At 34.8% G+C, this 72,089-nt stretch overlaps 2 protein-coding genes across 2 annotated transcripts; both read left to right on the forward strand.

Annotated features, from left to right (window-relative positions):
- The first annotated feature begins 28,728 nt into the window (after positions 1 to 28,728).
- On the forward strand, positions 28,729 to 34,032 carry LOC124932330 (probable L-ascorbate peroxidase 6, chloroplastic/mitochondrial). Its single transcript, XM_047472951.1, has 12 exons — positions 28,729 to 28,985; positions 29,064 to 29,207; positions 29,490 to 29,610; positions 29,684 to 29,784; positions 29,859 to 29,946; positions 32,498 to 32,565; positions 32,664 to 32,750; positions 33,047 to 33,121; positions 33,215 to 33,292; positions 33,387 to 33,491; positions 33,580 to 33,639; positions 33,835 to 34,032. Exons 1-11 carry the CDS (start codon positions 28,803 to 28,805, stop codon positions 33,592 to 33,594), a joined length of 1,065 nt encoding a protein of 354 aa, XP_047328907.1. The 5' UTR covers positions 28,729 to 28,802; the 3' UTR covers positions 33,595 to 33,639; positions 33,835 to 34,032.
- A 12,694-nt stretch (positions 34,033 to 46,726) lies between these two features.
- On the forward strand, positions 46,727 to 54,255 carry LOC124932900 (nitrate regulatory gene2 protein-like). Its single transcript, XM_047473609.1, has 4 exons — positions 46,727 to 49,001; positions 50,179 to 50,384; positions 53,011 to 53,234; positions 53,380 to 54,255. Exons 1-4 carry the CDS (start codon positions 47,234 to 47,236, stop codon positions 54,140 to 54,142), a joined length of 2,961 nt encoding a protein of 986 aa, XP_047329565.1. The 5' UTR covers positions 46,727 to 47,233; the 3' UTR covers positions 54,143 to 54,255.
- The last annotated feature ends 17,834 nt before the right edge of the window (positions 54,256 to 72,089 follow it).

Genomic DNA, 72,089 nt, shown 5'->3' on the forward strand with positions numbered 1-72,089 from the left:
AGATGTCCGGCCAGGTTCGCATCTGCCTCCGCCGTTTCCTTTTGAAGTCGGGTTTGCTCGTCCAATGCATCTTGAATCTTTTGAGCCGCAAGCTCATTTGCCTCCTCAAGTGCCTTATCGGCAGGCAGCTTTGCCGCTATCATTTCTGCCAGCTGTTCGGTGACCGCCTTTAGATCAGCCTCGGTTTTGGCATGCTTCTCCTCAAGCATCGCCACCCTCTCAAGTGTAGAACCGGCCTAGACACCGGATTGAGCTAGATCCTCATCAATCTTATTCAACCTTTGATCGGTTGTTAATTGGGTTTGTTCCGTCATACCAACCTTTTGGCTGGTAAGAGCGAGGTCGGTCTCCAGCTTCTTAGTTGTCTCCTCCAATGCCTTAGTTCTGTTAGTATAGCCACTATACAACTGATCGGTCATGCCGTAATTGTCTTCAACGGACGTGATCCGTCCGACCGCGGTTTGTAGCTCTTTATTTGTTGACTCAATCATCTCGATGGATTTAGTCGCGGTTTCTTTGATCTTCTTTTGCCACGGCCGAATGGCGGCATTGACAAATTCTTCGATAAGGTCCTTTACACTATCTTCTGTTACAACCGGTACTGAATCCTCGGTTTGAAGAGAGACTCGTTGATCGGTGGGCGGTGTACCCGTCCTGAAATCGATGTTATTGATTGTGTGTTCCTGTTCCGGTGGAGGAGAGAAATGCTCATTTACAGCCGGATTTGGACCTCCTTCATCCTCAGGTGGAGATTTGGAGAAATGCGACGCCTCCTGATGTTCGGGTTCAGATTCCAACCGAGCCATTTCCTCGGTCAGTTCTCGTTCTTTGACCGCTAGCATGTCCAACACCAAGAGTTCAAGTTAAGAATCCGATGCCCCTGGGATATGCTTTCCTTGAAGACGTTGGATGTGTTCGGTGAGCCCCAGTAACCAAGCATGCGATTCGACCATCCTACTTCGTCGAAGAGCGGTCAAGACGCTCTGAACCTTTGTTAGGTTGATCACTTCTGCTTCCATCTCAACCAATGTTTCAAATTTTCGATCAGTTGGGAGGTCCAGTAGCATGTTGTTGTAGAATATTTCTTGCCGGTTTAGGGCCCAGTGATAGTAGACGTCAGTTGTCGCGTGAGCCTGCTCATGAATTTCTTTCATGATTCGGTTGACGAGGTCCTCGACCGTTTGCCGGATGTGTTCGTCCGAGGCATTTGTTTGCCCAGTTGGACCGGTTTCTTCATCATCAGTTCTTGCCGATTGTTCCTCGACTACCGGCTCTTTTCCTTTTCTAGTCCGATTTTCTCCGGTGTGTTGTGAAGCGGTTCGACCCGAGCTGGATGCCGAATTTTCAGTGTTGAGGGTGTCGGACTGCGGATTAGCCGATCCGGTTGGTTGCTTATCCGCCTTGCTTCCGGATTTTTCTTTGACCAGAGCCGTTTTCTTTCTAGCCTGTCTCTTCTTTCGACCGTTTGTAGAACCGGAGGCCTTCTTTTTGCCTTGCTTGTCCTCCGGTTTAAGAAATTGATGGGATTTTATAACTTTGCTAGGAGGAAGAAAAACACCGGGATCGGTGTTAGCGTTGAAATGACGCATCAGCTTGCCTAGTGGAACAGCGTATCCCCATGACCGTTTGGATGTCGGATCCACCATCTCACATAAGTTTGTGAAGACCACCTTTGCCCAGTTGATTTTGGTGTCGTTGACTAAACCGACAATCATCTCAATTTTTATTCGGGTGAGGCTATCATAGTTGCCTCCTCGCGCTGAACCCATTTGGTGAAAATCTCGCACAGCGGTCTATATTCCGGTTTAAGTGAGGTTTTCTTACCGGATACCGCGATAGAGACCTCTGTATCCGAAAGATCCCGGCAAGCCGCTTGGAAAGTTTCCTCGTCTATGACCACCGAGAAGTCGCTCCCCTCGGTTGGTAGATGTAGTACTTCAGCAACCGACTCCTTCGTCAGTTTGAATGGTTGTCCGCCTATAGTTGCGGTTGTCGCCCCTTCGATGAGGACGGCGGATTGAAAGAACTCGGTAACCGCCTCTTGATATAAGACAAACGGTCCGTTCAAGAAATGTTCGAGACCGGACTCGGAGATCTGGGTTAACACCCGTTTTGCCTCCGCCGAACCATTCGCCCGAATTTCATCGAAGTCGACCTGGACGATGTGGGTGAAGAGCACAGATTCGCGACCCATTGTAGGTAGAATAGAACGATCGAGGGATTGAGGGTTTTGGAAGATGTGAAATCTAGAGAGAAAAAGCCGATTCGCGTGAGAATGAAATAAAATGGCTAAGGACTCTATTTATAGTCGCGGGTTGGAAGTTCAACCGTCGCGAACTGTCATGTCAACTTTGGGCGGGAATTTTCCCTCCAAAATAATTTGGGCGGAAAACGAGAGGCGGGAAATTTAAGCGGCCTTTTGATGCGGTTAACCGGCGATGAGACGGTTTGTACTTATAACCGATTATGAAGCGGTTATTTAACCGATGATAAACAGCGGAGTGACCGGTTAGTCAACGAGGTAGTTAGCGTTTTTAGCCGGTTAGTTATTTAGATAGATATTTTAATAATGTGATTTTGACTCGGTTTCTATCTTAAAAACTCAAATAATCATTCAATGAAAGAGAGCATAATATAGACTGATATACAGATCGGTTTAAAATACACAAGATACAGGATTATAACTTATGTAATAATTATTCTAGAGAGCTTGTCCTCCACCCCTTCCTCATTGAGAACATCTGATAGGTACGCCGGTGTACCCGGTCCAAAATCTGGACTATGTGCCAGAAGGAGACGGCTTATGTGGGGGGCGTAGCCGAGACCTTTCTTTGTCTCGACCATAGTCCTCAGGTTATTGAAGATGACCGATGACCAATTTATGGGAGTGTGGCTGACGATGTAGGTCATCATATCGAAGACTTTCTTGGAGTAGTATTGGTTCGGAGATTGGCAAATGATGGATCGGTTGACGATCTCGTGAAGGAGTTGGATGTGATGGGCAAGGCGGGTTTTCAGACCGTGGTTCTCCACCGGTACTTCGGTTCCGGAGAACATTTCCGAATAATCGATTGCTGCACTGCCCACCCGGGATGGGAAATCGGAAAACCCTTCAGTGGGAAGATTAAACATTTGAGCGAATGCACTTTCGTTCAGAAAAACGGTGCGCCTTTTCACCATGGAAACAATGATATCGCCACTCATGGATGCATTGTTGAAGAATTACAGTACTTCTGGAATGAGCATAGGTCTGGATTCTTCGAGAAAATCACGAAGGCCGGTGTCGATTAAGGATTCAAAGAGAAGTTCCTTCGTTTCCAGATCATCAAATTGAAGGACTGAGTCGAAATCAATGCTCAGATAGTTTCTTAGTGTTCGGTTCGACATACTTTCAGATTTTGCCAAGAGAGAGACAGTTTAAGAAATTTTGATTTGTTTGGAGGTATGGTGAATTGATAAGATGGGGTTCCTTATATAGATTTGAGAGGGAAAATAGGGGCATTTAATGCTGAAATTCAGTTTTGTCTTATTTATGAAGGGAATATTTATGTTTCCAAAACTCCTTGGGAAGGAGTTACTTTTGACCGGTTGCGGAGCTCGAGGTGGAGAATCTAGTTAGAAAGGAACTAAGTTTGTGTAATTTCCCATATAGTTGGAAGTTGAAAGTTACTTTTCATTAATGAAAGAGAAATACAAGAAACCGAAAGGGACATAGTTAAAGCCGAAAACGACATAGACTAAACCGAATTGATCATAATGGAGTGGGATAATAATACAACCAGTGTGTACAGCAAAATGACCGGTTGTAGGAAGGAATGACTTAATTGCCGGAGGAGTTGAGATGTCGGTTCTTCCTCTTACATGCCTTCTCAAACTGCTCATAAAATGAGTCGGCAACTTCCTTGGTTATGACCTGTGCCTGATTCAGTCCTTCGCCCGGACATAGTGGAACCCCGAGTTCCATGAGTAGGCAGTTGATCTGAGGGATAAGGCCGGTTTGGCGAATACTGATCATCCAGATTAGGACATCGAATAACACCCTGGACCAGTTGACCGGCGTATCTGTTGTGATAGCGGTCATCATATTGAAAGCTGTAGCACAGTAGGTGTTGGTCACATCCTTACCTAGGATGCCACGACCGATGATATCATTGAGAAGCTGGTATTCAGCTCTCAATGATGACCTAGCACCGTGGTCACTGACCGGATGGTTTGCCGAGAGAAGCTTAAGGAGATTTCGGCTTTCAGTCCGGCCGGGACGTTCAGATCAGTGATCCCATGCTTCGGAAGATCGAAGGATCTTGCAAAGTCACTCTCCGAAAAATCAAACACAGTCCCTCCGACCCTAGATTGAATGAGGGTGTCAAAATGAGGGGTATCACGGAAAACCCTGGCGTTATAAAAGAACTCCGGGACGGTTTCGGGGAAGATGACATGTTTGTCATCTAGGAGGATTTTAGACCGGTATCTTCAAGTGACTTAATCATTTCAAAGATTTCATAGTGCTCTGTACTTTGAGCTGAATCGAAATAAACTTGAAAATGTTTAGAAACTGAGACATTTTTGTCTTAGTGAGAGGATAAGTTGATACTTGTGAATATTTTGTCTGATGTTTGCCTAAGTTATATATTAGTAGAGGGATGATAGTATTATCCAGTGGGTGACAGTTGATGTATTCTATTGACCATAGGATAAAACATATTGCATGAAATAGGCATGTCTACAACCTAGGATGTGAGTCATAGGCCTAGACGGTGAAAGATATCATATTTTCACGTCTTTTGAGGTATGACCATTTTGCTTTGAAAATGTATCTTTTCAGAACAGATAACTCTAAACACAGATAATTATTCCACTTTTGTTCGGAGACCAAATAATCCGGAGTACATTATTTCCAAACCGGTCAGTTTTCAGTTATTTGTTCCGATGCGGTTAATTGGTGTATGCACTAAGTAACCGGTCGGTTTACTGTAATTGATAGACAAAGCGGTTCTTCAATAGGTACATTGGTGAATTTAGAATCCGACGATTTAGGAGGAACTACCGGTTTTGTCTGTCCGAACCGATTTTCCCTTTTAGACATTTCTAAGAGATGAGCTGATTAATATCGGTTAAACCAAGTATGTTTCTGAAGTGATAAAACTTAGCTTCCTGCAGAGGCTTTGTGAAGATATCGACTACTTGTTGTTCTGTTGATACGTATTCCAGCCGGATATGCTTCAACATGACATGTTCCCGGATGAAGTGATGCCTTATGTCGATGTGTTTGGTTCTAGAGTGTAAGACCGTATTGTATGTGATTGCTATGGCACTTGTGTTATCACAGAATATCGGAGACTCTTCGGCTGTGATACTGAAATCCTTCAGTTATTGTTGGATCCATAGAAGTTGTGAACAGCAACTTCCGGCTGCCAGATATTCAGCTTCTACGGTTGACGTGGCAACCGATGTCTGTTTCTTGCTGTGCCATGAAACAAGCCGATCACCTAGGAATTGACATGTTCCGCTGGTACTTTTTCTGTCAACTTTGCAATCTGCATAGTCTGCATCTGAGTAACTTGTGAGGTTAAAAGATGAGTCCTTTGGATACCATAGACCGACTTCAGGGGTTCCCTTTAGGTATTTCAAGATTCGCTTTGCGACTGTGTAGTGAGACTGTTTTGGATTAGCCTGGAATCTTCCACACACACTGATCGCAAATAGTATATCCGGTCTACTTGCTGTCAAGTATAGGAGAGAGCCGATGATTCCTCGGTAAGCTGTCAGGTCTACTGTCTGGCCGTCATCATCCTTGTCCAATTTAACTGATGAGCTCATTGGGGTAGCGGCTGAGGAGCATGTATCCATCCCAAATTTCTTTAGAAGTTCCTTTGTGTATATAGGTTGACTGATGAAAGTTCCTCCATCGAGTTGCTTAACCTGAAGACCTAGGAAGAAGCTTAATTCTCCCATCATACACATCTCAAATTTGTTAGTCATCAAGGTTGAGAATTTATCACATAGCTTAAGATCGGTTGAGCCGAAGATGATATCATCTACATATATTTGAACAAGTAGGATGTGTTCCTTTTTCTCAAATTTAAATAGGGTTTTGTCCACTTAACCGATGGTGAAATCATGTTTTAACAGAAATGCGGTTAGCGTATCATACCAAGCTCTAGGAGCTTGTTTTAAACCGTACAATGCTTTGTTTAATCGGTATACATGATTAGGCAGATCAGCATTTTTGAAACCGGGTGGTTGTTCAACATATACTTCCTCACGTAGTTCACCATTCAAAAATTCACTTTTGACATCCATTTGAAAAACTATAAAATATTTGAAACCAGCAAAGGCCAGAAAAATCCTAATGGCTTCAATCCTAGCTACAGGGGCAAATGATTCTTCAAAATCAATTCCTTCTTCCTGTTTGTATCCTTGTGCCACTAATCTGGCTTTGTTCCTTGTGACCAAACCGTCTTCATTGAGTTTATTTCTAAATACCCATCTTGTTCTTATGACCGATTGATCTTTCGGTCTAAGGACTAGGTACCAGACTTTATTAATCTCAAACTGATTTAACTCTTCTTGCATTCCCAAGATCCAATCCGGATCTGACAATGCTTCATCCACTCTTTTCGGCTCAATCTGGGATATGAAAGCGGAATTGAAATATTCCTCCAGGATTTGTCGCCTAGTTCGAACAGGTTTTGAAGGATCACCTATAATTAGCTCAGGAGGATGATTTGTGTTCCTTTTGAGATTCGGTTCAGGAGTGTCTACCAAATCACCGTTTACTTGATAAAGGTTAGACATATCGGTAGGCTGAACAAGGATGTCAGACCGACCGATTTCCTCAGTTTGAACCGAGGTGTCAGCTTCCTACCGTGTGACAGCTTAATCCGGCTGGGTTTCATTATCCTCCATTTGGTCATGGACAAACCGTCTGAAAACCGGAATCTCATCTTCACTATCAAAATGGATATTGTTGTTTTCCAGTCTGTTGTGTAGATCAAAGGATGATGCAGTGTTGCTTTCAACCGATTCATCGAAAACGACATGAAGTGATTCCTCCACGGTTAAAGTTCTAGTATTGTACACTCTATAAGCTTTACTAACTGCTGAGTAACCTAACATGATCCTAATGTCGGATTTTGCATCAAAGGCAGATAGGTAAGTTTTGCCATTTATGTGAATGTAACATTTACAACCGAAAATTTTAAGATACTTAAGGTTAGGAATCCTATCAAAGTATACTTCATATGGTGTTTTGTTGTGGAACTTGTTAATTAGAGACCGGTTTTGTGTGTGACATGCAGTATTAATAGCCTCAGCCCAGAATTTCTGGGCAACACCCGAATCGACTATCATGGACTTTGCGGCTTCCTTGAGAGTTTGGTTTCTTCTCTCGGTCAGGCCGTTCTGTTGAGGAGTCTAGCACTAGAAAACTCGTGTCTAATACCGGATTCATCAAGAAATGCATTTAGAGTACTATTTGTAAATTCGGCTCCTCTATCACTCCTAATGCTATTGATGCGTGTTGATTTTTCATTTTGTAACCGTTTAAGCAATGTAATCAAATTTGATGCGCTTTCACGTTTGGATGCCAAGAATATTACCCGTGTATACCTAGAATAATCATCAACAACTACCATGGTATAAAGCATACCTCCTAAGTTGACGACCCTAATCGGTCCAAATAGGTCCATGTGAATAAGATCTAAGCATCGGTTAGACTGAATGTGTCCTTTACTTTTAAAGGTTGACTTAGTTTGCTTACCCATTTGGCATGCTGAATAGACTTTATCCTTATTGAATACTATATCAGGAATTCCTTCAACTAGCTTTTTACCGCGGATATAGTTTAAGGTTTTAAGGTTTTAAGGTTTAAGTGGTTTAACCTTTTATGCCACAGCCAGGTTTGATCGGTTTTAGCCTCCATGCAAACAAGGTATTCTACTTTATTTTTCCAATCTACCTTGTATATATTTCCTAACCTATTTCCGGTTAGCATTATGATACCTTGGGAATTTTTAACTAAGCATGCATGTTTAAGGAATTCTACAGTGTATCCAGCATCATACATCTAGCTAATGCTTAACAGGTTAAAATGTAGGTTTTCAACTAAGAGTACATTATCAATTGTTAAATTACCATGGACAATCTTACCCTTGCCCACAGTTCTACCTTTTGAGTTGTCACCGAAGGTAATCACTGCACCGGTTTCTATTTTAATGTCGGTTAGAAGAATGTTGTTTCCATTCATGTGTCTGGAGCAACCGCTATCTAGATACCACTCGGAGTTTCCTAGTTGTTTCTTTATATCCTGCAAAATATACATATTTACAACTATTTGGTACCCACATTTACTTGGGTCCACAAACGATTAGTCCCTTAGGTATCCAGACTTTAATAAGTCGAACAACTTTCCCGGTTATAGTTCTAACTAGTTTTCCTGCATTCGGTTTGAGATCATTTTGTTTTCCTAAGAATGCCTTATTCGGAGGTGGTCTTTGGTTTAACCTATGTGGTTCGGCTTTCTTACCTTTGGGCCGGTTGGCTATCCTTTTCTCAGGGTGAAGCCATTTTTCGGAGTTAGTTGGACTTACATAGATTAGTTCGTCTTCAGGATATGAGGCACTTTGTTCCTCATCGTCAGTTAAAGATCTCATGACGAACTTTACAAAGGGGAGGTTGCCATTTGTAAACTTCATTTTGTCCGAATGGTTCCGGTTGGCGGATTCGTTGTCTTTGTACCCAAGACCAAATTTGCATTTGGGATGTCTTTTGTACTTAGACATCTGGTTCACCATGTCACTGGATCTTTTCCATGCGGCTATTCGATACTGGGTTCGGACATCATCCTCTTCGGTCAGCTCTTGGACTGACTCCTTGAGCTGTTTGGTCTTAGAGGATATTTCAGGTGCTATCTCGGTTTCCAGGATTTTATCAGGTTGGATGATTTTTGGTTCGGTCAAGGTAGGTGCTATGGGGTCGGTTCTAAAGTTGAGTTGGGTAGGTATTAGTGTTAATAGGTTCTTATATTCTGCTACCATATCATTTAGTGCATTAAATAACTCATCTTTAGTAAATTCATCACAAGGAGAGTCAAATACATGTTCCTCATTTGCCATGAGGCATGTGAGTTCATCATCACTGTCACTGTGAACCCATAAGCTTCCTCCGTCATCGGCTATCAGTGCTTTCTGAACTTCACTTCCTTCATCGGTTTGTTGATAGTTATTTCGGTGATTCTGATCGTCCGATTTCCGGTCATCCCGTCTTGGTTTTCTACATTCCCACCTGAAATGTCCCAAACAATTGCAGTTATAACATCTAATATTAGATTTATCACCGTAGTTATAGTTGTTGTTGTTTGTCGGTTGGCTTCTCTTCATGAATCTGCCAAATTTCTGTGCAAGCATTGCCATGGCATCCTCGGTGAACTGTTCAGCGGTTCTGATCGGTGCAGGAGCAACCGGTTCTGTGGATGTGACCAATGCTCTGGTTGAAGTTGAGGCTGAGACTTCATCTTCAGTCCTTGATCTCATTTCAAACTCATATGCCTTAAGATCTTCGAATACGTCGTGTAGCTTCATCTTGCTTAGACAGTTTAATTCCCTCATCAACATTGTCTTTATATCTCATGCACTTGGAAGAGATCTTAGCGCTTTCATGATGACTTCCTTATTGTCATACTTCTTGCCAAGAGTTGATAGCTCGTCTATCACATCTGTGAACCGGTCACTGTATTCTCTCATTGTTTCTCCCGGTTTCATCTTGATGTTTTCAAACTTCTGGGTAGCCACCATTATCTTGTTTTCCTTGGTTCTTTCATTTCCCTCATTAATTTTGAATCACCGCTTCACATATTTCCTTTGCGGTTTTGTAATCTCTGACCTTGCAAAACGTATTCCTATCCAAACCGTTAGTGATGCAGTTTCTGGCGTGGTTGTCCAAATTGTTTCTTCTCCTGTCTTCAACTGTCCAGTCCTTTCTGTCTTTATCAATCTTTACCGGTCCTTCAGTCAGGATGAACTGCATCTCGTCATCCATGGTGATTAAATGCAGGTGCATGCGTGCCTTCCAGTTGGCAAAGTCGTCACCTTCTAGCATTGGGGGCCTATCAAACGACATGCTTGCTTGAGTATTGAAACTAGCTGCTCTGATACCAATTGTTAGGATCTAGATCGCGGCTGGGGGACCGGGGTCTGACCGGTTAGCGTCTTCACTCAACGGTTGGTGTTTAATCCAGTTAGAGATTAACACCGGGTTTCAATACTACACAGGCTGTCACAAATCCTTGAACCGAGTTCAAGTGCGGAAGTGGTTTGTTTCAGACTGAAGCAACACTCACATTGGAAGGACAGAACCGGATTTAGATAAGGTCGTTTTGGAGTATAATGGGTCGGTTTGGGATTTGGTAAGTCGGTTTAAGTGATGTTGAGTCGGTTAGAACAGTATGAATAGGTTAGTACAGATCGGTTAGAATGTAAAACCGTCAGAAAGTAAAGAACAATAGAGGTTTTTATGGATGTTCGGAGATGAAACTCCTACGTCACCCCTTCCTCTCGAAACCGCGAGAAGGATATTCACTAAGGAATACACAAACACAATCCGATCGAGACTTATTTTCTGCTCGATAACACCCGTACAATTTTAACTGAAATTGTAATCACACTTCAAATAAGCACTCAAGCTCTAAATCTTAGAGAGATAAAACACAATTTGTAACTTCGGTTGTTGAAACTCGCAGAACTTGTAGCCACATTTATTCCTCTTCAGCTCCTTCTTTTATAGGTGAAATGTGCCAACGGTCACATTTCATTTCCTTAAATCTGATTGGTTGAGCAGAGGTTCAGTGATTCAGACCTGGCGGTCTAGGCTTCCAATGTATAGGTCAAACCGGCTAGGTTTGTCTTTTACTTAGTATGGCAACTGTCGGTTGGACAGTTGCCTGCACTTGGAGGATTGCGCCTCTGATTTATCCTAGAGTGGAAAGATCTTGTCGGACGATCTTCTACAGCCTGCAGATTGTCCTCAGACTTGTATGAATATGGCAATACTAAAGTCTGTCCCTTCGGTATCATCCTAAACAGATACTCGAAGTATCTATTTGTACTGGTCGGTTGTTTATGTTAACCGAATGACTTCCAGTTTTTCCATAACTTCAGATTGACCGAATGTTCAACGATTTTGGCCTTCTGATTTGATCGGTCTTATCTTCTTGTTCGGTCAGGTTTTTGGTCGGTTGGGTTGCTTGACCGGTTGAGTAACTTGACCGGTTGAATTCTTTAACTGTTCATGCACAAGAAATTTGTTTTTGTTAAGTTTTATTTAACCGATCTAATTTTATCTAACACTCTCTTTATAAACTTTTTCTTTTCATCATTTCATCATGGTTTCAGCCTGATTTACTCAAAAACGACTGCTTTCAAGGACTCCAAGCTCCTCCATTCTTTGGTATGACCTAATCTCCGACAATGAGAACGAAATGACATCGAAGATAGAAGCATCCACTTTTTAGCAACTATTTAAAAAATAGAAAGCTTGGAAGCTCAGATAGAGGCTACAAATAGTTATATCACCGAATGTCCACTCAACTTTTATGGAATGTATAATGTCTTTAATGATATGCGCACAATAAGTAATACAAATATCAAGGTTGTCAATGAGACAACCACGAAGGTATGTCATTTGTAGATCCTTTGATGTTTATAGTTATGAAATCATTTATAAAGTCTTAATTTCTACGATAAATTTTCGATCACATAAAAATTGTTTCCTCTTAGAAAATATTTTTTTCTTCAAAAAGTCTTAAAAAAGGCGCGTAAACATATGGGTAATATTTTTAAAAAAAGAACATTGTTGTAAGCATGAAAATATAGCATACCCCAATTTATAATAATATTAAAATAATATTTTTTTAATTCAAAATATCCAAAGGAGATTAGTTTGAAGGGAACCATAATTAGACGTGCAGTCTAACGGATACGTAGTTAGACGTGCAGTCTAACGGATACGCAGTTAGACGTGCAATCTAACGAATACGCAGTTAGACGTGCAGTCTAACGAATACGCAGTTAGATGTACAGTCTAACGGATACGCAATTAGACGTGCAGTCTAACAGACGTAGTTAGACGTGCAGTCTAACGGATACGTAGTTAGACGTGTAGTCTAACGGATACGTAGTTAGACGTGCGGTCTAACAAGCGTAGTTAGACGTGCAGTCTAACGGATACGTAATTAGACGTGTAGTCTAACAGATATGTAGTTAGACGTGTAGTCTAACAGATACGTAGTTAGACGTGCAGTCTAACAGACGTAGTTAGATGTGCAGTCTAACAGGCGTAGGTAGATGTGCCGTCTAACATATGAGAGTTAAACGTGCAATCTAACTCCTTCAGATTAGTCTGAAGGGATGCGTAGTTAGATGTGCCGTCTAATAGAGATGAAAGTTAGACGTGCAGTCTAACTACTTCAGATTAGTCTGAAGGGATGCGTAGTTAGATGTGCCGTCTAACAGAGATGAGAGTTAGACGTGCAGTCTAACTCCTTCAGATTAGTCTGAAGGGAACCGTAATTAGACCTGTCGTCTAATCCCATTAGACCAGTCTAATCAATCCTGATATTATACGGAGCATCTAACTTCATTAGACTTGTCAGTCTAAGTGAAAAACGTCTAATGGCATGCTTAAGCAGTTGCTTGAAGCTAGCATCCGTCTACCCACGATCAACTAGTTGTATGCTACTCCTGCTCCACTTTTCAGTGCAGATCAGTTCGACAGCCAGTTGCAACCAATTAACTAATGCTACGTAAGCAAATATTCTTCTCACTACTTGTTTCTTGCAGGACAATTCTAGAAGAATATTTGGCGCACTACCAGATTGGAACGACCACGATCCTGGTGTTTAGAGTCTGTTGTACCTGTGTACTATGGAGGTGTTCCAATGAAAGTTAGCCACGTGTCATTATAGAAGATTCGATCGTTGGTACATCCTCCCTATTTAAATATCTTCAAGGACAACGGAAAAATGGTCGCTGGACACAAAGAAATACACATACGAACAAACTACTAAACTTACTGTGTGTATATCAAGAGAGAGATATAGAATCAAAGTATTGTCTAGCTGAGTGATATTCTTCAATATACTGTAAGTTGAATAGAGTCTGTTCTGTTTAACGGTGAGCTAGCCGTGCAACTGTATTTGATTCTAAGAAACGTATAATGAATCCTTCTGGTGGTTGGAAGAAGGGGTGACGTATGAAAGTTTACTCTGAACATCCATAAACAAACTGCTGTGTCATTTACATTTTGTCATCTTCACCTTCTTTGGTTCTTAGCTTCAAACCTGAGCAAACGTTTTCGCACTTGAATCGTTCAAGAGTTTATAAGGGTTTGTGAAGAATAGAAAGTGATTTAAATCTCTAACAGGATTTCTATCAAATCGTTTATCCGAAGCCGTCATCAATAGTCAGACCCCCGTCACTATCGATTACACTAATCCTATCAATTGGTATTAGAGCCCTGTTTCTATTCTCAAGCTTTCACTAAGAATGTCAACCATAACCAAAGATGCTAGTGCTACCGCAATCCCCACATTCTCAAGAGAAAACTATATCGTGTGGAAGAAGAGAGTTCGTGCTCATCTTTTTTCTTTTAATGACGATATGTGGAGTGTTATCACAGATGGTCCCATCAAGATTGATAAGGAGAAATCCGAATGGACCAGTGAAGACAAGAGGAAGAACAATCTCAACAACATGGCTTTAGATGTCTTGTACAGATCTCTTGATGACAGTATGTTCAATTACATCATCGAGTGAGATACTGCCAAGGAGATCTGGAACAGACTTACCCAACTATGTGAGGGCAATGAGAAAACAAAAGAAAATAAGATTATGGTTGTCACGCAACAGTTTGACAGCTTTAAAATGCGTCCCGGAGAAACGATGAACGAGTTTGACATAAGGTTCAGCCAAGTTATCTCCACTCTATCTATTCTCGGCAAGACCAATAGCAACAGGGAGATTGCAATCAAGGTCATGCATTCTCTTCCAAGGGAGTGGGACATAAAGACGATGGCCATGAGGGAATCCAAAGACCTCAACAAGATCTCGCTCTTTGATTTGTTTTATGATCTCAAGGCCTATGAGTTCGAGTTGAACTCAAGGATTGAAGAAGATCAATCCACATCCATTATCACTGCCAAAGCATTGGTGACCGCTGAAGAGCCTCCTACCGCTCCTGATGTGCAGACAGCAGCTTAGTAGCGATGTTATGTCTCTCTTTGTGAAGAAGTTTGGCAACTTCATGAAGAAGAGCAACTCTAACTCAAGCTCTTCAAATTCTAATGATAAAAAGAAATCTAAAGCTGATGTTAAGTGTTATAACTTTGGCATTTTAGGTCATTACCAATCAGAATGTCGGAAGCCTAACCGTGAAGAGAAAAAAAATGACAATGAAAAGGAGTTGAAGTCTCTTATGGTAGGGGATGGGAAGAACAGACGAAACCATTGTGATTCTTACTTCTCATCCAACGACAGTGATGAAAAGGAGGTGGCGTGCTTAATGGCAAGAGAAGAAGAAGAAGATACCCAGGAAACTGAGGTATTTAACTTCTCCTCTGAAAAGTTTTCAAAGGAACAACTGGTAGCTGCACTAGATGACATGGTCATAGAGTACAGAAAGCTAGCAGAATCCCTAAACGAAACAAAATCTTAATCTAAAATGTCTCAACCAATTTTATCTCAAACTCAAGAATCAAATATTTTTGAAAAGAAAGTAGTAGAGATCTTATCCGAGAATGAGATGCTCAAGGAATAGATTCAAACTCTTTCTTATGAAAACAAAAGGTTAAACTATGTTGTTAGTGCTTGGACGAGGTATGGAGAAGCTGTCAAATATCAGATTAGTTTGTTGAAACCTGCTGGATCTAGATCCGGTTTAGGATTTGATGGCAATGACCCAAACTAGTCCTAAAAAAAGTCAAACTCAGTAACTGACAAGCTTAAGCCAATAAGTTTTGTCAAAGGGAGTGTGACTGATATTGAATCTGATCTGATTCATGAAGAGGTAGCATTGAAGAATGAAATAACTTATGTTCCGCCGAATGTTAGCTGGCTGAAAAATAAGTTAGATGCAGCCAGAAAGTCTGGCAATCTAAACATGACTTAAAGTCAAGGAGTTTTAAAAGAAAATCATCTTCAAAAGCTAAAGGATCAGTGGCTAGCAGGAAGGCGTCTGCTAAGTGAAAATCATACGCATTAATCACAACACAAAATGGGAAATCCATCAGAATAACTCAAGTATGAATTCCTAAGGGACTGATTGATCGAGGACCCAATTGAATGTGGGTACCAAAGTTTGTAAATATTTTCTTGTGTAGGTGATACAGGAGAGCTGCAGGAAGGAAGCATGGAGCATACTCTTCTGAGTATACATTTTAGGAGACAACCAATGGAATTTGCCTTTCTAGAGGACTAAGTGTTTTATGTTTTAAAAATATTTTTTGGTCTTAAGAACCTCAAAACATTTGTTTATTAATTTTGTTCTTCCATAAAATAAGAGGGAAAATTTATTATGAAAATAAAGACACGCGCAGACAAAATGCCTTAATCGGTCTATTAGACGAGGTCGTCTAAGAGAAATAGCATGTACTTAGACGTATGTTCACTTACACTCTATGCATCTAAGTCTATGTGTCTTGGTTAATAACCTGCGCTGTTAGACGTATACGTCTAATAGACGTTAGACGTTTTTATTACAAGAGCAAGTGGATGCTCACGTCTAACCAAACACATGTCTAATATGTGTTGTTCATTCATAATTAGACGTCGACGTCTAATAGACGTTAGACGTTTATGAGACACGTAATTAGACGCTTGCGTCTAATAGACCCATGCGTTTAATAGACGTTTAGTTTTCATAGATTGGTGTAGTAAGAAAAACGTCTAACTACGTTTGTATTAGACTGATCAAGGACAGTTGTCCCACGTGTTGTGATGTCTAATTTTTCCTGTTCAAACATAAACATATTCATCTCAAAATAACATGAAGACACGTGTCTTTCAAGTTAAGAGAGAATGACTAATATACCTTCAGAATAATGATGACTGCTTGGAGAGGACGTCTAATTTTAATGAATGGGTCCTACCTTTAAGGAAATATGACGGTTATCCCATACGACTCTTGGGAGTTTGTATAAGGACATTCTGCATGAGATTGAAAACGCTTTTTCTCTCTCAAAATCTCTTAAGAATCCTATATTTGTTCGATTTTCTCTCTAAGAAACCCTTTTTCATCTTGTGTCTGTTCATATTCTTTCAAAATGGGCAACAAGAGAATCACACTTGGTCATTGTACTTTGCAGGACGATTTCCCTTCTGTGTATATGTTCGATCAGCAAGATGTGGTCGACATGTTCCGATCCCTTGAATATTCCGGTCTCGGAAAATACCTCGGAAGGTTGTTCATATTCCTCGAAAAAGAAGTCATGGAGTTTTTCAAATAGGCGACGATGATCGGCGATTCCATTACTACAACGGTGAATGATACTGAAATATCTTTCAACGAAACATCATATGCGGAGTTCTTCGAACTTCCATCGGATGGGCACATGTTCAATCTTTCTCTTCCATCTGAAGTCACGGCAAAAATGAAGACGATTTTCTCAGCCGACGGCTCGGAGATTCGATTAAACGGGAGTAAGAAAGCTCTCAAACCCCACTTTATTTTGCTGAATGATGTGGTTGCTAAAGCGCTTCAAAGGGAGGCGGGCTCTTTTCATCTCTATAGTCAAGACCGTTTTGACTATATGACGACTATTTCTAAGGGGATTCAGATCAACTAGTCCTCAACCTTGTTCATAAACCTGTGCGCAACGATTAATCAAGAGAACAAGGAAAGTGTGAGTTTTGTTGCTCAACTTAGTCGTCTGCTGGAACATTTGGGGGTCCCCATGGGGGATTCTGAGCTGATCAATTCCACCCGAGTGTATAATGTATTCACCGTTACCAACACCCTTGTCCGAATGAAGAACAACAAGGAATCGTTGTCTGGAGCATCAAGCCAACAGACAGGAGGAATGTCTATTACTAGTTCCAAGCAACCAGCGGCTTCTATTCTGTCGACAAGAGCTAAGAGAACGAGAACAATCAATGAATTAGAGGCTAGTTCCACTAGTCTGAAAAGCTCTTCGAAGAAGGACTTTGGAATAGTCAATTCCCGAGTTAAGCAAGGTCCAGTTGAACTTGTTGTTGTCCCAATGTCTCCCCTATCTCTAGTCGCGAGTCAGTTAAGAAAACCTGTTAAGTCCTCCGCTTTAAGAGGAGATAAATCAAAGGCTCCTAGAGCGTCTAAGTCTGTGAAAGTATCGTCTAAGGTAACCCCATCTCAATCTCAGGTCGAAGTGCCTAAATTTTATGTTCCTGTGGTGGAACAAGATAAATATGTTTCTGTTCCTATTGTGGAACCTACTGTTGGGCCAACTGTTAAGCTAGTTGGTCCAAACATTGATAATCTTGACAGGACTCCATCTCTTGTCCGTGAACCCGAGTTTGTAGTTGCTGAAGCTACAATTTCTTTTGAACTAGAGAAAGGTACAGTTCTTACCCTTGCTGATGGTGATGCATCTGAAAAGGCTCTTTTTATGCCAGTCGAAGAGCCCCCTATTTCCAATCCTGTCCCAACAGAGTCCGTAGTGACTGGAAAGCTTGTTCAGTTAGAACCCACGTCAGGACTCTTTGTTAGACCCCTTTCTGCTCATAGTTAATGCGTTCCACAAGAAAGACTGTTGGAATCACGTTTGGGGAACCAAGGCCTACTTCAAAGCCTGTTGAGGTTATTGGAAAAGGGAAGGATGTTGCAACCGATTCTAATGAGGAGGTTTTTGAAACAACCTGCATTGTCAACCTAATGATGGATCAGGCCAATGTAAATGCTGCTAAAAAGATCGAGATCTTTGATACTTGGGTCTTGAACAGAATGTTTGTTAAGTATGATGAGGTTATCAAGGGTAAAGGCATAAACAGTCAATGGTTGAAGCTAGTCAGCACTGAAAAGAGAGTCCTGAAATGGGCTAAGACATCGAAAGTTTATGAAGCTCTTAAGAGAAAAGAGTTAGTTGAAGCAAATTTGAGAGGAAGAGCTCTCTTTCCGATTCTTCAAGCCAGAAGAGACAATTTCAATCCTCTTGAGAGGAATGCTAAGGCAGAGGAGAAAGCTCTGAAAAGACTAGACAAGATATGCAAGATTACATTTCTATCGTTGTTAGGTATGTTCATGGAGAAAATTGCTCCGGGGTTAGTCCATTTGGAAGTTCCTCAGATGAAGATGAACTTATGGATCTGTCCGATGATCGTGATGTTGCTGAAGATGAGCAAGTTGTTGCTCTTCTTATAGAATTGGGAAGTTTTTTAGCTGAAGAAAAACGTCTAATGGCCCAACCCAGAATTGAGCAAATTGTGGAACTCATTCAATCCAATCCCATTATTGAAGAAGAAGAAGTTGTTAAGGAACCTGTTCAAGCTCTTGTTACCCAGGAAAAAGAAGTGTTGGAGTCCCCTGTTCTCGAAGCAGAGGCTTCTCTAGAAAAGGAGGTCGAAGTTAGTCAGCCTGATAAAGCTCGATCTGAGGGGGAACCCTCAAATGACAAGGAATCAGAGAAGAGTTCCTCATCTGAAGGGGAACAAGCTAAAATTGATGAATCATCATAAGGGCTTACGTTGTCTCAATGTTTCATTCCAGGATCACCCAAGCCTCGGCCGTTTCTTGATATCAATGCTGCAAACATTCATGATGATGTTCTCAATCTTCCTCATCATTCAGATGGGTTTCCCAGTCCGGTTCACAAGGTACGTGAAGATTTTGTTGATGATGAAGAAGAAGAAAAGTCTGAAAGTGATTCAGAGAAGGATGGACTCAAGCAGTCCATACAAGTTGACACCCATATCCGTCCCATTCAGACTGCTCCAGCAAATTCTCAAGAGATTTCATCTAATGAAGGATCATCTGTTGGTGGTAAAAAGCTTATGAAGACTATGACAGCATTGATGGGAACTCTTTAGAAGAATATGGCTAAAATGCAATCAAATATGGTAAAGATTATGAAGACTCAGAAAGAAAACAAGAAGGAATTTGTCGATCTTCTTAAAACCCATAATGATATGGAGTAGACACTAAAGAGGAACACGTACGAGACTCATACCCTCAATAAGACATACACCAAATTTGAAAAAAACTTCTTCAGACGACAAAGCGATTTGATCGACTATGAAATGGAAAATGTCGTTGAACTCTATAATGAAGTTATGGATGGAATTAGCTTGCTTCGAAATCAGATGATTGAGATTCAAGGTAATATTAACAGAGTTAATGCTGAGCGGTTAGAATAGGCTGATTCCTTTGCAAGGAAGATTCAGGTTGAAGAAGATGCTAAGGTTGTTGCCGAGAAAGAGAAGAATCTCATTACTTAAGGCGATGACAATAGCGGCAGAAGAGGTGGTGGTGTTTCAACAGGCACCAGATCAAATCAAAAGTCAACCGGTGATGATAGCGATAGGCCAATCAAAAGAGGCGGAGGTCGTAGCGGTGATCGTGGTGGTAGAAGTAGTAGAGGTGGTCGTGGTGGCAGAAGGGGTGGAAGTGGTCGTGGTGGCCGTTCTCTCCCTCTATTTCAAAACCTTCTAACTAGTGAAGAATTCAGCTGTCAAGGATCTCGCTACCCAATCGACCCACTCGTGAAAAGGGAAGATCAATAATCTTTTTTCTCCTAAACTATCTTCTGTTACTTTGTGAACTTGGTTCTTTAAACTTGGTTTCTGAATATTGGTCTTTGGGAACTTATTTCTGTAAGACTGGTGAACAAGTTTGACTTTTTCTTCTATTGGATGGATGTTTATCTCTTAAATTGTGCAAAGTTTTAACATCATCATCAAAAAGGGGGAAATTGTTGGGTCAAATTATTTTGACTAAGGGTCAAAGTACTTTGACTAATGGAATTTTGATGATGAGTCGGTATAAAACTTAAATTAAGCCGTCTAATTGTTTTTTGGTGCAGGTGTATCGAAAATATGCTATATTAGACTAAGTCTGAATGAGGTTCATTAGACATATTGGCTATTAGACGCGTTGAGTTAGACGTGCAGTCTAACAGATGTAGTTAGACGTGTAGTCTAACAGACGCAGTTAGACTTGCAGTCTAACAGACGTAGTTAGACGTGTAGTCTAACGAACACGTAGTTAGACGTGCAGTCTAACGGATACGTAGTTAGACGTGCAGTCTAACGGATACGTAGTTAGACGTGCAGTCTAACGGATATGTAGTTAGACGTGCAGTCTAACAGATACATAGTTAGACGTGTAGTCTAACGGATACGTAGTTAGACGTGCAGTCTAACGAATACGTAGTTAGACGTGCAGTCTAACGGATACGTAGTTAGATGTGCAGTCTAACAGGCATAGTTAGACGTGCAGTCTAACAGGCATAGATAGAAGTGCAGTCTAACAGGTGTAGTTAGACGTGTAATCTAATAAGCGTAGTTAGACGTGAAGTCTAACAAGCGTAATTAGACGTGCAGTCTAACGGATACGTAGTTAGACGTGCAGTCTAACGGATACGTAGTTAGATGTGCAGTTTAACAGGCGTAGTTAGACGTGTTGTCTAACAAGCGTAGGTAGACATACCGTCTAACAGATGAGAGTTAGACGTGTAGTCTAACTCCTTCAGATTAGTCTGAAGGGATGCGTAGTTAGACGTGCTGTCTAACAGAGATGAAAGTTAGACGTGCAGTCTAACTCCTTCAGATTAGTCTGAAGGGATGCGTAGTTAGACATGTCGTCTAACAGAGATGAGAGTTAGACGTGCAGTCTAACTCCTTCAGATTAGTCTGAAGGGAACCGTAATTAGACCTGTCGTCTAATCCCATTAGACCAGTCTAATCAATCCTGATATTATACGGAGCATCTAACTTCATTAGACTTGTCAGTCTGAGTGAAAAACGTCTAATGCCATGCTTAAGCAGTTGCTTGAAGCTAGCATCCGTCTACCCACGATCAACTAGTTGTATGCTACTCTTGCTCCACTTTTTCAGTGCAGATCAGTTCGACAGCCAGTTGCAACCAATTAACTAATGCTACGTAAGCAAATATTCTTCTCACTACTTGTTTCTTGCAGGACAATTCTAGAAGAATATTTGGCGCACTACCAGATTAGAACGACCACGATCCTGGTGTTTAGAGTCTGTTGTACCTGTGTACTATGGAGGTGTTCCAATGAAAGTTCGCCACGTGTCATTATAGAATATTCGATCGTTGGTACCTGCTCCTTATTTAAATATCTTCAAGGACAACAGAAGAATGGTCGTTGGACACTGAGAAATACGCATACAAACAAACTACTAAACTTACAATCTCACGAATTGCTTTCTTGCCTTACTGTGTGTATATCAAGAGAGAGAGAGAATCAAAGTATTGTCTAGCTAAGTGATATTCTTCAATATGCTGTAAGTTGAATAGAGTCTGTTCTGTTCAATGGTGAGCTAGCCGTGCAACTGTATTTTATTCTAAGAAATGTATAGTGAATTCTTCCGGTGGTTGAAGAAGGGGTGACGTAGGAGAGTTTGCTCTGAACATCCATAAATAAACTGTAGTGTCATTTATATTTTGTCATCTTCTCCTTCTTTGGTTCTTAGCTTCAAACCTGAGCAAATGTTTCCGCACTTGAATCGTTCAAGAGTTTGTAAGGGTTTGTGAAAAATATAAAGTGATTTAAATCCCTAGCAAGATTTCTATCAAATCGTTTATCCGAAGTCGTCATCAATAGTCAGACCCCCGTCTATCGATTACGTCGATCCTATTAAAATCCAAAATTATTTTTATAATTTTGGAACCCAAACCATTTTCAAATAATTCTGAAAAGTTAGAAAATGATATTTAAATATTTTTGGGATATTTCTCGATCAAATATTTTGGCTAAGTCCCCGTTTGTAATTTATTTTTAAATTTTAATACTTTTCTGATACTTTTCAAGATTTTTACTCCTTATATCAACGCAATTGCAAGTAATCCCTTTTATATAATTTTGTACAATTATTTACATAATCTAAATTTATCCTTGTTTAGGACCCTTGACTACTAATTAAATGAAATAAATTTTATAAACAAAAATTATGATAGCCAGACTTTTACTTTAAATCAAATCTGTCATTTGGTGGGTGCGGAGGACATAGCACGAAAGCCCTTTCCAGAGCGTAACCAAATAACGAACCCTTATGAAAACTCTAGTATAAAGTATGTTTATAAACGTATATATTACTGATTTTTCTAAAATCATTTGGTGACTCTGTTGTCAAATAATTAATTTTTAAATTAATTATGTTTAATTAATTTAAACTAGATTTCAATTCAAATCATTTTTTGATTATAACAAATCTCCAAATTATTAAAATTTATATAAAATTAATTATTTTTTCATTTCAAAAGCTCCAATGTACTTTAAAAATCTTTTAAAATAATGTTTCATTTTAAAAAGATGACTCGAACGCAAAACAAGGTTAAAATGCATCGAACCTCGAGTCACCCCGGGATACCCCGTATTGCCACGTGTTATTCGACATGTGCTAAGTTACGGAAGAAACCTTTTTCCTGGGGTTACAGCTTTCTTGGCGACTCTGCTGTGGATAATTTAATTTAAAAATAAATAAAACTCTGGCTATACAAGTTTTTTATAACATTCCAGAACCTTCATAATAGTCCACCTTTCATGGTTCATTGCCTTAAAGGGTACCTAGACTTTATCCTAATAATTGTCAGAAACCCAAATGGGTATATCACCCAGGATTATATAAAGAAGTATCTGACCGAAACTCTGTATTTATATGAATTACGTGAAGATCGATCATAGCGGTCTATGATTGATATATGTTGTGTGAGGAATAACTATGTACCTGGAATCGATCCCCTTTTGGCTTTGATACATCCGTCATGATGCGACTTTAGCGACAATGGAAAAAAATTCCAAACCAAACCTTGACTAAACCTTAACACACAAAACCTTTTTTACTCTACCCATTCGTTGTTTGATATCCCCAAACAACAAAGCCTCGACAAGTCAACATGTATGTGCTTATTTAAAATATATGCATACATCTATAATATATATAATAAACATATCTAAGGATTTTCTTTAACAAAATCAAACAACATGTTTGTCAAGTTGATTATACAATCGTAGTCTCCAAAAATGTCCATGTAGGCGGATGTTGCGTTGGTCCTCTAAATCAATGACTTTTATGCTAACGAATAAAATTATCGATCATATGGCCTCATCCCTGAGGTTCATCAACTTCAAACTAAACTCCACCTTCATGATGGAGATGCAACAAAGGTGGAACCCTGTCAAACGAGTTTACTTCTTCCGTGAAAGATCTATATGCCCAACATAGAAGAATTCCGGACTATTCTTATGACGGACAACAAAAATGTTTTACACTTAAGGTCGTTCATATACTCAATTCACATCGGAAAGCTCTTACATGAAGAGTACAGATACTTCAAAGTTACATCAAATACTATCATCGCGAAGATATACATCGATTTCCAGACTTGGACCAAGATGGAAATAAGAAATTGAGAGATCCCTCTGACTTTAGGATCATCTATGATAACGATGTTAATTCTTCTAACTTATTTCTTTCTAATACCAACAAATGGTAAGCCCTTCTCAAGAATCATTGAGGTAGCACACAAAATACGAAGAGGCAACAAAGATCCCTCTAGTGTTATTCTAGAAAAAATGCTAATGGGACTAAACAGCTCAGGTATGTCTTCTACTATGAGTAAAAGGGGTTCCCATTGATTCTCTATATCTGGCTGCTTGACAAGTTCAAGCACCTACCGCCAGTTCTACCTGATGACATCATGTTCCCTTTTATCCAATATAAAAGAATGAAGAAAGCCTTGCATGAATTACCGGTATAAAGTAATGATTTAATCTGGGACATTCTCCCATGGTATCCCATCAAGAAAATGACTTTCATGATATATGACAAGCCATTAATCATGCATATGGGTTTGGAATGGGTTACTTACTACTATACCCATAGTTTGTTCAAGCATTTCGGCTAAAACTTTATCGAAGCTGCTTTCGTTGTGGATAAACCCATTGATTGTAGGACCCATGCAGGATATCTCGAAAAATAACATGATGCATTCCAAATGAATATCATGTCAAAGCGAATGAAATACCTAGAACACATTCTCAAACAATACGAGAAAGTTTAGAACACTGAAGTAGAAGACGATTCTAATGTCGAAACAGACTACAACTGGACATGAAGATTTTCATTTCCATCATGCACTTTTTCCTTTTTAGACTCTCACCGTAAAATATCAACAAAAGAGTCTTATCTATAACAAACTTTGCGAGTATATTTATATACGAATCTATGTTTGTTTTAATCGAATCACAAAAAGAGATCCTCATTCTCTAGGATTCATATCATATAAATTTATATTTGTACTTTTGTTAAACATGCAAATCCTTACCTCTCTCCCTTCGTAGTCGTAGTCCACTACAACAAACTAGTACAACCCTACGAAGAAGAGACCCAAAAACTGGACGTTTTATGCACCAACAAATGGTTGAAGGAACTCCAAAAATGCACCAACAAATGGTTGAAGGAACTCCAAAAACTGATAAGGTTATAGTATCTCTAACTGAGTTTGCTGAAGTGAAGGTTACTCTTCAACAAGTAACAGAACAATTGGCAATATTAACGAGTTTGATGACCAATACTGCTATTTCTGTTCAAGATCATCCATCCTTATCACGACAATCACATCAAACTGTCCCATATATCGTCACACTAATTAGGATTAACCTTCAAACTCGTCGCAACGTGGAAGAAGCCTCTCTCTATGAGGAGCCTGAAGATTAGGATAATAGGTCAAACAAAACCCAACTGGAATTTGCTGATAACCCCAACGTCCAAGAAGGCGTAAAACAAACGATTATTCCTCCTACGGAATAAAAGGTCTAAATGGCTTAGTTGAATGTCAATCGATCCAAGTTCCAAGTTAACCTGAATCAGTTGACTAAAGGTAGCATTGATGAACACCATGATTGAAAAAATACTATGAAACTTCTAAATGATTAATCATTTGTTTGGGATAAAACTACCGTCTTTATCAAAATACGTAGAAAAGAGTAACCATACCGCTTTCTTCCAAATATATATATATATATATATATATATATATATATAATGGCTATGACACCTTTATATCTGGGAGAACTAACATTCCTCCATCTATTTCTATAGTACTTAGATGATGCAGCCTTATGTTGGTATCACCAAAAGAAGGTAGCATACCCTCAAACTATTGATGAACTCACGCCAACCTTTATAGAATGTTTTAGCATGCATCTTAGCTTCGAACGGCCTAAGAAGAAGCTCAAGAACATGAAATAAGGCGTGAACGAGAAATTTGCAATTTTCATCAAAAGATGGAAGGTTATTGCTGAATAAATTGATTCTTTACATTCTCAAGACAAATCAATATGATTTTGGATAATATTAACTCCAGATATTCTGTTGGATTTGTTGTTAAAACATTCCAAAATATGAAGAAACTCATTAACACTGGTAATAACATTGACGAAGCCTTTGAAAAGGAAAGGAAGGAAGGTAAAATTATGAAGACATATATTGTTCTTCATCGACCTTAGAGAAAGGACAAAGTCGAAGTTCACTAGGTCATAGTTTCCTGACAAGCTCCGGCCTCTCCAAAGCAAGTCCAAGAAAACCTATGTTGGTTAAAACAAATGTCCCAATGGCATCTATGCTGCCAATACCAAAGGCCCCGATGCCTCCTAGAACTTTTGATGACTTGGGTATGACCCTGAGTCAAGCTCTTACTCTCCTCCAACAAAGGAATCTAATCAAGACCTTAACTTTAAGAGAGATGGTAAAGAGTTCCTTGGAAAGTTCGAAAGTGCATGGTGTGCATACCATCAGCTGAAAGGTCACTCTATTAATAAATTTAGTACCCTTAAGCACTAATGTCAAGACCTGATTGATTAGAAGATTATCCCTAAGCTCAAGACTAGCAAACATCATCTAGCTGGACTTGTCAGTATCAACAACGAGAAAGACCGTCTATTATCTAAGAAAGATAATGAATAGATGTGAATCAAATTATTCGAAATCTCAAAATGTGTGTTGGGTAGTTACATGGGTCACCAAAAAATTGAGACATTATATGAAAGTCCATCTTATCAAGTTGGTATCTAGGTTAGATCCCATCCATTATTTATTTCAGCGAACGTTGTTGTCGCCTAGACTTTCTAAATGGATGATGATGATTTCTAAATACAATATTACATACACGGTTTAGAAGTCTATTAAAGGAAGCATTGTTGCAGACTTCCTAGACGATCAACCCATCATTATCGAGCCTTCCTATAAACTCGACTTTCCGGATGATAGTATAGTGATCGTCACTTCAGACACGTGGAAGTTAATATTTGATGGAGCTTCATCTAAGCATGTCTAAGGAATTGGAATTCTCTTGATAGATCCCAAAGGCACATATAACCCCATCTCTATTAAGTTAGAATATTCCTTGACCAACAATGAGGCGAGTATGAGGCATGCCTTTCATGTCTCAAAATCGCATATGAACGAGGAGCTACAAAACTAGACGTAGTTGGCGACTCCAACTTGGTTATATCCCAAGTCAATGGAAAATGGAAAGTACGAGGGGAAAATCTTAAACCCTATCATACATATCTACTCTAATTTATCGACAAATTCGATCACGTGTCTTTTGTTCATGCGCCAAGAAGCCAAAATCGCTTTGTTGATGCTTTGGCTACACTAGCAACCATGACCTAAATCCCTGTTGGAATTAGGGTCAAACCTCTAAAAATTTGGAAGAAACAGAAGCCTAATTTCCAAATTGAATTGGTAACCTCCATTCATGTTCCCACCAAACCATGGTTCAACATTTTTCAAAAATACATTGAGCATTGAGAATATCCGTCCCATTTTCCAGCTAAGAAACAAAGAGCCTTGCAGTAGTATTCCACTAACTATGCTTGGATAGCTAACAAGCTATACAGACGATCTTTTGATGGTCTAAACTTGTTTTGCGTCGATGATCACATAGCACGACATATCATAGAGGAAGTACACGTGGAAGTATATGGTCCACATATTAATGGACTAGCTCTTGCCAAGAAAATACTTCATTTAAGGTATTATTGGCAAAATATGGAACAAGAATATGTTAGCTATGTAAAAAGTTGTCACTAGTGTCATATCTATGCTGATCTAAAACATACCCCAACATCGTTGTTTTACAGTATGACATCACCATGGCCTTTTTCTACATGGGGCATTGATGTCATTGGAAACATTTATCCCAATGCATCAAATGGGCATGAGTTCATACTCGTAGCTATCGACTATTTTTTAAATGGGTCGAGGCAGCGTCTTACAAGATTTTGAAATCTACTCAAGTAGAAAAATGCATTGCATCAATATTATTGCTAGATATAGAGTACCTTATGTCATTATTCCAGATAACAGAAAACACTTCCAATGAAAGGTTTTATCCTTGCTCAAAAAAATCAAAATTGAGCATCATAAATAATCACCTTATCGACCCCAAACTAATGGCACAGTCAAAGTAGCTAACAAAAATGTGATTAGAATCATCAAAAAGATGAAAAGCACATACAAGGATTGAATGAGAAATTTCCATTTGCCTTGTGGGGATATCGTACGATAGTTCGGACCTCGTCAAACGAAACTCCCTACTCTCTAGTATACGGTATGGATGTCATACAACCTATTGAGGTTGAAATCTCTATAATGAGAGTCCTTTTGGAGTCCAAGTCATGGAAGAAGACTATGTAAAATCTCGATATGACTAGTTGACGTTAATGGAAGACCACAGGTTGTAAAATCTCGATATGACTTAGAAATTGTAAAAAAACAATATTATACTCAAAGTTTATAATTTTTCGAGAAGGATGTCATGGAAATGTCTGATTGCTCGGATTTTGAGTATCTATGAAAAGTGACTTTGGATTAGCCTATATTAGGTTAGAATGGGCCAGCTTCGTTTGTTAATCGTTCATTTCAAATCTCTCGGTCTAGCAATTTGGTGTGATTGTAATATTAGACCGGGCACATTAATTTTAATTATTTAGGTGTAAAAATAGGGTGTCTATAAATATATTATATAATTTTTTGTAAAAAATTTTATTTAAAAAAAATGATATAAATGGTGTACAACAGAAATTCTCTAAAATTTAACAGGACGGAGATACTAAACTTACTCTCCGTCCAATTGTCATCATTATCTATAGTGACTTTCACTTTAATTTAAAATGTTCTATGTTAAAATCAAATTCGTAACATTGTTCTCTTAGGTACATACTCTTGTCACTTGAACTACTATAATAAAATACTAAGATACTATATATTTCATTTTTTTAATATATTTTAATTTTTTTATAAAATAATTTTTTTTTTTATAATTTCAATCCAACAAAATTATTTAATACATTAAAAAAACAAAAACAGTTACAAATAAGTCATTTAATATTTCTTTCTTGCAAGAAAAAAAAAGACATGTAATCCTTTTTGGCCATTTTTTCAACAAAAGCTTAATAGTATACATTTATCACGTGGTGATAATTTGTTGTTAGAACACGCACAGCCGCCACAAGCTAAAAATACTGATAAATAGAGTCAAAGATACATATACAGATATAGAAAGAGAGAAAGCGAGAGCAAAAGAGCGTGCTAATGGCAGGGAACCTTTACCTAACTCCGTGTTCAATGGCTTCTGCTACAGGCACCGCCATGGCTTACCGTCTCATTCCCTCCGCCGTCAACTCTAGCTATAGAACTCTCTTCACTGTATCGCATCCTTCGTCTTTCAAATGTATCCGATCTGCACCTCTTGTGTCTCATCATTTCAATTCTCAGGTACTTTTAATTACTCTCCGTGTATATGCGTTACTTGATTCCCCAGCTTCTAAATTTTGTTTCTTCATTCAATTTCAGAAGCATTTGCCCGTACTTGCTTCTCGAAGTGGTTTCAATACAGTAGCTTCGCCAAAATGCTTTGCTTCTGATCCAGAGCAGTTGAAGAATGCTAGAGAAGATATTAAAGAGATTCTTAAGGCCAAGTTTTCCCATCCTATATTGGTGATATTTCATTGTCTTCTTGTTTTCATTTCTTCTACATAATCTCGATCTGTTGAAGTTGCTCATGTTACAACATTAAGGCAATATGATATATCTTGTATATTTTACATATAAAAAAATCTATGTTTATGAAGATGAGGAAAGGTAGGATAAATTGCTCTTAATCTTGTTGTGAAAATCTGTACCTTCTATTTAGTATGCATAACAATAAGTTGTAACCCATTTAAAACCCCTAAACCAGTCAAATCTTCTTGCATTGAGATACCAATTTTTGAATGAAAGGTTCGCTTGGGATGGCATGATTCTGGTACTTACAACAAGAACATTGAGGAGTGGCCGCAAAGAGGTGGAGCTAATGGAAGTCTAAGATTTGAAGTTGAGCTGAAACATGGAGCAAATGCAGGCATGTCTCTATCTCAATCATGATAATCTTTCTTTTCTTCATATGATACTATTGCCTAATCCCTCCTCTACAGGTCTTATAAATGCCCTGAACCTTCTCCAGCCTATCAAAGACAAATACCCTGGTGTAACTTATGCAGATTTATTCCAATTGGCTAGTGCTACTGCAATTGAGGTATATTTAGAATTTTTACTTATATGAACGAACTTCCTTGAAAACTGAGCTCATTTAATTGTTATAACTCACAGGAAGCCGGTGGACCTAAACTCCCTATGAAGTATGGTAGAGTGGATGTCTCAGGTCCGGAGCAATGTCCAGAGGAAGGGCGGTTGCCTGGTAAGAAGATATCACTCAATTTCACGGATAAGATGTATACTGGTACAAATGCTTGATAACGGTAGCATTACCAATGTTTACTAATGTGTGGTGAGAAAATGACTATTGTTAGCAAATATAGCATTTCCTTGACTTTTTTTAAATGGTAGACCTCTCTGCTTCTTATGCACACTCCATACCACTCTGCTTAATATTTACACATGTTGATAGTTCAAACATTAACAAATTGTGCATATAGTGATGTGTGTTCCCTAAAAGAGATGAACAAACTCTTGAACCTTAAGTTGTTCAATAACATTTTGATATGGAATAGAGACTGGGGTTCTAACATTTTTTAAATGGTAGACCTCTCTGCTTAATATTTACACATGTTGATAGTTCAAACCTTAACAATTTGTGCATATAGTGATGTGTGTTCCCTAAAAGAGATGAGGAACAAACTCTTGAACCTTAAGTTGTTCAATAACATTTTGATACGGAATAGAGACTAACTGACTAAGGTTCTGAAGACCAATTACATGGCGACAGGTGACCGGCAAATAATTTGGGTTATTATTTAATTATTGTTATTTATTTTAATTAGTTATTAAGACTTATTATTTTTCAATTTGTTATAGTAGTAGTTACTTTTCCAATTTATTGGTTTACTACGATAGTATTCATCTTTCCAAATAAGTAAGATGGTAGTTACCTTTCCAGTTTAGGATTAGACTAGTATAAAATCATATCTAAGTTACAACTTATTGAATGAAATAATGAAAGATTGACTTTCCGTCTTCATTTCTCTTGGCCCTTTTTTTTGTTTAAACCCTAGAGTTTGAACTTTATCACAATTACACATTTCTAAATGGATTACATCCTACTACTAAAATAGGGATTTACCTAATCTCTTATAACTATTAACATAATTACCCTTACTACAACGTCTATAAATACCAACTAAACATTAATATTGTAACATATAGCATCATTCAGTTTAATTTAGGAATCTTTCTTGAGTATTTATATATGATTCCATTTTATTCCTCCAAAAATCCATTGTCGTTTAGTGGGAAAAGCATTCTTTGTTCACTATTTGTCAGCCTATCTCTACTTGATTTTGTAGGATTTTTTAGGTGGTGTTATAGCATGAGTTTGATAAAGTAATGTTATAGATAAATAAGCAGTTAGATTATTTGTTAGTTATAGGCAGATAATGTAACTTCTACAATTATAGGAAGTGAGATTAATAGTTAGTTATACACTATAAGTATAAATACAATCTTTATTGAAAGATGCTATGTTGAATATGTATATGAATGAGTTGTATTCATTTTTAAGGGTTTCTTCTTTGTCTTCTTTTGGGTTGTTCTTTTCTCTCTTTTTTTTTAAATGGAATTCGGTATGAAGTGGTATTAGAGTCATCTTTCCTTACACCTGTGAATCATAGAAAATTCAGTTAATATCCTTACTACCAAATCTTAGATACAACTGACGATTTTGTGAATCCAACAATACATCTCCATCTACAAGTCCTAGATACAACTGACGATTTTGATCATGAAGTGCTAGTGATCAACTTAAAGATGAAATGGCGTTTTCATTTATTCCTTCACCAGATGATGTTGTGACAAACAAATGAACAATGCATGTTTTGTGTTAACACAAAAACCTAAGCTATTTTAATTGGTATGATAGCTCTCCCTCCATTGGCTATGGAAAAGTACAAACTGAAAAGGGGGAAACCATCGAATGGTATCTTCTATTGGATAAATGATAGAGGCAAAAACCGAAGATGTGTGGCATCGTACAAACTCCATCCAGTCCTTTGGTCAAGGATTTCTATAACTGGGGAGTATTGATATATATAAGCAGTTAGATTAATTGCTATTTATATGTGGATAATGTAACTGCTACAATTATAACCAGTTGGATTAATAGTTATTTAGAGGTTGTTACTATAAATTTAACCTCAAGAAGGATTTTCCTCTTCTTTCTAAAAGGTTCTTCTCTTTCCCCCTTTCCTTAAATTAGATTACATTATCGTATACTAAATTAACATACATTGAGTATTTATTTTGTAAGTTAAGGTTGATTTCCATTTAAACATTCTCATTGGATGTTTCATTAATCAGGATTGCAGAATTGAAGCTTGATCTGCTCTAGTATAGTAGTAGTTCATTTTCCAGTTCTTTCTTATCTGAGGAACTTAATTGATGCTTGAGCCAAAGGTGCTTTTGGTATTTTATCCTTTAGTTTTGGCCCAAGATGGAATTCAGTTAGGTCTTATCTCAGATCTAGTAGTTTGTTTAACAACTCTCCCATCGGTGTTTCCTAGAGAAGACATTCTTCCTGATTATCTCTCCAAGTCTCCATTGACCGCCAATGGCTGTGATAATCTAGAATTTTGGCATATTTTGCTTCTGCTTAGTCTCAAATTAGGTTTCTTAGACATTGTTGTCTAACCATTTTCAGATTCGTTTAGTCACCATGATGTGTTTTCTTTTTGTGATTTTATGTTTTTCATATCATGATAATGGTCTAACTTGCAATTTATTTATCATATACACAGATGCTGGTCCCCCTTCTCCTGCTTCTCACTTGCGTGATGTTTTCTATAGAATGGGATTGGATGACAAGGTTTATTTTGTTAAGAAGCAATTATTATTTTTTTGTTAAATCTCTTCTTTTGATACATTTATTACATCCTTTTGGAATTGCACTTGTTTGGTTTGCAGGAAATAGTTGCCCTCTCAGGTGCGCATACTCTTGGAAGGTCTAGACCAGAACGCAGTGGTTGGGGAAAGCCAGAAACCAAGTACACGGTATTTTATTTTATTTTAAAATGTTAAATTTTGTATGCCTAGAGTTCTAATAATACAAACAATGTCTATACCAACTCTTAAACTAACAAACCATCCAACCACATTTCAAAAGTTGAGTCATATAGAAACTATAGAGAAGGAATTGTCTAAACTAAAGATGGACTATGAAATGATATTTGTAACAGCAACAACTTTATTTAGACCATCCATGTATGATCCTATATGTATGTGATTTTACTAAAGTAAGAAGGATTGGGCATGCAAATTTCTTGAAACTGAACCTATCTGTCTCACAGAAAGAAGGTCCCGGAGCTCCAGGTGGACAATCTTGGACTGTTCAGTGGCTGAAGTTTGACAATTCATATTTCAAGGTTTGATAAATGTATAACTGAAAGAGACGCCACGAAGTCATAGAGTATTTCTCGTTTGTTTTGTCTGAAATTGGACTTTTACTATAAATTCAGGACATCAAAGAAAAAAGAGATGAAGATCTACTGGTTTTGCCTACAGATGCTGTTCTTTTTGATGATCCATCTTTTAAGGTTAAATATTTGTGCGTCTTCTCTCCATAACACATTTTGGAAATGACAACTTCTCAAACAAAATCCTTTGCATTTTTCTTGATATAAAATGTAGGTTTATGCTGAGAAATATGCTGAAGATGAGGAAGCATTTTTCAAGGACTACGCCGAAGCACATGCTAAGCTCAGCAATGTTGGTGCTAAATTCGATCCACCTCAGGTTTGTTCGAGATATCTTAGTCAGACAAATATTCATAAATTCGTTTGGAATTGGAGATTAATTTTGTATGAATTGAATTTATGACCAGGGCTTCTCTCTATAAATAATAATGATGGATCGGATGCTGCATTATTATTGGCTAGAAAAGGTGATATACTTTGTATCTGATTTGTCAATCTTTCATTTAACTCAAAGTTTTGTCTAAGAGATTCAAGGTCTAAGATGCTTTATCTTCCTAAATTTTAAAAAATAAAATATTGTATGCTTTGAAATGAATACTATTTATTATTAATTGAAAGGTGTCTAATATTTGGTTCATTTGTAAATTGTTGCTGGTGTGTAGGTGAATTGAAAAAAACATCATGGGCGATTTTGTTTGAATAAAGGCAGGCTAAGATTTTTAGGTATATTATATATATGTATAAAATAATACTCAAGGCTTAGAGTATGATGCTTTATGAGTTAAGTATGAAAGACAATCATCTTTGTTTGGAACAATATTTCTTATTAAATACAATTTCATTATTGGATTGTTTGCTTAGAGTTTTTCTTCTTTTTTCTTACTGCTGTTTATTTTGGTGTGGCTAGCATACACTCTTTTAAATTAGAGCGTTTTGTAATCCTTTCCTTAAAAATACCCACGGTAGAAGAAATATATAATTGTTATTATTGGGCAAAACAAACATTTGTTTTAATATATTCGTAATTTTCAAACGGAATTAAGCAATTACATCGTAAAGATTGAATTTTAGAGTTTTTCTTCTTTTTTCTTACTGCTGTTTATTCTGGTGTGGCTAGCATACGACCCTTCTAAATTAGAGCGTTTTGTAGTCCTTTCTTTAAAAATACCCACGGTAGAGGAAATATATAATTGTTTTTATTGGGCAAAACAAACATTTGTTTCAATATATTTGTAATTTTCAAACGGAATTAAGCAATTACATCTTAAAAATTGAATTTAACGTACGATCTCGCTTTATATTAGATCATTTTGATGACTTCTACACTAATACTGAAATTTTGACATGTTTCATAGTTTTGTTAGGAGATAGAGACTCATTCTTATATGTTGCCAATTTAATTCCTGGGGAAATTTTTGCATTTTTTCTGACCAAAATTAATATATTAAAGCTCCAAAAGTATTCTTAGTACATTAATCACAAAGATTTTAGTTTTTGAATTTCTATTTCTTCATTTTTTGAATCATGTGTCATTCTTTTCCGAAAAGAACCTTGTGTATCATTCTTCTATAAAGAACATTTGTATTTGAAATTGGTACTGTCTATAATTGTAATTTCACTTTTATTTTGATTGATGATTTAAGATACAGATTTTTTGAATTATAATTTTAGTTTTAGTTTTAACAAAATTAAAATGTAAATAATTTTTAAATTTCAGTTATAATTTGAACTAGTGTAATGTCTGGCTTGTTATGTATGTTATATTTTGTGTTTATTGATCTTAACTTACAAAAATGAGTATATTATATATGTAATTTATTTATTGAATATATAAAAAAAATAGATAATTATAATTAATAATATGGGTATATTTCTTATACAATAAACATAATTTTTTAAAATATAACATTGTAAATATAGATAATTAAATGTGATTCATGTTATTTTTTAGTGGTAGATACTAATTGTTTTTACTAAAAAATCATTATAAAAAAGTGTATTTTATCTAAAACATGTAAAAATCTTGGGACAAATTTTCAATCTTCTTCATTTTATTTTCCTAGCTAATTGTTAATTAGTCTAAGCATGTGGAATGATTAATGTTAATTGTTGGAGAAAGTAATTAAGTACAAGCTAATTGTGATTAGTGCTACACTTAAGTTTGATTGAATTGAGTATCTAATCCTCTCTAGATCTCTGATCTGATCTGTTACAATTAATTAATAATGTCAATAATTAATTAAGGTTTAAAATATTTATGAGAACAGCTTGTAAGTGTGCATGCATTATATGAATGGGACAGCTTCTCAGATCTGAACAAAACTTAAAGCTTATTGGTGATTTCTTGATGTTGTTTAGTCTTAAATGATTAAATTGTATATTTAATGCTTAATAAATGGCCTCCACCAAAAGAGGAAAAAATTAATTTATCAGTAACTTGGATTTAAATTATATACATATTATTAATATTATTTTTTTAAATCTATTCTTTGACTATATTTTTAAAATATTGATCAAAAACGGGTTATTTTTTATATCATTAATTCAATTAATGAATTATATATAAAAAGTTAATTTATAAATAATATAAAATAAAAATTATGATAATTTAGATAATAAGTAAAATAAAATTTTTGTAGAGAAAATTAATAATCAAGTAATCTATTTTGATGCAACTCCAAAGACAAAAATTACACCTCTTTGAATGGTTTTGACCATGAGAAAGATCGCGATAGACATATTAACGGGTGTAAGTAAATCGATAAAATCGTTCAAGTCGAACTAAAACCATTCAATTCAAACTGAGTATTAAATCGAACTAAAACGGTTCAAATCAAACCGCTAAAACCAATTTATTGTGTAAAAATTAATATTTAAATAAGACGGAAACAAAAACAAACCTTAAACCGACAATGATAAGTAATTTATTATAATTATTATGTCATAACACACCTTTAAACTAATAATAATAAAATAATATAATGAACTTAAATATTTATGACTAGACTATTGAAAATATGAACTACTATTAGTACATAAATTTAATTTCGTTAACTCATTTTTAGTATAATGTTTAGTAAAAAAATCATTGTATAATTTGTGTTTTTGGAAATTATGGTGATTGAATAATTATGACACGTAATCTTATTTATTATATTTGTATTTGTTCTTATTTTAAAATTAAATAAGAACTAAAATGACACTCTATAGTCATGTCCCTGCTTAAACTTAAAGTGATTTCAGATGAAATCGAATTCGTAACATTTTAGTATCTTAGGATTATTTTTATACATGAAAATAAGTAAAAAGTTGTTATTGATATATATTTAATTTATTTTGACAAATTTGACAATGAATCAAACCAATTAAACCGATATTTTAACCGTTCAAATCGAATCGAAAATTTAATAAATCGATGTCAACAAAATTTAATGTATATTTTGGTTAATAAATCGACCAAATAAAACCATGTTTTATGTTTTTATATATCAACTTCTAGATTATGAATGTTGGTCTATATTTATAGGATGTCTAGAGACAGTTTAATTCTAGATTAAATTAGGACGTTTGATATTAAGATTTTTGATAAAACAGAAAAAGTTGTTGTTATAAGGCTACAATCTTATTGGCAACAATAACCACTTTGCCCAATGTTAAGATGTTTATTTTTTTTGTTTTGATGTATTTGATATAGTTGAGTTGTTTTTCAATATAACAATAAAATAATTGCATCCTTTATATACATTCTTCACATATATATATATATATATATATATTATTGTTGCTTTTAAATTTCATTCTATTTAATTATTTATCATAATTTAATATAAAAAAATTAATTTATTAGATCATTTATATTATAAATTTTTTTAAATAAAATACTTCAAGTATATTTAAAATATTATTTATAGAAGTTATAATCTATATATATCTAATAATAATTGACAATCGATTTACTCGGAGAACAATTTTTTATTATATTTTTTTATCATATAAATATAATATCTTTCATTATTATATATATATATATATATATATATATATATATATATATATTAGCATATTAAATTAATATTTATTTAAATTAAAATATAATTTTATTATATTTTTTCATCATATAAATATATTATCTTACATTATTAATTTTATATAAATATTTTATTCTCTAATTATATATATATATATATATATATATATATATATATATATATATATATATATATATATATATATAATTAAGCATATTAAATCAATATTTATTTAAATTAAAATCTATTTAAAACAAAATAAAATTAATAATTCAAATAAAAAATCATCATTCAATATTTTCTCATCATATAAATATATTATCTTTCATTATTAATTTTATATAAATATTTTATTATATATATATATATATATATATATATATAACCTTAGCATATTAAACCAATATTCATTTAAAACAAAATAAAATTAATAATTCAAAATTTATTTAAAATAAAATATTAAAATTAAATATTCAAAATACAATAATAATTAATTCACATATATATCAACCTTAATTAAAAATAAAATTTTAATTTAAATATATTAAAATAATAAATATTTAATAAATATTTTAAAATACAAATATTATATATATATAAATAAATATTTTTTTAATTGTTAGTTATATAAATTATATATGTATACATAAAATTATCCCAATATTAAATAGTCTAGTGGTTAAAGTGTTTATGAGATATAATAAAAAACAGTGGTTCAATATATTCAACTTTAACTAAAAATAAAATTTTAATTAAAATAATAAAGATTATGGGTGTATAAATATGAAATGAGATGGTTGGTAAGTCGAGTTATTTAGTGTAAATATTTGAAGAGATGAGTTATTTGATCGAATTAAAAGTATAAGGTTACAAGATAAAATGTCTAATTGAGATTGATAGATAAATGTGGAATGCAATGGTTGGTTGAGGATAAGAAGGTCGGGTTGTGTATATTGTAAAATATGTGAGAATATAGCTATTTAACGAAGTGAAAGTAAGTTCTCGATATGAGAGGTTGATTGAAAAAAAAATTGATAGTGGTGGTTAAAATATGCGAGAATATGAGTTCTATGACCCCAAGTGAAAGTTAAGGTCATGAGATTAAAGGTCAATTGAAGAATAGTTGATTAAAATAAAAGTAAAAAAGAAATTGGTATTGAGAATTTTTATTTGAGCAAAGGGAAAGTGTAAGATCGTGAAATTAGAGATTCATTAAAAGAAAATATGTGAGGAAATGAGTTGTTTGATCGAATTAAAAGTTAAAGTTAGAAATTGATTGTGAGGGATGTCAATGATCTACTTTTTTTTATTTTAATATATTATTCATGATTTATTAAGTATTCAAATATTGAATACATATTTTAAAATTATTATAAATTTTTTTATTGAATTTATTTTATTTATATTTGTATTCGTCACACGAGAATGGAGGATTAAAGTGAGGGTAAAAAGAATATTGGTAATGTTTGATATTGGTAATTTTTTTTTTTTTTTTTATGTAATGTCACGATATGAGAGGTCAATTGGAAAAGATAAAATGTGAAATAAGAGGGATTTTTTTTTTTTATTCTAATATATTATTTATGATTTGTTAAGTATTTCAAATATTTAATATATATTTTAAAATAATATAATTTTTTTTATTAATTTTTTTGTTTTGTTTATGTTTGTATCCGGTGACAGAATTATTATACATAAATGATAGCCTGTTATAAATTCATACACATTGATGGTAGCTAAATGAAAATTGCTGAAACTTTATAGGTTGAGTTCTTTGAATTTCATGATTTGATTGGATTAAAAATGACTTAAATATTTAACTTTCTTTATATATTAAATCTTGATATAAATATATAGGGTAGGTTGGGAACATAATTATTTTTGGACCGGTATACATATACTCCATTGATATCTTAATCATTGTATTTACACACTTGAATGCATTTTTTGGTGTAATATGATTTGTTTTAACTAATTATTGTATAAGTTACCTATTCACAAATATTATGGACCAAAAATGTATGAAATTCAATACTATGTTTCAAAATAATAACTAACTAGTCACATTTTGAATGGGTTAATTTAAGATTATAATACTTTAAATCAAATAACAGTCATGATTAAAAAATGCACTTTTTTTTATTAAGTAGGGTTTGGTTAATAAAATAATAAAAAGGTCAAACTTTATGGGAGAAGTTAATTTTTTTTTGTCTGAGAGGGAGAAGTTATTTTATCTTCTTAATTTATTATTATATATATTTTTATTTTCAAAGTCATAACTTTCATTTAAAATATAATCCAATAGGATACAAATCTGGAAGATAATAGTGTCATTCGAACATAGTGAAATTCCATATGGAACTAGGAAAAGAATTTAATAATGGCAATAGCGACAACAATAATTATCATGGTAAAAATTGTCACGAAAAACACTGAATTGAGTGACGAGAAATTAATTTAACATTGAAATTTTTTGATTTTTTGTTTTTTTTAATAAAGGAGAGCATAATAGCACCCCATAGTCATAACCCCGCTTAAACTCAAAAGCGCTTCCAGAACAAGTACCGCCAAATTTTTTGTTTTTATTACCTCTTTTATTTTAATGCAGAATATTAGTATTATACCGTGTATTAAAAAGTTTGCTTACTTCCGAAGGTCGAAAAACTTTCAAAGTCTAGTTTGTTATTTATGCTTAAAAATGTAGTTAATATTTTTTTTTTGAAAGTGGCACAAGTGTTTGGTTTGATCCAGTCGACAAGAGAATTAATCCTAGCTTAAAAGTATTTTTGAAATCAGATTTGATTCATTATAAATAAGTTCATAATACTATTTTATTTAATTAATGTCATTTAATATTCTATTAAATATTTCTTAATGCATGCCTCTTCAAAACCAAAAAGTAAACTACCTCTCTTTTTAGAAAATGATGACCTTTTATTAAACAAAGTTTATCAATTAAAACTATTTCCGATTTATAATTATAACTAATTGGTATTAAGTTAAGAACACACAATCAAACATATATGGTATATCATAGCAACAATGGTTAGATTTAGGTTTGATAAAAAAAAAATTGAATTTATTTTTTGGTTGGCTACATAATTCTTAGAATCATCTCTTTTTAACAAAGAATATTTTTAGTGAAAATGAAATTTAAAACATTTAATCTCTTGTAAAATATATAATGATATTTTATTCTCTTATTTTGAATTGGAAATTGCGGTTTAATTTATTGTTGTAGTTGAATTTTTTTTACAATTTTTTACGTTTGTTAAGTAATTTATTCTTTTTAACCAATTGTTTCTTTTTTTAGTTTTTTTATCCATTGTTACATTTTTTTTGTACAAATAAATTATTTTAAACAATTACTATTTATTACTTAGAGATTTATGTAGGTCACTATGGTTGCTTTTCATTTTATTCGTTTAATTATTTTAAATTTAGTTTATAAAGATTAAAAAAAAAAAAGTAAATTATTAGATGAAGAGTGATAGGGGAATGTAATTTGAGAGAGGAAATGATGTGCAACTACTGGTTGGAAAAAAGATAAAAGGTGAGAAAAGAGAAAAGATAGAAATTTTATTATTTTTTGACTAATCAAATTGTGCCACATCATTCTTTTTCCATTCCCTTTCTCAAATTTCCTCCCTTAATCATTTCTCTTATTATTATTATTAGATATATAAGATTAGATTATCAAACTATATAACTCAATATTGAATATATTAAAATTTTAGAATATATGGTCATAATATATTTAATTCACATAATTTGTCAAATTTAAATTTATTTAAAAATTTGAATCAACCCTATTCATCTATCACCTTAAATCTATATTTGAATTTGTTTAAATTACTGTTTCAAATTTTGAACCCTTGACTTTTTGATATACCTATAAGCCAAACTAGCTTGGACTATTTAAAAACTATCATGTTTATATTTTATAATAAATTAGTTATTATAATATTTCTTTTGCACGTAACAAATTTTATTTAATTATTTATTTTAAATTTAATTTACCATGATGGCTAGCTGAATTATTATTATATATATAAATATTTAAAAAAATATCAGTACATTCAATACGTTGAATATAATGCGCGGGGATGAGTTAATAATAAATATATAACTGAATAATCAAATTAAAAATTTATTAAAAAAATTCACCTCAACTGCTCTTCACGATCACCTATAAATCTACCATTGTTTTTATGATCAAAGTAGTAAATGATTGTGGAATCATATTTGAATTTTATATTTTATAATAATTTAGCTATTATAATATTTATTGAGCATATATCAAGTTTTATTTATTTATTTATTATAAATTTATTTTACAAATTAAGTTGACAACACTAATTATTAGATATGTAAGATTAGATATTTAAAAAGAAATTATCATAATAACGCTGAATATTTAGTTGGATATAAGGTTTATGGTAGAGTATAATTAACATAGTAGATTCAAATTTAATTTTATTTAAAAATTCGACTCATCATGATTCACTCATCTTAGTATTTAAAAACTAACATGTTTATATTTTATAATAATTTAGTTATTATAATATTTATTGAGTATATATATATTTTAATTTAGCAAACTAATACTATCCTAAAATGTGGAGGTGAGAAAATTACTAATATATTCATTGTATCATAAAATATCAAACATATTATTTTTTCGTTATATCAAAAAAATCAGTACAATATAGAAATCGATATTGAAATTATCCGCATGGTATCTATGATATCGGTAGTTTTTTAAAATTTTGATATATACTAAAATATTATTTATAAATTAAAAATATATATAAAATAAAATAAATAATGACTAATAAAATTATAAATAAACAGCAACCTCAAATTTTCAACCAGACATACCACTTTCAACCGATTAACTAACCTTAACATATTCATTTATGAAATTCCAAACAAATTTGAAGCTCAACTCTTAAAGGTATTATCTATTATTTATCTCTCACAATTTTTGTACAATTTTAATTCCCAACAATTTTTTTTCTAATTAATAATAAATCATTCTGTACAATCTATTGCCTCCGGTTTGTCATCGACAAATCTACTTTTCATCATTAATGTGAGGTGAGGTGCGCTTCAAACTCTCTTTTGCATCATTGTTGTGACTTCATCTCTTCCGCAAATATAAGAATAATTTGTTTCTTTAAGCAAAAATGTTTTTTTATGAATGCTATAATATCGATACCGTTGTGAAATCTTGGTATACCGTAAATATTCGGTATAATCAATATTTTACTTATATCATACCGAGATTTCAGAATCTCATTATAGTATGAGTATAATTTTTTATACACCAAATTTTGGTACGATATGAATAAAATATATTGGTATCTCGTACTAACTCACCCTGCCCACAATAATGACCTCACTTCAACTTACATGGTTCTAAATGCAAATTAAATGTGATATTTGGTCTCTTAGATATGGACTCTTATCACTTAAGTTATCATAATGGGTTATTTGATTAGTTATTTCAAATTTAATTTACAAACATGACAAACGTGAATTATTAGATATATAAGATTAAATATTCAAAAAACATTATTAAATTAATTTAACATCTTATACATCCAATTTATCGAATATAGAGTGGATCTATATATATATGGTTGATGATAGATCGAGTATAACTGATTTAGTATGATTAAATTTATTTAAAAAATTGACTCAACCTAATTCATGATGAATATATATATTAGGACCAAACTATGTATATTATTATGGAATAATATTTGATTTTTTTTTTAAACCACGATCAATTTGTGAAGGCTCGGAAAACTATGAGAAAACTTAACGAAAATAAATCTTGATTTTTGTGATAATCTTAATCTCGATGACTAGAATAATATTATTGTGATGTATCGTTGCATTTATTGAACAATCATGTATTTTGTTGTTATTGCTTTGGAGTTATGTTTTACTTTTGTGTGTTGAGAAGTCGTGTATTGTGTGTATATAGATATCGAAACTACTCGTTGGAAACTCGTTTTATGTCTCTCGATGGGACAAATTTGCGGTTGGTGACTTTATGTAATGAAATGTCCCACCTCTCTTATGCATAAAGTTTTGAGAATATGAACCGAATGTATAAATGAAATTGAAAATATTAATCATCAAATGACACAAACAAAACAGAAGTTGTAATAATGATAGATGGATATGGATGGAAGAGTAATTCAACTGATTACTTCACTTTTATTTTTGACTTTCCAGCTAGAATCAGTATGATTGTGATCTAATTAAAATTCATGATTAATTACACTAATGAAGCGTGATATAAAGGTCAGAACTATATAAAGTTAGTTCTGTACATATCCAATTTTCTTGGATCTACCTATTGTGTTTTTAGATCATCCTTTATCATGTGAAATTGTTAGAAGAATTCGGTAAAAATAAATTGAACCCTAATTGGAAATCAATGTAAAAATGAAACTTTATTAAAAACATTAATGAATATTCTTAAAATAATTCAAACTTTCATAAATCCTTGTGATTAATCATGGTACAGTATTTTCTTACATTATTAGGGCTACTTTACATTTTCTTGGGTTGTCTTGTGATATTTGTGACTTGTGAGGTTTCTTTGTTTTTGTTTCCTTTAATACTTTATTGTTTATATTTTTCATTGTTAAATCTACCAAGACTTATTCTCTTTTGTGTTCTCTCTTATTTGGTTGGATGAAAGATAAAAAAAGAAATAAAATGTTTTGAAAATTAAAAACTTTAAATTCCCTCGAGAAGGGAAATTTGATGAAATGACACTAAAGATGTCTCTACTAAAAGTGCCTAAAAGTGTCGGCGCATTAAAAAAAAAAGTGCTGGTGACACTTTTATTTTTTTGGACGAAAATGTCCCCGTTGCGAGACGCAACCGGCATTCGCGAGACGATTTTTTTAAAAAAAAATTCATCTCGCGAATGCCGGCATTCGCGAGACGCACCCGACATTTGCGAGACGCACCCGACATTCGCGAGACGCACCCGGCATTCGCGAGACGAAAATTTAAAAAAAAATCATCTCGCGAATGTTGCGTCTCGCGATTGTGGACGTCTCGCGACATAGACAAAATCGTCCGGAAGTGTCACCAACACTTTTTTTTTTGCGCTGACACTTCTAGGAATTAATTAGGGGCATCTTTAGTGTCTTTTCATCAAATTTTCCCCTCTAAACTAGTTTTCATTTATAAATAAAATGCAATTTGGAGTTGATCTTTAAATACCTTTCAATTATTTATACGTATTTTTCGCCTATAAATAATAATTCTCACTTCGCATTAAATATTTACATGATATACTTACGCTTTTTCATTGCCACTTATAACGTTTGGCCGATTATTCAAGATTATTTAACTGATTTTAATCGGCTTAATCGTTTTGTTGAACAAAATTCAAAAATAAAACAAAAGTACATCAAATAGTTGCAATAGATAGAAAAAAAACAATAAAAGAATGCATGAATGGATGTGGAGAACCCTTTCACATGGAATTTGCTCATGCTCGGTTTCATAAATATGTTAACGGTCATAAATCATTTAGTGGATTCGAAATAAATCGACTGAAATCATAACAAAAAATAATAATAATTCAGAATAAACTGACTTAACCATAACACAATCATACTAACATAAGCCTGAGCCACTTATAACTCCAAATAATATCCATAAAGAGCTTCATGTTTTCCTCCAACCAGGTTAATGAAGGAATGAAGCTCCACTTTCTACCAAGTTCTATAGAACTTGTTTTGTTCCACTCCACAAGTCATTCAAAAGCAAAACAAAATGACCATCAAAGAATGAAACCAACTTATCTCATGGACGGCTCTAAAAAACGAATTGATTGTAAGGAGTCATTCAGTAAAATCGAAATAAACCAACTGAAAACGTAAGCACCAAGAATCAAGAATCCGAAACAAGCTCACTTGAACATTATACAAACATAAGCTAGAGTGTTATTTAACTATAATCTCATCAAGCAAATGAATGATACAACCACCCGGCAAAACAATATTTCTAAACCAAATTTCATCTACATATTCAACAAAAGAATTAAAATTTTTACTTGGACAACTCTTATTATTAAAGTATTTTTTTTCTCCAACCAACTTATCCTCTTAAGCCTTATGAACTTGCAATGATTCACCCAAATTGTCCAAAATTCTATATTTGTTTTTGGCATAACCAATTGATTCATAAAATAAATCATTCACTTAAATTTCTTTATATCTTGTTTTTATATATTTCAAATTAAGTCATATTTAAAGCCTATATAAAGTAACTATGTGATGAATTTTTTTGTCAATTAATTTTAATATTATAGTTAATTGAATAACCATGACCAAAATATATCAATCACTTTTCATCTCTTATCTCTATCTAAACTAATTAATTTATTAATTAAAATACTAAAATATTATACATTTTAAATTATTAATTTTTTATAGTTAATTGAATAACCATGACCAAAATATATCAATCACTTTTCATCTCTTATCTCTATCTAACTACTTAATTTATTAACTAAAATACTAAAATATTATACATTTTAAATTATTAATTTTTATTTTTCATTATATATTAATACTAATTAACTATTTTTTTACCACCTAAAAATCATCTCAAATCATTTAAATAACCAAATTATTTAAATATTTTGAATCTGAATAAGCCTTACTATTTAATATTTAATATCTATTTTTTATTTAGTTGATCATTTTAAATTATTATTTTTAAATTGTTTAAGATTTTATTTTATTTATATAGAGTAAACTAAAAATCAAGCAATGTCAATGCTTTATTTTAAACATATTTTTTTACTTTCATAATAATATTGAAATAACAGTAGACATCAACGATTTTAAATGAAAAAATATTATTAAATATATTAATGTATATATAAAATATATTCGTAATATTATTTTTTGTAAATCGATATCCCAATTAGGCCCAATATATATTTATTTTTTAAATAATTTTTTTTGCCTAAGCTCATATTTAACTCTAAGTGTTTTTAAAAAGGGTCAATTTATCATCATTTTATTTGTAAAGAATTTATATTAATTTTTAATTGAACTTATTACTCTATTATTTTTCCTTAACTATTCTTTATAATTTTGTCCATTAGTTAAATGAAATAAAAAAAAATCAATTATAGAAATATTGCTCCTAATCATTTGTAGTTCATTATTCCTAAATTAGATTGATTGAGATGAATTTAAAAATAATTATTTATTTTCTAAATTGTAATTTCACTTTATTTTTATAAATAATATTATTCCAAACTAATCAAATATTAGTTCACTCCTTAAATTATAAATTAAGTCACTCAATTTATTAAATAAAATAAAATAAATTATATATATATATATTATTTCATTTATTTTATAAAATTTATATAAAATAAATATTTTAATATATGTGTAACACAATTATTTAATAAGATAATTGGTTAATGTTGACCTAAATTAATTAATTACTTTCTTTTTACAGAGAAATGATGAGAGCCATGTCAAAAATATTAATTATGCTGTCCGTTACCCCTCTTCCGCCTTTGCTTTGGCGGTCTGCATTGCATTTTGTACCAGCTTTCTTCTTCTTCCTTCTTCCTTCTTCCATCTCCAATCCTTCCTTTCTGACACAATTCACAATGCAAATCAGATGCAACTGACCTCTCTCCTATTAAACAATTGATGCAGAGATCTCCAAGAATCTTTCCTCTCTTTAATGCCTACTACTCAAACTGCACAGAAAACAATCACACATTCATCATCCTCTCTCTCATTCAAATCAAAATGGTAGTAATCACTCAAATTCTTTAATCTTTTCAACTCAGCTATCACTGTATCCATTCTCTTCTTCTGATTCACACCATTGTGGTGTTGGTGTTAGTAACCGTCTTTTTACTCTCTAGACTTGCTGTTTTCTGTTGGATCTGGTGATTTTCTTCCTTTATAATAATGTCGTTGTCTTCCTATACACTCTATTTCCACGGAGAAGCTCAGACATGACCAAAGCACTTGTTTGCTTTCATGACTTAGGGTTTTTGTTTCAGATGGGCTGTGGTGGTTCTAAAGTAGACGAATTGGCGCTTGTGGTACGTTGCAGAGAGAGAAAGCAACTAATTAGGGCTGCTGCAGACCATCGTTACGCTCTCGCTGCTGCTCACATTTCTTATTTCAAGTCACTTGAAGGCGTAGGAGATGCACTTCGCCAATTCGTACAAGAAGAACTTGTTATTGTTTCTCCTCCACCTTCGCCGGTGCTCACATTGCCCTCTGATGAAGGAAAGCCGAAGAAACGGCATGTAAATAGCACTAGTAGAGGTAATCACAAATCTACATCGTCGCCAACTTCATTGTCCCATACAGATTCTGGTTCGATCTCGCATCTTCATTCACTTGGCGATCATGATCATGATCATGATCATGATCACGATCACGATGATTCGCACATCCATTCGTCCGATTCTGATTCAGAGTTGAGTTCCCCGTCAGGTCAATATCGCCATCATCCACCACCGGAAGAATCAATGCCTCCCTTCACCGAGGGGTTTCCTCAAACAGCTTGGGGACCGTACGGGATGAATTCGCTACCTTCAGGTTATCCACCTTTCGGCATGAATCCGATTCCAAATCCAAATCCATCTTCTTCTTGGAGCCCGTTTGGGATGAGTCCTTATCCGACCCCAGAATCAGGTTGGGATCCTTATGGCTACGGAATGAATTCAATTTCGCAGGCATATCACATGAAGAAATCTGCACCTTCTGTTCAGACAGTAATATATGATCCAGACAACGCTCAAGAATCTGGGAAGGTACCTGAATCATCCTCATACATATACTCAACTTCATATACGAGTAATCCATATCAAAACAGTGGAGGATACTTTGGATTCCCAATGGGGGCACCGCCTCCTGGACCTTATGAGAATAAGCAGCCAAGTCATCCTCCACCTGAGCCACCTCCACCTCCTTCCCCACAAGTCTCTTCTTGGGACTATTTCAATCCATTTAATATGTTTGATAATAATGGCTATGCTGGATATTATTCTCAAAACATTAAATTAGAGTTTGATTCAATTGCTAGTAGTTCTGACACCAATGAAGTGAGAGAAAGGGAAGGAATCCCTGAATTGGAAGATGAAACAGAACCTGAGGCAATAAAAGAAGAGGTCCTCAAGGCAAAGAAAGTGTATGAAGATGTGAGGAGAAGTTCAGGCGAGGGTACTTCTAGATCAGTTAAATCTAGGAAAAAGGGTAGTGAGAGCAGTTCAAAAACATTCTCTTCAAAAAAAAAACATAGCAGTGAGGACAGTCCAAGGAGAGCTACATTTCATAAAGAGAATAGTGAAGAGGGTAATAATAAACAAAGCACCAGCAATAATGGTAAAGGTTCAACCAATGGTTTTCCTTCGCAAACGAGTGAGGAGATCTCTGTTGAACCGACATCACTATACAGCGAGAAGACAAAATCCGCCAGTTTGAACGAGGGGAAAAGCAGCCTCGATACCACTTTGTCCGAGAGATCTGAGGATGTTTCTGCAAAGAGAAAAAACGTGACATTTGAGATGGGTTCTGATGGAATGCAAGATGTTGAATCGTCTAATTTTAGCAGCTTGACCACGGTATATGCACATGGCACAAGAGACCTTAATGATGTTGTTGAGGAAATTGAGAAAGAATTTAAAACTGCTTCCACTTATGGAATGGAGGTTGCTTCAATGTTGGAAGTGGGCAAGTTGCCCTATCAACCAAAGTTCTCTTTATTGAAAGGTATTGTTCTTTCGCTCTCATATTTAACTTGTATCTCAATGTTCCTTATTTTTAACTTTTCATTTCTTGTCAATCTTGTCCCACTTATGCATGATTTGGGCTTCAGTTGTATATGGAAAGCCTTTTTTGAATGTAGATCTCATGTACTTTAAGAGAATATACTAAATGGGCCAACTGGCCCTGAGGCAGTTATGCCTCAAGTTACAAGAGATATAATTCTACACTCAAGCTTAGAGTAACTCTATACATCTCTTGTTCTACTAATGACAGTAAGGCGTAATAATTACCATCATAGCCCGTCTGAGGTAGTCTATCTCCAAGATCTCAATAAGTAATCTTATGACCAAAAGACTTTATATAAACCTAGGGTGATGCCCTTCTGTTTTCAAGGAGAAGCGCACTGAATCTTTTGCTTTCCATTTATTTGCTGTAATAAACTATATGAAGAAAAAACATTGATGATTTATTTCTCTTGCAAACAACTTGTTTTTGAAGTTTGCCATCACATGTCTATGCTAGAAGAATTTAACATGTTGATGGTATCTGAATATCACAACTATCCCCATATTTGCCTGATGCAAAAAGAATCTCTTGCAAAGAAGGGTGTTTAGATTTGATAAACACATCTTAGTCCTTGTTTGATCTAGAGTTATTTGAATAACCAAGTGGTTATTTCCAAATACCTTGTGTCAAGGTATTTGGAAATAACCACTTATAGAAAATCAGGTTATTTGAGTAAAGAAACATTATGGGTATAGATATATAATGAGGAAATAATTTAATATAAAAAATAAAATAGAGTATTTTGGTTCATGATTTGAATGATGCGATTGATGACAAGTTTGTTGATTGGATATTGAGTTATTTGAAATTAACTCAAATACCCACATCAAACATGGCCTTAATCCATACATGCATGACTCAAACATTTGGGTGATATATCTCTAATTACAAGTTTCTCTGTTTATTTGTAATATGGAGTAGTTAGTATTTATATGTTTGTTTGGTTAAGCTGATGGACAAAGACCATATAAATTAGTAATGCAAGGTTAATATATATCCCTGTTTGTAAAGGGTTGTTAGTTGAGGTTTATTGCTAGCAGAAGAATTGAATATTTCTCCTTTGGGGCATCTTTAGTTCTCATGGTCCACTTTTTCTTTTCATCTCTTAATGCAGTGGTGTTATCTAGAATTATGTATTTGATAGCGCCTACGGTTTCGTATTCAACCCCTCCATCCAGGCGATCACTAACTTTAGACTTCAACACAACAAAACTAGCAAAATCTTACCTCGCAGATGCAGGGAACATGAAGACTCTAAACTTCTCTTCTACTTTGGATAAGCTGTATGCATGGGAGAAGAAACTCTACAAAGAAGTTAAGGTGAGCATTAAACAATTTCATTTGTGTTTGATATAGTATAGTTAAATAATGATTAGAATTTGTTTCTTCTTTACTTTGATTTACTTTGATTTGCTTTGAATAGAATTCTTATTGTTTCTTTTTGTAGCAAGATAAAGATTTAAATCTTCCTGTTTGGAAAATCAATCATGCCCTTACAGAAGGATTTGACATTTCATTAAGGAAATTTAGGAAAATCAATATCAATTATATATAAAGTAATATGTAGTGTTTGGAAAAAATACCTAGAATATGAATGTAAGAGAATATCTCTAAATTTTATGTAAGAGAATATCTCTAAATTTTGCGTCAAGAGATAAACTAAATGGAACATAAAATATTGATGATTGAAGGTGCTAACATCTTTAAGCAGTTTCACTCCACGATTCAAACTCAGCCTCTGTGTAGGTAATCAAAATGGAAAAGGCACAACACAAATGAATACTTCTCCTCTGATCTCGGGTCTTATCTCTATGTCAATGGTATCATCCACCTCAGCTCTTGCATTGACACCCCTCAACAAAATGGGGTATTATCCAGAATAAAAGTCATCATGTTCTAGAGGTATCCCTCCTTCTCATGTTTCTCAGATGTGCCAAAGATTTGTTGGGATGATGTACTATCCACAACTACCTATCTCATCAACAAAATTCCCTTCTCGAGTCCTCTAATTTCAAAGTCTAGCTCCTTCTCAAGTCATTCCCCTACACTAAGGTAATCTCCCCAAGTCTCCTTAATATACTTGGTTGTTCATCCTTTGTCCACTAGCCACAAACGGAAAATAAACTGGATCCAAAATCTACTATTAATGTGATTTGATACTTTCAAAATTTAGGTTAACAAGTGATCAATTAACTAAATTGAAATGAAATAGAGTGCGCAAAAACGTGACTAGTGTTCACTCTAGTTGTCACTATGTTGGTCCTCTGTGTCACTCGTTCTTTCAGCTCCATCATACACGCAATGGAGCTGAATTGGAGACCTCTTCTGTTGAATGTTGATCCAGAGAAATGCAGTTGTCGCTAAAGTCTTGGACGAAGTAGTAGTGGGCGTGGTGGAGCACGATCTGTATTTATCTTTCAAAATTAGTAGGATTATATAATTATCCTTCAGGTTTAGGGTTAGGCTAGTATGAAAACATATATAAGTTGCAGTTTAATATTATTGAGTGAAGTTGAAATAGTCTATACTTCTCGCCTCAGTTTTTCTTGTCTTCTTACCCCTCTTTCTTGGAATGTTTAAACCCTAGAGATTATACTCTATCAGAGTCTCATTTTTTAGCATTTATCCCCGGTTTTAAATTTGATGCTTTTTTTTTATTGAGTTTACCGTAGACGTGCCTCATATTAAGAGTATTATTGAGGTATAATCAAATGATGCCACTACAAATGGTTCCTCTGCAAAATAGTATTATTATGATGGTTTTGAATATGGAGACGGGTTAAGGAGAAGATGATATTAAGGTTGAGGGCATCGAGACTGCCTCTATGATTATAGACAAGGCGATTCAACAAGTGAGGGATCATATCAGAGGTGATAGTGAGCTGAATGTAATATTGATTGCTAAGAGGTGTTCAATGTTTAAAGCAACTCTTGATGAAAGTGTTGAGAAGGCCTGGGAATATATTGAAAAAGAGGTTGATCGATGAATCTCGATACAGGAACACAAAAAGCTAAAAGCGAGGAAAATGAAGAGTGAGATGGATGCAAAGATTGAGTTAAAATGTTAATGATGAGACAATAATTTATTCCAAAGCATCTTCCTAAGAGACCGTGGAAGTTAAAGGTGTAGCATTGAAAGCGCAATTTAATTTTGAGGAGAAATATGAGTTGAATGTTCAATGATACACTTTTAATTGATATGATGGTTGGCCTTGATGATGTTTCAGTAGTGCCATTTGAACTCATGTCGAATACTCGAATGTGATGATTGATGCAAGAAATGTGATTCGAATTTGATACGGAATGGAGACTAGGTTTCTGAATGCCAATCACACAAGCTGGCTAATTATTAGTAATAGGGTTATTATATTTAATTATTTGCTATTACTTTAGCGAGTTTTTAGGGTACTATTTATCTTCCAATTTGTTAGTTCATTAGGATAGTATTTATCTTTCCAAACTCGTAGGATAGTAGTTCCCTTTCCAGTTCAGGATTAGATTAGTATAAAAAACATATCTAAGTTACAACTTAATATTATTTAATGTTAATGTGAAAGGCTCTATGCTTTATGCCTTGATTTCTCCTTTCTTGGTGTTTAAACCGTAGAATTTATTACAATGTTGTTTGGATAGGATTGATACTAGTGTGCTTTAATAATGTTTCGGTGACAACCATTAATGAAATATACCCCATTTGAAAACACTTTTTTATTTTTTATTTTTTTATTTTTGTTTATTAAAAATTTATCTGGATTCAAAAAGTTATTCCAAATGGGACATTTGGTTTGCTGACCCAGGTTGAATAAGATAAATGTGATTTGAAAGCAAAACTTTTCTGCTTGCTATTGAGTTTGAAAATCAAATGTTTGCTGGCCACAGCTTATCTGAAGACAAAGTGTTTACATATCTGAATTATATTACTGAAAATATTTCTAATTGTGTGTAGGATGAAGAGAGGCTGCGACTGATTTATGAGAAGCAATGCAAAAGATTGAAATTGTTAGATGAACGAGGAGCTGAGAGCAGCAAGATTGATGCTACACAAGCTTCAATTAGGAAGTTGTTGATGAAACTAGATGTTTGCATCACAGCTGTTGATTCTATATCAAGACGGATTCATAAGTTGAGAGATGAGGAGTTGCAGCCTCAAGTCACCGAATTAGTTCGCGGGTAAGTATGATCCAAAATCACTCCTTTTCTTTCTAAGTATGAAATTTTCGTTTAAAAGAAAGAAAGAAAAAGAATTAGCTTTAGTGACACAATATGTAGTCCTAAAGCTAGATTTTGTTTGTTGGTTTGTTGGTTTGTTTTCCAGGTTGATAAGAATGTGGAGGGATATGTTAAAGTGTCACCAGAAGCAATTTCAAGCAATAATGGAGAGTAAAATAAGAAGATTAAGAGCAGCAAACACAATAAGAAGAGAATCAAGTTTAAAAGCCACCATAGAACTCGAATTCGAGCTTCGAACATGGTGTAACAACTTCCGCGATTGGATGAACAACCAACGATCATTCATCGAGTCCCTAAATGGATGGCTAACAAAATGCCTACACTACGTGCCCGAACAATCATCAGATGGAATAGTCCCTTTCTCTCCGGGTCGGGTAGGCGCCCCGCCCGCTTTCATCGTTTGCAACGATTGGTTCGAAGCAATGGAAACCATTTCCGAGGAAGGAGTCAAAGACGCGGTGGAGAAATTCGCTTCGATTCTGCGACAGTTATGGGAGAATCAGGAAGAGGAAAATAGGCAGCAGCAGCAGCAAGAGTTGAAGGCATACATTTCTTCTTCAAAGGACTTAGAGAAACGGGTCAAGTCGCTTGGAACGGATAGCGGGTCTGGTAAGACGGGCGGGTCGTCTATGGTGGATTTGGATGATTTGAAAGTGGATTTGGATTTGATGAGAAAGAGATTGCAGGAAGAGAGAGCAAGTCAGAAGAAGAATGGTTCTTGTTTTATGTCAGATTCTAATAGTATACAGGGCAGTTTGATTCCTATTTTTGAAGCTTTGGGTAATTTTACATCTCAAGCATTAAAAGCTTATGAGAATGTTAGGACACCCAATAATATGCTTAAATAGAAGAAGAAGAAGAATATCTTGTTGGGTAAAAAAGAAAAGTTTGTATAACAGTTATAGAGAAAGCTACAATAATTGTTTTATTATTGAAATCTTAGGTGGAGCAACTATATATTTTCATGGCTAGTTTGTTTGTCCATAGGTAAAAATATATGTATCATCTTTAATTTTTTACCTTCAATATCATATTATTAATTTGTTTTTTCTATTAAATTATTAAAATATTTCTGTTAAATCGATTCAATTTAAAGTGATTGATTTCAATAATATCATTATTATATCTATTTCCTTATTTAAATAATCTAATGTCTATAAAAGTTGTTCACCATTATTTCACAATCCATTCTTTGCATGTAGCGATTTTTTTGGTGGGGGAGTTCAACCGGCCGGTTAAACGGTTCCGGTTAAGACCGATTTTGCTTTTTATTTTACAAACCAGTTAACTGGCCGTTAATAGTATCGATTTTACCGGTTTTGGTCCTACCGGTTTTGATCGGTCCCGGTCGGTTAACCGGGTTTAACCAGGAACAATTAAATAATAAATTTATGAAATATATTTTTTTAAAATTATTATTTGCATATTCATATTATACTATTCTCTATCACCCAAATGAACAATTATTATTTGGAACGGATATCGAGTTTGTTCATTTTAAATTGTTCATTCATCGATCACCCAAATGAGCTATTCAGATTCAATTATTGAATAGAGAATGTATTTTTCGAATGGTTCCATTAAATAAATTTGTTATTCCTATTTTAAGTGTGAATAACTTTTTTTTTTTTTTTTCTGAGTATTGATAAATTGAAATTTGTTATCAATTGAAATTTGTGATGATTTTTGTATATCAATCATATTTGATTTTCTATATTTTATCAAATATGTTACTTTATGTTTATTTGATTTAAAAAATAATGACATTATTTCTATTGCCAATAGAATATGAAATAATTTAAAATATTCTATAGCATTAGTTTTGATCTCAAGAGTTGGATGAGTTTGATAGTAAGCACGCGATTACAATATTAAGAATCCACCAAATAAGAACAACTTTCATCAAGGATCACAAATTTTATGTATTATATTAAAATATATCTATATAGTCCAAGACCAATTTTACCTTTGGTAACTTTAAGATGAACTGGCCTAACAATGAACGTGTTCACCATTTGCTATAATTAGAATATTTTGAATTATTTTACTTTTTCTACTAGTAATAGAATTTTTTTATTTATTTTTTACATCAAAATAAAAATTAGCATATGGAATAAAATACAAGAAAACTCACTACATTGTCATACAAAAATTATCACAAACTTCTATTACCAAACTCAATATACCCAATAAAAATAGCCATTCAGACCTAAAAGAAATAGAAAATTTGAATCAGATTGAACCACTAAAAAAATACCTCAGACTATGTTGAATAACATCTGAATAGTTTTCACTTCGATCATGGATGATTGAACAATTGAGAATAAACAAGTTGGATCCGAACTAGGGTGAGTCGGTATGATATACCATCATTTTTTTTATCTATACATTATTCTGTAACGAAAATTTTGGTATAGAAAAATTTAATGTTGGAAAAATTACCAATACTCTTAATATATTCGCAAAATAACGTAAATATTGATTTTTTTGGTATATAAAAAAATTGGAATATGGTACCGATACAAAATTATCCGTATAATAAATGTATGATATTTTTAAAATTTACGTAATATGGATATAAGAAAAATATATATATTAAAAATGAATAATTGAATCATTAATTATCAAACTTAAAAAATACTATAGGTAAAGTCATTTATCATTTTTAACTCTATTTTAAAATTTATAAATATATAATTATATATATATATAAATAAAATTAAATAGACTATAGTATATATATAATAAAGCTTAAATTTAAAGAGTTTGAATTGTCGGGTTAAAGCATTTCGTTAATTTGGATAATTATGTGAGACAAAATGAATATTTGGGTTGAACTTTTATCATAAACTCGACCTATAAGTTATACAAAATATATTTTCTTTAATTATTATTATTTATTTAATAAAATATATATATATATATATATATATATATATATTAAAAACTAATGAATGAATAATTAATTATTAAACTTAAAAAATTAATAAAAAGAATCAAACTGTACAAATCCTAACTATGATTAAAGAATAACAATAAAAAAACCCTAAAAAAATTAATTAGCAGCATTCGCAAAAATAAATAAAAGAGATTACAAACAAAAAGAATATAATAAAAAATAGATCTTAACTACCCAGTCAAAGTGTTTATTTCTATATAAACCTGTTGCGTCATAAGACTTTCTTCCCCTTCCCCTTCCCTTTCCTCTTGCGATGCGAGGAGATTGAATTAAAGAAGATGACAAAGCTTTCTTAATCCCTGTGTAATCTTTCTTTATACGAACCCGTGCTAATATAATAGAAAAGTTCTTTTTTAGGACTTCAAGGTTCTTATTTTTGTTATCATATATTTGAATTTCAGGATTCATGTCTTTGTTTCCTTCAACATCATCTTTGGTATTGTTGGTTTATTTGCCTAGAATATTCTTTTTGGGTGTTTGTCCCACATAGGAAGTGAGCAAGAAAAATGTCTTGACCTGGCCCTATAAATAAAGGGCTTGGGTGTTAGTTTTCTCTTGAACTATTGAGTATCTGTAATCCGTGTTAATGATTATAGTGGAATATTTTTCAGTGGCTCTGCCCGTGGATTAGTCAGCACTTTTGCTGGATACCACGTTAAATCGGGTGTCGCTTTCATTCTGTCTTTTATTATTATTATTATTATCATTGTTCTCGCATCCGTTATAACAAATTGGTATCAGAGCAGGATTGTTCAGATCTGCTCAAGCAAGAACGATGGTTGGAGGTAAAAGTTTGAAAGCCGACAAGTTTACCGGGAGGAATAGTTTCAGTCTGTGGCAGATCAAGGTCCGGGCATTGTTGACACAACACGGCCTATGGGCTTCCTTGATGAAGCCTGCACCTGTCCCACCACCTGCTGATATGGAGTCTTTGGAAGAAAAGGCACACTCAACATTGCTCTTGGCTCTGGCAGACGATATCATTACTGAGGTGGCTGAGGAGGAAACCGCCGTTGGTTTGTGGTCTAAGATGGAGACTTTATACATGAAGAAGAGCTTAACCAACAAGTTGCTTTTGAAGCAACATCTGTTCAGTCTGCGTATGCAGGAAGGTACACCTCTTAGAGACCATCTAGATCAATTAAATGCAATATTATTAGATCTGCGTAATATTGATATTAAGATAGATGATGAGGATGCTGCCTTGATTCTGTTAGTTTCTTTACTAATATCATATGAAAACTTTAGGGAGTCTTTCATTAGTGGTAAAGATTCATTGGCTCTAAAAGAAGTTAGATCTGCCCTTCACAGTAGAGAATTGCGACATAGCTGCAGTGGCACTGTTTTGGATAGTCAGGCTGTTGGGCTAGTTGCAAACAACCATCAGGGATATGGTAAACCGGGGAAAAAGAATTTCCCCAAGAAACCAGTCAGTAGGGGTTCGAAACCTATAGATGTGTGCAATTACTGTAAGGAAAAGGGACATTGGAAGAATGAATGTCCAAAGAAGAGACAAAGTCAACATGAGAAGGCACCAGGTACTGTTGCAGTTGTTGAAGATGGTACAAACTCCGAAGAGGATATTGCCTTAGTTGCTAATGGTCACACACATTACACTGATGTGTAGGTTTTGGATTCTGGAGCATCTTACCATATTTGTCCTAGGAGGGAATGATTTTCAACATATGAGCAGGTGGATGGTGGAAATATTTCTATGGCCAATAGCTCTACCTGCAAGGTGGTTGGGATGGGCTCGATCAATATTAGGACTCATGATGGAAAATTCCGTACACTGAACGAAGTTAGACATGTTCCACACATGACGAAGAATCTGATATCTCTAAGTCTTTTGGACAAGAAGGGGTTTAGTTTCAAAGGTGAAAGTGGATCTTTACATGTTTACAAGGGTTCAGGTGTGATTCTGAAAGGTGTGAAGTGGGGCACTTTGTATTTTCTACAATGTACTACGATATCTGATTTTGCTGATGTTGCTTCCTCCGAGATTGACCAAGGAGACATGACGAAGTTGTGGCACATGAGGCTTGGGTATATGAGTGAGAGGGGGATGCAAATTCTGGCTAAAGATGATCTTTTGTGTGGGCATAAGATAAAGGATCTTGGGTTTTGTGAACATTGTGTTTTTGGGAAACTACATCGCAGCAAGTTCCCCAAAGCGATTCATAGAACAAAAGGCACACTTGATTACATCCACTCTGATTGTTGGGGGCCGTCACGTGTAGAGTCTTTGGGGGGTCACATGTATTTTCTGTCGTAGATTGATGATTATTCAAGGATGACCTGAATATTCATAATGAAGCCTAAGAGTGATGCTTTCAAGAACTTCAAGTAGTGGAAGGCATTAGTGGAGAATCAAACTGGGAAGAAGGTCAAGAGGTTACGAACTGATAATGGTTTAAAATTCTATTGGTCTGAGTTTAATGAGTTTTGCAAGACTGAGGAGATTGCCAGACATCATACGGTTAGGAATACACCTCAGCAGAATGGTGTAGCAGAACGTATGAATCAGACACTACTGGAGAGAGCTTAGTGTATGCTCTCAAATGCTGGGTTAACAAGAATGTTTTGGGCTGAAGCAGTTAACACAACATGCTATCTGATTAATCGTCCACCTCACACATGTATAAATCTGAAAACTCCTTATGAACTGTGGTCTGGGAAGCTTGCTGATTACTCTATTTTGAGAACTTTTGATTGCACGGTCTACTATCATGTGAATGAGGGGAAGTTGGAGCCAAGAGAAAAGAAGGGAGTATTTGTAGGTTATGGGAATAGTGTGAAAGGATATATGATCTGATCCCCTTCTGAGAGGAGGGTTATTCTGAGTAGGAATGTTGTCTTTGATGAAAATTCCATGCTTAACCCAACTGTGAAGTTCACCATTCCGGTAGATTGTGGTGTCGAGAAACAGGTGGAGCAGGAAAAGACTGAGGCTAGTTGTGAAGCAGAGGAGAGTTTTTCTCAACCACTTTCAGTGGCAGATTTTTCAGTTGCTCCATCATCATCTGTAGAACATCAAAATTTAGTTCTTAATCGCCCTAGAAGAGCTAATTTTGGTGTACCTCCTATAATGTATGGCTATGAGGACATGGTTGCCTATGCTTTACAGTTTGCAGAGGAAGTGGATCCTCATGAGCCATCCACCTACAAGGAAGCTGTTGTGGGTACTGAGTCTGTCCGATGGCTTGCTGCCATGAGAGATGAGATGGAGTCACTTCAAAAGAATCAGACTTGGGAATTAGCTAGAAAACCACCAGGGAGAAAGGTTGTCACTTGTAAATGGTTGTTCAAGAAGAAGGAAGGGTTGTCACCAGCTAAGGGGGTCAAGTATAAAGCTAGGTTAGTTGCTAGAGGGTTCAGTCAGAAAGAGGGAGTGGACTATAATGAGATATTCTCACCAGCAGTCAGACATACTTCCATCAGGGTGCTACTTGCTATAGTTGCACATCAGGACCTAAAACTCGAACAACTAGATGTGAATACAACTTTCTTACATGGAGAGTTGGAAGAAGAGATATACATGACTCAGCCAGATGGTTTTCAGGAACTTGGAAAAGAGGAATATGTTTGCAAGTTGAAGAAGTCCTTATATGGACTGAAACAGTCTCCGAGGCAGTGGTATAAGCGGTTCGATAGCTACATGTTTAAGATTGGCTATTCAAGGAGTCCGTATGACAATTGTGTCCACTACAACAAGCTCAAAGATGGTTCCTTCATCTATTTGGTATTGTATGTAAATGATATGTTGCTAGCTACTGAGAAGAAGTCTGACATTCAAAAGTTGAAGGGACTAATCAGTATAGAATTCGAAATGAAGGATTTAGGTGCTGCTAAGAAAATTCTGGGAATGGAGATCTACAGAGATAGAAGTCATAAAAAGCTATTCTTGTCACAGAAGGGGTATATTCATAAAGTTCTATCGAGGTTTGGAATGGCTACTACTAAGACCATTGATACTCCTAGTGCTTCAAATGCACATTTATCTATAGTATTTGCACCTAAATCATCTCAGGAGAAGGAATACATGTCACATTTTCCTTATGCTAGTGTAGTGGGAATCTTGATGTATGCTATGGTCTGCACTAGACCGGATCTTGCACATGCTGTTAGTATTGTCAGTAGGTTCATGGGAGACCCTGGTAAGGAACACTGGCAATTAATGAAGAAGATTTTCCGTTATCTCAGGGGTACATCTGATATTGGTCTCAGTTATGGTGATGATAGTTAGTGTCTAGTATCTGGTTACTCAAATTCTGACTATGCTGGAGATGTAGACAGTAGAAGATCGATGACCGATTATGTATTCACGCTTGGTGGTTCTGTTGTGAGTTGGAAGGCTACTCTGTAGCCGATAATAACTTTGTCTACTACAGAGGCAGAATATATGGCTTTAACAGAAGCTGCTAAGGAGGGAATCTGGTTGAAAGGATTGATTAGTTACTTGGGTCTACACCACGATCATGCTTCAGTGTATTGCGACACTTTGAGTGCAATATGCTTAACCAAGGATCAAGTTCACCATGAAAGAACAAAACACATTGATGTGAGGTACCATTTTCTGAGAAGTGAAAAGAGGATCAAGGTAAACAAAGTGGGGACTGTAGACAATCCAGCTGATATGTTTACCAAGCCGGTTCCGCAGAACAAGTTTCAACACTGTTTGAACTTGCTCAATGTTAGAAGCTGTTGATTGCCCTTGAAAGGGCAAGGCCTGAGGCAGAGCAGGTCACATCTGGACATTCAGTGTAATGCATCTGTTTTGTTTATCTGGGCATTTAGTATAATGCATTTGGCACATCTGGTATTTAAAGTACATCTGGTGCATCTGCCTATCTGGAAAATATTCAAGTCAAGGTGGAGATTTGTTGGTTTCTTTGCCTAGAATATTCTTTTTGGGTGTTTGTCCCACATAGGAAGTGAGCAAGAAAAATGTCTTCACCTGGCCCTATAAATAAAGGGCTTGGGTGTTAGTTTTCTCTTGAACTATTGAGTATCTATAATCCGTGTTAACGATTATAGTGGAATATTTTTCAGTGGCTCTACCCGTGGATTAGTCAGCACTTTTGCTGGATACCACGTTAAATCGGGTGTCGATTTCATTCTGTCTTTTACTATTATTATTATCATTATTTTCGCATCCGTTATAATAGGTATCCTCTACATCAGCCTTGATATCATCTTCTTCATCTTGATTAGTTTGAGTATCTTCCTTTTTAGTTTCCTTTACTACAACTTGACTTGTTTGAGAATCAACTTCCCCCAACCTCTATTTCATTGCATTCGGGCTGAGACATTTCAAGACAATTGAAAACAGGTTTGACGAAGTCAATCCCCATGCCCAGTTACCCTGATCCGAAGTCAACTCTATTATCTTCTTAATTAGAGTCCCCTTTACCCTCTTTCTTTCAATCACATTACTTTCTTCCTTTTTAGAGTCCTCATTGGCTTCAACTTCATACTCTTCCTCCACATATTGTTTTTTATGCTAGACTCCTATATTTTATTTCCCTTATTTTTATATTCCTGACCTTTCAGTATTCTCTACTCTTCTTTCTTAGCTTGAGCACATTTCATACTGAATGTTAGAAAGTATTACAAAATGAACACTTATGTGGCCTCCACTCATAAGTGATTCCCATTACAATATATTTTTCTTTCTTGTCAACCATTGTCATTTTATCTAGTAATGTGCTTCGAGGATGCACTTCAATGTTAATTCTAGTAAATAAAATATGCTCTCTTAGCCTCCTTCAATATTTGAGTCTATATATAATGGTCTACCATATAAACCTGCAAAAATACTAAGAGCTTCTACATTATACATGTGTGTAGAGATATTCCAAAGTTTAAACCATATCTGAGCTATTTCTTAGGTTTGCTTAATATGTTCAAATCTTCAGACCATCTTTCTAAATTCATACAGTTGGATCCAATATATGTATGTCCATTTTTCAGAATTTCATCTAGATTTGATCCCTTCTTAAATTTTAGAAAGTAGAGATCATGTACATTTACTGAATTTTTCTCTAGTCCCTTTTCCTCTTATTGCTTCATAAGTGCCTCTTTGGTGACTAGAAATGAAACTCTATTATTTCCTATGTAGTTTCCCACCACTACATTTTCCCATTCATTAACCCAATTTTCTTCTACTACAACAAGCAATTTAATTTCAAAAGGAGAATTCAGTACCTCCACTTTTGTCTGTACATTGCCTAAGTAGATTTTTCATTTGTATGTATGATCTTCAACATTTTTCTCAATGTTTTTCTTCTAGACTTCATTGATTTTACATGTAGAATTACTTATAATAGTATAAGTCTTTGATTTAAGAGAATTCATGAACTCCCTCATTGTTGCAACATACAATTTTACTATCACTTAAAAGTCATCTTTCTTGAGTAAATTTCAGTCCTGAGATAGTGAACGTTAAGTTGAACTGTTGTGTTTTGCATTTTCTTCTTGCTAAGTACAATCTCTCATCCTTAGAATGTATCATGAGTTTGTTGATTTTTTTTTTACCAAATAATTTAACCCTTTCATTATACCCTATCATCCAAACTCATTCTTTCTTCTCTTTGATTCTTGCATTATTTTTCAAAGGCTTTTGAGTAACAATTGAGTCTTTACTACTTTCCTGCAATTTTTCTTTAGTTACTTCTTCTATTATTTTGTTAATTTATTTCTCTAATAACAAAGTCATGCACTTCTTTCACCCTATTTTTTTTTCCTTTTTACCCATATTTTAATAAGAGTTCAGAATTTTTTTATTATTTTTATTTAATAATATAAAAAAATACATTAAAAATTAATAAATGTGTAATTAATTATCAAACTTAAAAATATTATATAAAATAATTTATCTTTTTAACCTTATTTTATATCTTTTAATAAATAGTTATATATAATTCTATTTATATTAATTATTTTATAATCTATATAATTCTATTTATATATATAAACCCATTTAAATAAAAAATATTTTTTTTTTATTAAAAGTTATCTTTTTATATTTATATATATTTTTTTAATTCTCTCCATATTTATTAGTTACATTATTATTTAACAATTATTTTAATTTCATTTTTTAACTTTTATATATATTCTTAAAAATATATTATTTTAATAAATTGTTATATATATATATAACCCTAAAAAACCCTTTTCCCGTGGAAAGCTCGAGGTTTGTAAATTTCAATATCGATTTACGTATCAGGAATCTTTTTAAAATAAAATATTAATTTAAAAGATTTTAAATAATTCCTTATAGTTTTTGAAATTAATCAAAAATAATTAATTTAGGTTCAATTTTATATAATTTGAGAATTTGCGGTAATCAAATTAAAATTTGATTTTTAAGAAATTCGTTGTTTAATATAATTAAAAATAATTAATTTAAAAGATTATCTATTTAAAAATAAAGTCGCCAATTGATTTTTGAAAATCAATAAACTCACACGTGTACAAACATACTTTAATTAGAATTTTTTTAAGTTCGTTTTCAAACCCAGGAAAGTCCTTTCACGCTTCATTCCTCGTACTCGTTTTAAAAACGGTCTCTACTTATAAATATGGTTTTTAAAAATCGGTTGTATAACGTTTTATTTTTATGGATTATTCTTCTGGTTCTAGACATGCGTATGTTTGTGCATATTTAAAGAATCCCTCAGTTCTAGTCGAGAAACCCCTCGGTCCGGGTTCAAGACTCTCGGTTGGGGTGTAGAATTCTCTCATTTGGGGTGCTAAGGCCTCTCGGTCCTTGGCTAGAATTCTCGGTCGGGTGCCAGAATTCTCAATCGGACGCTTCGGTCCTAGGTGAAATTTATCGGTCATAGGTTTAGGAGTTCTCGGTTGGGTGCGAGACTCCTCGGTCTTAGGTCTGACTTCTCGACCAGACTTCTTGGTTCTATATGGAAGTCTTTGGTCATAGGTTCAGGAGTTCTCGGTCGGGTGCGAGACTCCTCGGTCCTAAGTCTGACTTCTCGGTCGAATGTAAAAATTCTCGGTCAAACCTCTCGGTAAGGATATAAAGATAATTATAGGTATTGAAAAATCAATTTCTTTTTAGCATGAATATCAACAAATTATTCAAGATAGTCATGTATAAATGGCTAATGGTTAATGTCGCTTGATGAGACATAAAAATACATGAAAGTTTTAATAACTTTTATGTGGGTTACTAATAAGTAACGTTTTAAGGTGATAATTGGTGTATGATCGCGATACTATCAACATATAAGTCTTAGTGAAAGCTGACAAACTTGCTTATAAGGCTTACTAACAAGTAATGCTTAGTGCAATCATATACAAATGATCAGGGTGCTATAAACATATAGGTTCGTCGTGGGAGATGACAAACTTGCCATGCAAGTTACCAACATGTAATGTTGAAGACAATCATGTATAAATGATCGTGGTACTATCAACACATATGTTTTTGTGTTTCTGAGTTTGAAAGAAGCACTTATTGAGAAATATGATCTTTAATTGGAATACTTATCGAGAGATAGAGTTTGTCTTTGAGAACCTATCGAGTGATAGAGTTTTTTATACCTATTCGAGTGATAGGGTTTTGGTGGATCACATATAAGTGATCTTGTATGCTTATTATCATATAATAATTTTAATGGATCATGTACAAATGATCTCTGTGCTTGTCAACAAACAAGGCTTATAATAGAATCGTATATAAATAATTTCTCGTACCTATCAACATATAAAGTTTATATTATAGATCATATACATATGATCTCTGGTCCTTATCGACAAACAAGATTATTAACGGATCATGTACGAATGATCTCTATGCTTGTTGACAAACAAGGCTTGATACCTATCGAGAGATATGGTTTCGCATTTTGTGAATTAGGAGATATACCTACCAAGAAATAAGATTTATAATTGGATACCTATCGAGAGATATTTTTTTTGAGTACCTATCAAGTGATAGGGTTTTGATATCTGATTGATAGGGTTTTTGTGGATCATATACAAATGATCTCTGTGTTGTGTCAACAAAAAATATTGTTAACGAATCATGTACGAATGATATCTATGCTTGTCGACATACAAGGCTTGAGTACCTATCGAGAGATAGGGTTTTGATGGATCATATTCATATGATCTCGGATGCTTACCGATGGGTAAGGCTTTACTTTAAGATGTAGGGTCGCATGTGATGTTTGCGAGAGGGGATATCTATTGAGAGATAAAGTTTTGATTACATATTGAATGATAAGAATTGAGATACCTATCATAAGATAGGGGTTTGGATACCTATTTACTAATACAGTTTGTTGACGGAATCGTGTACGAACAATGTCTCGACCTATCAACAAATATGGTTTTGGCGGAATCGTATATAACGATGTCTCGACCTATTGACAAGTAGAGTTTTTGCAGAATCGTTTATAAACAATGTCTCGATCTATCGACATATAGGGTTTTAGAAAAATCGTAAATAAATGATGTCTCGACCTATTGAAAAATAGCGTTTTGGAAAAATCGTATATAAATAGTGTCTCAACCTATCGACTGATAGGGTTTTGGAGGAATCGTATATAAATGATGTCTCAAACTATCGATAGATAGGGTTTTGACAAAATTGTATATAAACGATGTCTCGACCTATTAAGAAATAGGGTTTTGGCGGAATTGTGTATAAACGATGTATTGACCTATCGACATATATAGTTTTAGAAGAATCAAACATAAATGATGTATCAACCTATCGACAAATAGAGTTTTGGTGGAATGGTATAAACGATATCTCGACCTATTGACATATAGAGTTTTGGTAGAATCGTACAAACGATGTCTCGATCTATCGACATATAAGGTTTTGGAGGAATCGTATATAAACAATGTCTCGACCTATCAATAAATAGGGTTTTAGCATAATTGTATATAAACAACGTCTTGACCTATCGACATATAGGGTTTTCATATAGAATCGTATACAAACGATGTCTCGACCTATCGACATATATGGTTTTCATACGAAATCGTATACAAACGATATCTCGACCTATTGACTGATAAGGTTTTCATATAATTGTATACAAACGATCTCTTGACCTATAGACAAATAGGGTTTTTATACAAAATCGTATATAAACAATGTCTCGTCCTATCAACATATAGGGTGTTTATGCGGAATCGTATGTAAACGATTTCTTAACCTATCGACATATAGGTTTTTGATGGAATCATATACAAACAATGTCTCAACCTATCGATAGATAGGGTTTTGAAAGAATCGTATATAAATGATGTATCAACCTATATACATATAGGGGTTTTATTGTATCATGTACATATGATCTCCATGTCCTTATCGATACACAAGATAGTTAACGAATCATCTATAGATGATCTCTTTGTCCTTGTCGATAGACTATATTGTTAACGGATCATCTACAAATGATATCTATGTTATTGTTACAAGATTGTTAACAGATCATCTACAAATGATCTTTATTCTTGTAAACAAACAAGGCTTGAAAAAGAATCGTGTATGAACGATTTCTTATAACTCTTGACATATAGGGTTTTGTGACCTATTGAAAAATATGAGTTTTGAAAACCTATCGACAAATAGGGTTTTGATGGGTCATATACGAATGACCTCGGTTTCTTATCGACAAACAAAATTGTTAACAGATCATTTACAAATGATCTTTGCTTGTCAACAAACAAGGCTTGAAACAAGATCGTGTATGAACGATTTCTCGTACCTATTGATAGATAGGGTTTTGGAACATATTAACAAATAGGAGTTTTGAAAACGAGATCGTGTAAGAACGATCTCATGTACCTAATGAAAAATAGGGTTTTGATACTTAATTACCATTAGGGTTTAAAACGGGATCATGAACGAACGATCTCACTCACCTATCGACAAATAGATTTTTAAGCACCTAACAACAATTATGATTTGAAAACGGGATCGTGTACGAACGATCTTACGTACCTTTTGACATATATGGTTTTGATACCTAACAAAAATTAGGGTTTAAAATAGGATCGTGTACAAACGATCTCACGTACCTATTAACAAATAGTGTTTTGATACCTAACTATAATTAGGGTTTGAAAACGGGATCATACACAAACGATCTCACGTACCTATCTACATATAAGGTTTTGATACCTAACTATAATTAGGGTTTAATAATGAGATCGTGTACAAACGATCTCATGTACCTATCGATATATAGGGTTTTGGGTACCTAACAATAATTAGGGTTTAAAAACGGGAATGTGTACGAACGATCTCACGTACTTATCGACATACAAGGTTAATGAGACTCGATTTACTTATTTTCTTTTGTAGTATCGGTCTTGGCTCTTTTGGCCTTTAAGGGAATATTTGAACAAAATCCTTGTTTCCCTTTCTTTTTCAAAGTGTCTTTTGTAACTATTTGAAATCCGCCAGTTAGCAGTTTTAAGCTTTATTTATGAACAAATGACTCATGTTTTTGGATAAATGAACATTTTTTTGTTCCCCTAATTCCTATCATTATTTCTCTCCTTTTTTTGAGTTTGGAATGAACCTTAATCCTTCTAAATTAATCATGACGTTTTCGGACTCGAAACATATTTTGGGATTAGGCTCTCAATATCTCTTTTGTTCTTTGTAATGATTTTTTTTTCATCAAGGAATAAGATTTATTTTCCCCCAAATTTAAAGATATCAACTATAAATTCGATATCATGTACAAAAAATTATCCATAATCACAACCCTCGAAGAAGATAGTCAAAACTTTAATGTTTTGACAAAAGATTGCAACTATTTTTGGTTGCTCGACCCTGAATCACATTTTTTGAAAGTCTACTCATCATAAAATATCTTTTAGAGAGATTTATCAAACTTCTACTTTGGGTTTTCATTTGCAATTTCATTTTTTGTTGACTCACGGGTATATATGGTAAAATTAGCACATCCTTGCCATTTCCATAGCAATCAAGGCTAAGTCTGAGTGAGCAAGGGATGGTGATTTCAATACCAAAACCACTTGAGTCATTTTTTTCTTTCCGGGGTATATCTGGTAGAATCTGTACATTCTGCTCTTGCCGTAGTAATCATGACTAAAGTCTGAGTGAGCACGAATTGTGATTTCAATACCTCAACCAACATAAAAACATTTTTCAATTTTTTAGAGATTTTCGAGATTATTCAAGTTCTCTTTTGGACATTTTTTTGGTTTTTTATTCCCAGAGAATCAAGTTGCAAACCTATATTTCTTTAACAAAAGTAATGATTAGGTGTCCTTTCTCAATTTGGGACTATGAGCCTCACTTTTATGGGGTTTGTTAAGGTTTTTTTTCTTCAAAAACCTTTTATGGAGGGTTACTCTTTGGATAATCGCCTACAAATGAAAAAGAGCTTATGACCAATATCTTTTTAATTAGAGTCATTGTGAAATCCTCGGATGGAAACAACGTTCTTAGATTTTCCCCAACTTGTTTCCTAAAATCCATCACATCGGCTTTAGGATGGGATCAATGGTTTCTTCCTTTCTCAAAATATTTTCTCTTTCTCTTGAGGAAGAGGCTGATGAAGTTTTATTTATGTAAGTGAGACTAGTGTCACGGACTAAAAGTAGATCCGTGTGGCACTAAGTTAGATCGAAGAGATTCTAACTTAGTAAGCCTTTTTTGAAACAAGAAAACTCAATGCAAGAATACTTAGAGAGGAATAAAGTTTTGAGAATAAGAATTGTATTCAACTGCTTTACAAGGTGTGACTACATGTATTTAAAGGAGATTGTGTAAATTATAAGTAAAGCATTAAATGCATTAATGATGGATAGGTGGGTGGTGGTTAAGGAGAAAGCATTAAATGCATTAATGATGGATATGTGGGTGGTGGTTAAGGAGAAAGCATTAAATGCATTAATGATGGGTAGGTGGAGTGTGGTTTTGGTTAAGTCTTGTTTGGTTCCACTCTTCTCCCTTCTTGGATTTGGGCCATGACTTGGTGGACCTCTACTCCTCTTGATTGGGCCCTCCCACAAATGGGCCGTGACATACTCCCCCACCTAAGTCGTGGCCGCCCTCGGCTTGACCTTGGACCGGTATTCTTCGATCTTGTTCTTGAATTGCCACAAATGGTCTTCTTTTTCCCAGCTACTCTCGGCATCGGGAAGGTCTTTCCATCGTACAAAGTATTCGACGTAAGGGGGAACACCCCTTCTTCTAATTTCTCTATGCGATATAATTTCCGTGATATCCTTGTCGAAGGATGTCGTGACGCCGTTGCTGCTCGATTGGATTGTCCCCTCTCTACATTCTCCATATCCTCGTGAAATGGTTTAAGTTTACTTACGTGGAATACCGGATGGATCTTTAGTTTAGGCGGCAACTCCAATCGATATGCCACCTTTTCCACGCGTGCCTCGATTGTGAATGGTCCTTCGTATCTACGTACAAGCCCCTTGTGCACAGATCGTAGAGACTTGAATTGTTGTGGAAGTAACTTCATCATTACTTTGTCCCCCACCTCGAATTCGACTGCCCGCCTTTTTTGGTCCGCCCACTTCTTCATTACGTAGTGTCTCAAATATAATTCTAGCAAGGCATTGACCCTTTCTGTCTGTCCATCGGTTTATGGGTGGAAGCTGGTTGAGAATGCTAAGTTGGTGCCCATCAACTTGAACAACTCCGACCAAAATTTCCCAGTGAAGCGAGGATCTCTATCACTGACGATCGTCTTTGGTACTCCCCAATGCTTCACAATGTGTTTCAAGAACAACTTGGCTGTATCGACAACCGTGACGTCGGATGGTGCCGGAATAAAAGTTCCATACTTAGAAAAGCGATCAACCACCACTATGATTGACCCGTACACATCGGACTTGGGTAGTGTTGTGATATAATCCATCGAGATGCTTTCGAATGGATGTTCCGGTACTGGTAATGGTTGGAGCAAACCGCCTGGTTGACGTTGTTCGATCTTGTGTTGTTGGAAAATAAGACAAGTCCGTACATAAGCTTCCACGTCATCCCGCATTTTCGGCCAATAATATGATTCATCCATCAGCGCCATGGTGCGGTGCATTCCTGGGTGACCCACCCATTTTGAATCATGACTTTCCTTCAAGACGTCGTGACACAAACTTCCCCACTTGGGCACGAACACACGGTTTCCTTTAGTTAGGAGTAATCTGTCGTCGACCCAAAATCTTCGAGTCTTGCCGTTTTGAGCAAATTCCATGAGTTTCAATGCATTGGGGTCTTTCTCTAGGCCCTCCCGTATGCGTTCCCTTATGTTGGTCTCCGGTTGACTAATGGCGGCCAACTCCGCCTTGCGGCTTAAAGCATCAGCTACACGATTGGTAACTCCCGGCTTGTACTCCAATGTGTAATCGAACTCGGCTAGGAATTCTTGCCACCTAGCTTGCTTGGGAGTTAGTTTCTTTTGCGTTTGGAAGTAACTAGTGGCTACGTTGTCGGTCCGTACCATGAATCTGCTTCCAAGCAAATAGTGTCTCCATGTACGTAAGCAATGTACAACTGCCGTCATCTCTTTCTCATGTACCGTGTATCGCCGCTCCGTATCGTTTAACTTTCGGCTTTCATATGCAATAGGATGCCCCTCTTGCATCAACACACCTCCAATGGCAAAGTCAGATGCATCGGTCTGTAACTCGTACTCTTTGGCATGGTCTGGTAGTGCTAACACCGGTTGTTTGGTGACTTTGGCCTTGAGTCCCTCGAAGGCTTCCAAACACTTTTCATCCCACCTCCATGATCGGTCTTTCTTCAAAAGGTCGGTCAAGGGAGAAGATATTTTTGAGTATCCTGTGATGAACTTGCGATAGTAATTCACTAAACCAAGGAATGAACGAAGTTGAGGTACGGTTTTAGACGTTTCCCATTCTTGAATGGCTTTGACTTTGACCTCATCCATCATAATGCACCCTGACTTCACTCGATGGCCAAGAAACATCACTTGATCTTGGGCAAACGAGCATTTCTCCCATTTGGCGTATAACTCATTCTCTCGCAAGGCTTGGAGAACCAATCTCAAATGCTCCACATGTTCATGCAAGGTGGACGAGTATACGACAATATCGTCAAGGTAAACTACCACAAACTTATCTAAGTAAGGGTGGAAGACCTTGTTCATAAGGGTGCAGAATGTGGCTGGTGCGTTCGTAAGACCAAAAGGCATGACAAGGTATTCATAAGATCCATACCTCATAACCATGGTGGTCTTCGTCTCATCCCCTTTTGCAATCCTCACTTGCCAATATCCGGACCGTAAATCGATCTTTGAGAACCACTTGGCTCCTCCAAGTTGATCGAACAACTCACCAACAATCGGGATCGAATACTTGTTTCGAACGGTCAACTTGTTCAACGCCCGGTAATCTACACACATCCTCAATGACCCATCGTGCTTCTTTTGGAATAACATTGGAGCACCGTAGGGCGATTTGGATGGTTGGATCATTCCCGCATCAAGCAACTCTTTCAATTGTTTCTGCAACTCCTTTATCTCGGGAGGTGCCATTTTATAAGGCGTTCGAGATGGTGGCAATGCGTCTGTCACTAACTCAATCTTATGGTCCACGTCCCTTTTTGGCGGTAATTTCCTTGGGAGTTCGTTAGGCATCGTGTTTTTGAACTCCTCCATCACTTCTTGGACTTCTTTGGGCACTTCTACTCCCACCTTAGAATCGTCCTCATCTTCCATCACAGCGAAAGCGGAAAAAGTCTCTTCCCCTCGCTGGAGGCCTCGGTTAAATTGTATAGCCGATAACATTCCCATTCCGTCTAATTCCCTTCTAACCGGTATGGCACTAGTTCTCTC

The sequence above is a fragment of the Impatiens glandulifera genome, chromosome 3 (assembly GCF_907164915.1).
Source record: "Impatiens glandulifera chromosome 3, dImpGla2.1, whole genome shotgun sequence".
In the NCBI taxonomy this organism is placed as follows: domain Eukaryota; kingdom Viridiplantae; phylum Streptophyta; class Magnoliopsida; order Ericales; family Balsaminaceae; genus Impatiens; species Impatiens glandulifera.

What these genes read in the sequence shown, in the direction of transcription:
- LOC124932330 (XM_047472951.1), top strand. Translation starts at nt 28,803, where the DNA reads ATGGCAGGGAACCTTTACCTAACTCCGTGTTCAATGGCTTCTGCTACA. An exon ending in AGTTTTCCCATCCTATATTG is followed by an intron (nt 29,208 to 29,489) that starts GTGATATTTCAT and finishes TTTGAATGAAAG; the next exon opens with GTTCGCTTGGGATGGCATGA. An exon ending in TTGATGATCCATCTTTTAAG is followed by an intron (nt 33,293 to 33,386) that starts GTTAAATATTTG and finishes TATAAAATGTAG; the next exon opens with GTTTATGCTGAGAAATATGC.
- LOC124932900 (XM_047473609.1), top strand. Translation starts at nt 47,234, where the DNA reads ATGACCAAAGCACTTGTTTGCTTTCATGACTTAGGGTTTTTGTTTCAG. An exon ending in AAAGTTCTCTTTATTGAAAG is followed by an intron (nt 49,002 to 50,178) that starts GTATTGTTCTTT and finishes CTCTTAATGCAG; the next exon opens with TGGTGTTATCTAGAATTATG. An exon ending in GTCACCGAATTAGTTCGCGG is followed by an intron (nt 53,235 to 53,379) that starts GTAAGTATGATC and finishes TTTGTTTTCCAG; the next exon opens with GTTGATAAGAATGTGGAGGG.